Source organism: Jatropha curcas, chromosome 4 (genome assembly GCF_041381405.1).
Source record: "Jatropha curcas cultivar XTBG-Jc1 chromosome 4, XTBG_Jcur_1.0, whole genome shotgun sequence".
Classification (NCBI taxonomy): Eukaryota; Viridiplantae; Streptophyta; class Magnoliopsida; order Malpighiales; family Euphorbiaceae; genus Jatropha; species Jatropha curcas.
Window position 1 is genome coordinate 30,293,156 of NC_143154.1, and position 70,324 is coordinate 30,363,479.

At 31.9% G+C, this 70,324-nt stretch overlaps 10 protein-coding genes across 15 annotated transcripts; 5 read left to right on the forward strand and 5 right to left on the reverse strand.

The window, feature by feature from the left end:
- The first annotated feature begins 10,447 nt into the window (after positions 1-10,447).
- Positions 10,448-13,747, forward strand: LOC105645888 (calcium-dependent protein kinase 26). Of its 4 annotated transcripts, none has more exons than XM_089719905.1 (5): positions 10,448-10,717; positions 11,130-11,996; positions 12,123-12,398; positions 12,722-13,114; positions 13,255-13,747. In XM_089719905.1, the coding sequence occupies exons 2-5, from the start codon at positions 11,411-11,413 to the stop codon at positions 13,524-13,526; spliced, it is 1,527 nt and encodes a 508-aa protein (XP_089576031.1). In that variant the 5' UTR covers positions 10,448-10,717; positions 11,130-11,410; the 3' UTR covers positions 13,527-13,747. The 4 variants fall into 4 exon arrangements, with proteins under 4 accessions (XP_089576031.1, XP_012087013.1, XP_012087015.1 ...); XM_012231623.4 differs by having other exon boundaries at positions 10,449-10,717; positions 10,853-11,996; positions 12,102-12,398; XM_012231625.4 differs by having other exon boundaries at positions 10,449-10,717; positions 11,101-11,996; positions 12,102-12,398.
- Positions 13,748-14,082: 335 nt separating this feature from the next.
- Positions 14,083-19,480, reverse strand: LOC105645887 (Pleckstrin homology (PH) domain superfamily protein). Of its 2 annotated transcripts, XM_012231621.4 has the most exons (9): positions 19,190-19,480; positions 18,248-18,399; positions 17,878-17,965; positions 17,076-17,781; positions 16,679-16,729; positions 16,226-16,323; positions 15,469-15,594; positions 15,136-15,225; positions 14,083-14,407 (listed from the first exon to the last, which is right to left on the reverse strand). In XM_012231621.4, exons 1-9 carry the CDS (start codon positions 19,247-19,249, stop codon positions 14,270-14,272), a joined length of 1,509 nt encoding a protein of 502 aa, XP_012087011.1. In that variant the 5' UTR covers positions 19,250-19,480; the 3' UTR covers positions 14,083-14,269. The 2 variants fall into 2 exon arrangements, with proteins under 2 accessions (XP_012087011.1, XP_020539651.1); XM_020683992.2 differs by lacking the exon at positions 19,190-19,480 and having other exon boundaries at positions 18,277-18,399.
- A 1,092-nt stretch (positions 19,481-20,572) lies between these two features.
- Positions 20,573-24,106, reverse strand: LOC105645886 (UDP-galactose/UDP-glucose transporter 2). 2 transcript variants are annotated; one of them, XM_012231620.4, is made up of 7 exons: positions 23,702-24,102; positions 23,117-23,145; positions 22,825-23,026; positions 22,491-22,733; positions 22,294-22,395; positions 21,550-21,657; positions 20,573-21,060 (listed from the first exon to the last, which is right to left on the reverse strand). In XM_012231620.4, exons 1-7 carry the CDS (start codon positions 23,825-23,827, stop codon positions 20,812-20,814), a joined length of 1,059 nt encoding a protein of 352 aa, XP_012087010.1. In that variant the 5' UTR covers positions 23,828-24,102; the 3' UTR covers positions 20,573-20,811. The 2 variants fall into 2 exon arrangements, with proteins under 2 accessions (XP_012087010.1, XP_037493163.1); XM_037637235.2 differs by lacking the exon at positions 21,550-21,657 and having other exon boundaries at positions 23,702-24,106.
- A 1,608-nt stretch (positions 24,107-25,714) lies between these two features.
- On the reverse strand, positions 25,715-28,915 carry LOC105645885 (GAR2-like protein). The gene is made up of 3 exons (XM_012231619.4): positions 27,718-28,915; positions 26,537-26,654; positions 25,715-26,418 (listed from the first exon to the last, which is right to left on the reverse strand). The coding sequence occupies exons 1-3, from the start codon at positions 28,465-28,467 to the stop codon at positions 25,880-25,882; spliced, it is 1,407 nt and encodes a 468-aa protein (XP_012087009.1). The 5' UTR covers positions 28,468-28,915; the 3' UTR covers positions 25,715-25,879.
- Positions 28,916-37,296: 8,381 nt separating this feature from the next.
- LOC105645884 (dehydration-responsive element-binding protein 1E) lies at positions 37,297-38,290 on the forward strand. Its single transcript, XM_012231617.4, has one exon. It carries the CDS (start codon positions 37,447-37,449, stop codon positions 38,137-38,139), a length of 693 nt encoding a protein of 230 aa, XP_012087007.1. The 5' UTR covers positions 37,297-37,446; the 3' UTR covers positions 38,140-38,290.
- Positions 38,291-38,879: 589 nt separating this feature from the next.
- Positions 38,880-39,865, reverse strand: LOC105645883 (dehydration-responsive element-binding protein 1E). Its single transcript, XM_012231616.4, has one exon. The coding sequence runs from the start codon at positions 39,811-39,813 to the stop codon at positions 39,130-39,132; it is 684 nt and encodes a 227-aa protein (XP_012087006.1). The 5' UTR covers positions 39,814-39,865; the 3' UTR covers positions 38,880-39,129.
- A 5,566-nt stretch (positions 39,866-45,431) lies between these two features.
- Positions 45,432-46,515, reverse strand: LOC105645882 (ethylene-responsive transcription factor ERF027). The gene has a single exon (XM_012231615.4). The coding sequence runs from the start codon at positions 46,449-46,451 to the stop codon at positions 45,771-45,773; it is 681 nt and encodes a 226-aa protein (XP_012087005.2). The 5' UTR covers positions 46,452-46,515; the 3' UTR covers positions 45,432-45,770.
- A 2,764-nt stretch (positions 46,516-49,279) lies between these two features.
- LOC105646067 (sugar carrier protein C) lies at positions 49,280-51,593 on the forward strand. Its single transcript, XM_012231835.4, has 4 exons — positions 49,280-49,593; positions 49,859-50,184; positions 50,283-50,912; positions 50,999-51,593. The coding sequence occupies exons 1-4, from the start codon at positions 49,455-49,457 to the stop codon at positions 51,464-51,466; spliced, it is 1,563 nt and encodes a 520-aa protein (XP_012087225.1). The 5' UTR covers positions 49,280-49,454; the 3' UTR covers positions 51,467-51,593.
- A 1,761-nt stretch (positions 51,594-53,354) lies between these two features.
- Positions 53,355-55,337, forward strand: LOC105646066 (sugar carrier protein C). Its single transcript, XM_012231834.4, has 4 exons — positions 53,355-53,543; positions 53,621-53,946; positions 54,028-54,654; positions 54,755-55,337. The coding sequence occupies exons 1-4, from the start codon at positions 53,411-53,413 to the stop codon at positions 55,208-55,210; spliced, it is 1,542 nt and encodes a 513-aa protein (XP_012087224.1). The 5' UTR covers positions 53,355-53,410; the 3' UTR covers positions 55,211-55,337.
- Positions 55,338-58,416: 3,079 nt separating this feature from the next.
- On the forward strand, positions 58,417-60,245 carry LOC105646065 (protein DETOXIFICATION 49). Its single transcript, XM_012231833.4, has one exon. The coding sequence runs from the start codon at positions 58,538-58,540 to the stop codon at positions 60,119-60,121; it is 1,584 nt and encodes a 527-aa protein (XP_012087223.1). The 5' UTR covers positions 58,417-58,537; the 3' UTR covers positions 60,122-60,245.
- The last annotated feature ends 10,079 nt before the right edge of the window (positions 60,246-70,324 follow it).

Sequence of the window (70,324 nt, forward strand, 5' to 3'; positions counted from 1 at the left end):
AATACTTTATTTACTATGTATTAAGTTATAGAATTATTCTAAATAAACCTATTACTTTATATTGTTAACTAAGACTAGTCTAAGTTCTATCGAAATTTCGGCAGCACCTCCCCTAAAAATTGGGCTCTTTACCTACTCAAATATCACAATAATATATATATTAATCATTCAATGCACACAGCCCATCCGTCGGGCGATCAAACAGTTAAATTTCCCTTCCTCCATCCAAATAATAATGTCAACATTCAACTATTAATTCACAACTTATAATAATCTTCAAACGTGTTCCAATAATATTACTGAACATTCTTTGCTTCACATAAATATAATCAGCTTCTTTAGCTAATTGACAAATAAATGAAATCTTTTATATATCTATATACATATAAGAACACAATTACAGATATTACAATTTTATGTTCTAGTTACAATGCTACTTGCTGAAATAATATCGAAATCTTTTAAAGACCAGCTTATAAACTATCCTATAGTTCAAACAAATGGTATACTATCTTAAATGCAATTGTCGTATTTTCCCAGTTGAAGTTATGTGTTTAAGATTTCTCGATCAATGTTTGAATTCTAACTTATAATCTATTTGATTTATTAGTAGAATATTTATTCATCTTATCTTAGTATAATTATTAGCATTTACTAAGTTTTTGTACTACACTTATTTGCACCCATAAATTTAATCAATAGTAACTCGTATCCTATTATAACTCTATTAGTCAACTAATGATTTCTAATAATACACTTGGCCTATTAGCTTTTAAATATTCCGCCGAACACCCGACAACATCTCTCCTTAATCATACTCAACATCTAGTTTAAATTACCGTAGAACGATCGGCAGCCCATCCACCAGGCAAAGAACTTTAAATAAAATCCCCATCCTCCTATCATTATCAACCCACCATTCTTCGTTATACAGTAATTATAAAATCAATATCTTGAATCCATAATTTACTATGAATTACTTAATAAGTAAAAACAAAATAATTTCTTAAATTGAATCAATAAGTCTTATTTATATGCCTAACCATCATTGATTTTCACCCTTCAAATTTAATCACAATCAAATAAATGGTTTGTTTGACTGCACCTATTTATATTTCAGGACCTATAACCAATTATTTACAACACTAAATCCTAGATTTTCTTTTAATAAGCCAAGTATAACTTCGATTTAATCTCAAGTCATGCTAACAAAATAAGCTAACAACCAATTTATTCATGTGATTAGAATACCCAATAACTTAGTTACTGCATTTCTACCAACCCCTCCTTAATTTAACTTTCTGTGATATTTACGGCTTAGAAGACTAATTTTCGATTTCTGTCGTCTAATGATTCGAACACTATACAATATCAAAGTGCAAAACTAATTGCAAAACTAGATTCTATGTAAAAATTGGTATATACTGCCTATGAGGAATTCTAGTCACCGAATCCACCGCTGTCGCCGCCGTCTATGGTGGCCGGAGGTACCTTGGTTCCTAAATCTTGCAATTCTTACGCCAAGACGCAGCAAATTTCATATAGAACTCAGTTCTATAGCCAACTACTGCAATTTATGTCAATATCTAACAAAATCCCAATTTTTATTTCTTAAATCCCTAAGTCCCATTTTGATCAATTCCTGCGTTAAATCGCCTAATCTATGCAAAATGATTTCTAAAGGAGTGAAATGGGAGGACAATCAACTTACCTCGCCGGAGAGTATAGTCGGAGTTGCTCGGAGGGAAGGACGGAGACGCGACTGTCTCGATCGCGCTAAGGTCCCCAGCTTCGCTGTGACTCTTGCGCTCACCAGAAACGGAAACGGAGAGAAGGGAAGGAAGGCGGGCTGCTGCGGCGAGGAGTCGACGGCGAGGAGGCGCTGGTTCTGGTGGTCGGAAAACCAGAGAGGAGAGGCAGCGAGGTCGCGCGCTGGCACTGGCGCAAGGAAGGAGAAGGGGAAAGAAAAAAAGAAAGAAAAAAAAGAAAAAAAAGAAAAAGAAAAGAAAGAAAAATCTTGGGCTTCTAGACCATTCCGGTTCGATTCGAACCGGTTTGGTCTAATTCTATGATTTGGCTCAATTAGCTTGGTTTTCGAAAAAATCAAATTGGTTTACGGGTCTAGTTTAGCAATAATAAAATACTAGCTGGTGTAATCTTATTGGTTGAAATAAAAATTTTATTTTTAAATGAAAATTCTATGAAATTAAATTTTCGGATTGTTTCAATCTCCCCACCTTATAAAAAAATTCGTCCTCGAATTTTAGAAATGAGCAAGAAATAGGAATGCAACTAGAAAAGAAAGCATGTAAGGATATTTAACAAACAAATTATCATTTGATTGACATCCAAGAATAATGAATGGATGGTTTCATTATAACTCAAACCCCTTAAACTAGCAAACAAGGTTCCATCACACTCAAAATGTATTCGTTCAACCATCTATTACATTTATTGTCACTTGATTAAAACTCACAGGAAACTTAAGTCTATTACTATAACCTCCAATTTCTATTATCAGTCAGCTACTGAAATCTTTAGAAAGTCGTTCAATAAAACCGAGTTTAGCAGTAACATGCATAATAATAATAATAATAATAATAATAATAATAATTCATAGCTTACGAAAACAAAAAATAATTGAAATTTGATTTTATATATAGTGATAAAAATTATCTCATTTAATTTACATATATACTTACTAAAACTCTTATTAATCAAATATTCAAGAACTTATTACTTTAATTCAAAACTTTAAGAAAAATCGTTTGTTACTTCCGTTGTCTATTATATCATAGGGCACTTCGAAATAACTGTCTTTGTTTCTCATCTATACCAATTCGATTGTCCCTATGATATCTTTACCATAGACTAGTTCATCTGTTATATAGCTCCTAGATCACTGCGGCCCCTAGCTATTTCACTCCTATAAAAATTTTCACTCCTTCCACTTAACCGCCAGCGTCTCTTTCTGGTACTTATTCCTTAAGTTATCTTAATACTTACCACTAAAATCGACTTTCATAATAACATCTTTTAATCGTTCAAATTTCAGTTAATAGCCCAAATCTCATTTGATAACCTTCCATTGTGCTTATGTTGCCTATTAATCCATTCTAGATATATTAGAGTATTCTTATTAATTATTTCGTCTATTAATCATTGTTAATCGTGATCTATCTAATCACCAACATTTCAATCTAAAACTTATTATTTACTCTAACTATACGCTTTCATCAAATTACACATCAATACAAATGTCTTCTATAAAAATTTCTTAAGTCCTGACCTAATGCTATCTTAACACCCAAATATCACATCAAATCAATCTCATTAGCTTTTTATCGCCTAATGCATATATACTAATAACTTCTCACTTTTCTGTCCATATCATGGACTAGAAATTTCTAAACTATAGTCTTAACGTTTAATTAAAAGTCTTAATTAGCCATACGTCTACCTATCACTAACGTGAGTCAACTTTATATTTAACTTACCTATCTCATTTGTCCTTAATCAAACAATATTCTCTTATTCAAGTCGAGTAAGATATTTATAAATTACTTTGATTTGTCTACCACTTGCTCCTAGCATATATTACACCTTGTTACATATACCATTTCTATATCCTTAAACCATTCAAGTCCATTCCTAATATTATTCCTTCCATTTATTTTGCAACCTCGCTTCTAAACTAAAGTTGTCTCCTCAAACTTTTCCAACATTTGTGTCCTTATTTCAACTATTAATTGTCTACTTACTTCTTATTAACATCACCATTTCTCATTACTACCTTTAATCTTGTTCTTCTTAAAACTTTCTTTTTAAGTTCTAACCATACTCACGATCAACTTACCTTGTTGTTTCACCTAACTGGCCCCGTGATATAAATAGACAACTTTCAAAAATAATTTTCTATATAAATAATCAATTTTCAATTTATTCATCATAACACAATTTGAATTCAAAATAAAAATGAGGTTTTAAATTTAAATATCAATATCAAGTAAATAAAACAATAAAAAGAAATTTTAAAGAAATTCAGTAGCCGAACTGAATACTAAAATACCGATTCCTAATCACCCAAAATTCATCAATCCACCATACAAATGAAAAAATCTATTTATTCTCTACACCATCCTATTCACTATAGGAATAGAGCTCGCATGAAAAGTAGTGTACTGGGTGATCAGGCCAATCCACTACCATCAGGTATTACTCTATTCCCTAGGGAGGAAAATCACAAGTTTCCTTCCTTATGTTGGTTACGGCCGATCCCAACATAAAGAAATTTCCTATACTTCGCAGTTGTGTCCTAGAACCCTAACCTAAGCTCTGATCCCAACTTTGTCACGACCCATTTCCATGGACCGGACCGGCACTAGGGCCCAGGTAAGCTTAAGGCTCCCGAGGCCCGTAGTAAGCCTGAAACACTACAAATTTGCTATCTCAATAAAATTTTAAACATTTACAAATTCCCTTGCTTACAATACACTATAGTTATAATACAGGCTCACAGAATTATTCCATCTATAATAATACACAACTTAAAAGTATACAAGTTCTATAACTGCGGAGTTTACTGACGGATGTATACATATAAGTCTTCGGACATTTATCTATTTAATTGATCAATACTAAAATTAGCGAATTTCTTTTTTAACGGCGAAGAGCAGAGTTATAGCTGGGATTTAGAAAATGCTACTTCCTGAAAGATTTGAACAAAAGAGATGTGAGTTTATTAATGAATAATAATTATTGCACAACACACGCATTCACACAATTGTATAAATATATCAACCTAGTCATCCGACTAGGTATATGCTCACACAGCCAGTCACACAAATGGCATATCACCAGCACTCACAATTATTAACATCTTCATATAATCACATCACGTGGAAATTAGTCAGTGGAGTCACCGAACCCCCGATGAGCCGTCCTCCCACATGGCTCATCCTCTCACATGTGCACCAGGGAGCCGATCCCCCATACTGGCCGACCGGTCTAATCCTCACTTGACCAGCCCTCTCATTATTTTTCCATTCTCTCTTTTCTTTTCCATACCAACAGGAGGCAACCCGGTCGTCTCCATCAAATCTAGATCATCAGGCGCTCACAACAGGAGGCCACCCTGCGGGCTGCGATCAGATCTAGATTATCCGGTGCGCCCAATAAAGAAGCCAGCCTGTGGTTAACAATAACGGTAACGGTAGGTGCACACGGGGGCGCCGATCTCCCATTTACCCGGCTAACAGAAACAGAATCAGGATCCATATAACAGAATCAGGATATAACAGAATCAGAATCAGGATCCGTATAACAGAAACAGTCTCACAAACCCATGGTGACCCACTTCATCCCAATTCCACACAAACAAAGCAAGGCATTGTCACATCACAACTAATCAAGCATTGCAATTAATTGCAGAAATATTGCAAAGTTAAACATCGGAATGCAATACACAATTAGACATTCATACTCAAATGCAAATAAATAAATAATATTAACAATAAACAACAATGATAGAATAAATAATAATAATGAAAATAAACAATAACAATGAAAATAAATAAGTAATTGAATAATTAAGTAAATAGATGATAGTAAAATAATTAGAATACTTTATTTACTATGTATTAAGTTATAGAATTATTCTAAATAAACCTATTACTTTATATTGTTAACTAAGACTAGTCTAAGTTCTATCGAAATTTCCGCAGCACCTCCCCTAAAAATTGGGCTATTTACCTACTCAAATATCACAATAATATATATATTAATCATTCAATGCACACAGCCCATCCGTCGGGCGATCAAACAGTTAAATTTCCCTTCCTCCATCCAAATAATAATGTCAACATTCAACTATTAATTCACAACTTATAATAATCTTCAAACGTGTTCCAATAATATTACTGAACATTCTTTGCTTCACATAAATATAATCAGCTTCTTTAGCTAATTGACAAATAAATGAAATCTTTTATATATCTATATACATATAAGAACACAATTACAGATATTACAATTTTATGTTCTAGTTACAATGCTACTTGCTGAAATAATATCGAAATCTTTTAAAGACCAGCTTATAAACTATCCTATAGTTCAAACAAATGGTATACTATCTTAAATGCAATTGTCGTATTTTCCCAGTTGAAGTTATGTGTTTAAGATTTCTCGATCAATGTTTGAATTCTAACTTATAATCTATTTGATTTATTAGTAGAATATTTATTCATCTTATCTTAGTATAATTATTAGCATTTACTAAGTTTTTGTACTACACTTATTTGCACCCATAAATTTAATCAATAGTAACTCGTATCCTATTATAACTCTATTAGTCAACTAATGATTTCTAATAATACACTTGGCCTATTAGCTTTTAAATATTCCGCCGAACACCCGACAACATCTCTCCTTAATCATACTCAACATCTAGTTTAAATTACCGTAGAACGATCGGCAGCCCATCCACCAGGCAAAGAACTTTAAATAAAATCCCCATCCTCCTATCATTATCAACCCACCATTCTTCGTTATACAGTAATTATAAAATCAATATCTTGAATCCATAATTTACTATGAATTACTTAATAAGTAAAAACAAAATAATTTCTTAAATTGAATCAATAAGTCTTATTTATATGCCTACCCATCATTGATTTTCACCCTTCAAATTTAATCACAATCAAATAAATGGTTTGTTTGACTGCACCTATTTATATTTCAGGACCTATAACCAATTATTTACAACACTAAATCCTAGATTTTCTTTTAATAAGCCAAGTATAACTTCGATTTAATCTCAAGTCATGCTAACAAAATAAGCTAACAACCAATTTATTCATGTGATTAGAATACCCAATAACTTAGTTACTGCATTTCTACCAACCCCTCCTTAATTTAACTTTCTGTGATATTTACGGCTTAGAAGACTAATTTTCGATTTCTGTCGTCTAATGATTCGAACACTATACAATATCAAAGTGCAAAACTAATTGCAAAACTAGATTCTATGTAAAAATTGGTATATACTGCCTATGAGGAATTCTAGTCACCGAATCCACCGCTGTCGCCGCCGTCTATGGTGGCCGGAGGTACCTTGGTTCCTAAATCTTGCAATTCTTACGCCAAGACGCAGCAAATTTCATATAGAACTCAGTTCTATAGCCAACTACTGCAATTTATGTCAATATCTAACAAAATCCCAATTTTTATTTCTTAAATCCCTAAGTCCCATTTTGATCAATTCCTGCGTTAAATCGCCTAATCTATGCAAAATGATTTCTAAAGGAGTGAAATGGGAGGACAATCAACTTACCTCGCCGGAGAGTATAGTCGGAGTTGCTCGGAGGGAAGGACGGAGACGCGACTGTCTCGATCGCGCTAAGGTCCCCAGCTTCGCTGTGACTCTTGCGCTCACCAGAAACGGAAACGGAGAGAAGGGAAGGAAGGCGGGCTGCTGCGGCGAGGAGTCGACGGCGAGGAGGCGCTGGTTCTGGTGGTCGGAAAACCAGAGAGGAGAGGCAGCGAGGTCGCGCGCTGGCACTGGCGCAAGGAAGGAGAAGGGGAAAGAAAAAAAGAAAGAAAAAAAAAGAAAAAAAAGAAAAAGAAAAGAAAGAAAAATCTTGGGCTTCTAGACCATTCCGGTTCGATTCGAACCGGTTTGGTCTAATTCTATGATTTGGCTCAATTAGCTTGGTTTTCGAAAAAATCAAATTGGTTTACGGGTCTAGTTTAGCAATAATAAAATACTAGCTGGTGTAATCTTATTGGTTGAAATAAAAATTTTATTTTTAAATGAAAATTCTATGAAATTAAATTTTCGGATTGTTTCAATAAATTAGTGTAAAATTGTAATATTAATTATTTTCCAACAACTTTTCTCCTAAATTGAAAGAAAAAACAGCATGTGGACCTAATATTTATTTTCCTTCCATATTTTTTTACCTCTTCAAACAAGTGAAAAAAGTTTTAGAATTTATTTATTTTCCTTCCCAATTTCCATTCATTTTATATTTTTCAACAATCATTTTGTGCACGGGCTCGAATAATTGGTCGTACTACCTTTTGGCATTGACAATGACATGTCAGAATTAAAAAAATATATATAGTTTAATTCTTTATTTTTTTAAGTTAAATTACCTTTCTTAACTGTGTTTTTTTTTACTAACTTTCAAAAATAAAAAAACTGTTTTTTTTGACTAAATACATAAATTAACTATGTAAATTTTTTTTAACACCTTCCACTTTTAATTTAATTTATTAAAATTTTTAATTTATAAAATTGCAATAATTAATTATTTCCACTTGCATAATTTTTATATAAAATATTTCAATTTATAAAATTAAATCAATTAAACACTTAAATTATTAATTAATTAATAAATATTAAAATTATTATTTCAGAAGTAGTAAAATCCACGTTTGATATTTACGTTTAAAAATAAAAAAAAAAATACTAAAAATCAGTTGGAATGGGCCAGATGCAAACAAGAAGCCCATAAATTAGAACTTAGAAGCCAGTAATTCTCTTGCCCTAACTAAACAATAAGTGAAGCTTTGAACTAATATCTTGTACAGTGTTGAGGAAGCAAAGGGAAATATTCTAAATTCATGATTGAATTTCATCCTCATTGAGAAGATCTTTGTCACGGGTGAGTGTGGGGCCAAAAATGTTGCAATCAAACTTTTTTTTTTTTAATTTTTTATATACAATTAAAAAATAGAAGTAGTGCTACGTGTCCTGCCTAAATTACTGCCTGTTCTACAGCCACAACGTTGCCCATCAAATTCACCCTTTTGCGTGTTTTTTTTTTTTTTTTTTTTTTGGGTAGATGTCCTTGATCTATTGAGTTATGTCTAATTTTGTTTGTATCGCATTAAGTCCTTAAAAGGGAAGCACTCATTTATAAATTTAATGAATTGAACATTATTTATAATTTATTTCAAATTAATTTGTTTTCAAAGTTGTGTTTATTAATTACAAAATTTAATGATAGTAATTAAATTCAATATAATATTGGAATTTAGAACAATTAAAAAACCTTCAAAGGGTGGAGGAAATTATGCTTTTGATGCTTTTTTTTTCGTTCATTTTCAAACATTCTCTATACAATATCTACTATGTCTTACATAGGAGGAAAACATCTTTTGTCCTCCTGTCTCTTACAAATAGATATTTTCCTCCCTTGTCTATGCAAATGCAATGCATTTCTCTGTTTTTCCCACTTCCCATGTTCTGATATACCATAAAGAAAAAAGCTTAATCATGCGACATTAATAATTAGTGGTGGAATGTTTATTTTATCATACAAAATGTAAAAACTGAATACCTTATTTAAGCTTTGACCACGACAGGGTATGTAAAATGGATGATTTTTTTTTTTTTTTAAATATCTAGTGAGAAAGATTTTAACATGAATTTATTAATAGAATATATGTATTTATTATTAAACTATATTTTATATATAATAAATAAAGTATTTGTTATCGAATTTTTGGTGAAAAGATATTATTTCTTAATGCAACCAATTAGAGAAACATACGATTAACATGTTTTTATCAAAATTACGTACTGCGATTTTAACGAAAGTTGTCATATTTCTCTTTTCATGTATATGCATGTGGAAATAGATTGTATTTATTGATGAGTTTTATATGTAAAAGAGAGTTTAAAATTTAAAATATACGTGTAAAAAGAAAAAAAATTAAAATTCTAATGATTTTCCACCTGGAAAAAACTAGTATAATTTATTTCAGCATTCTCAACAAGGTCAGAAACCGACAAAATGGAACATAGAAAGCCAAAATAATAATAATCAAAGCGTAACATATTAAAGTCAACTATTTATGGATATAAGTTTAAAAATGTAAAGTAAAGCCAAAAAAAATACAGTACAGTACAGCTAATAAGTATAATAATGAATGAATAACAGGACAGATTGCAGCTAGCTAACCTCTGCTTTCTCCTCACTCTTTTATATCTGGCTATAATATATAATTATTACAACATAAAAAAAGGTACACCTAATTAAACTAATCACAGCCACTCATCGTGGCCCACGTGGCACAAACTCATTATCCTTTGTCCCTAGACAGGAGAATTTATAGTGGCATGATCATGACCGTCTATCCTACTAATGCTTTCTCTCATTGGTACCACAATTACCCACTAACCTGTATTTATCGTGAGAAGATTCCAGAATTAAAAGTTGATTGTCTTTAGATTTCATAAGTTGCAACACTTGTACATATTTTGAGCATATTTGTGCGGGTATATTTGTAATTAAGCTACCGCAGGTTGATTGTGTTTATAACCAAATCGACATCTTGGGACACGTGGCAGAAAATAACTGGTGAAGGTATACTTCCCCTTTTTGCACATTATTTGAGTGAACGTGAAGATTCTCTCTCTATTAATTAACATAAATAGTAGTGGAAGATTGAAACAGTTTCTTCCGGTTTCCGGTCCCGGAGAGAAATGGTTTTTAAACTAATGCAACTATGCAAGTGTGAAAGAGAGAGAGAGAGCCAATGACTCGTTTTGGACTCCATAGATTTAGACTCTGCTTTAGCGGACCTCTTTCATTCTTTTTCTATGAACATGTCAGCGCCTCCATCTCCTCCTCTTCCTGCTTCTTCTTCTTTCTCTGATTACAACAGGCGTATTCTTTTGGTGCATTATTTGTTGGCTTCCTTGACAAAGGTGTGAACTTTTATGTTTTGTTTATTTTGTGTAGTTGTGTGGGATTGGCATTGAATTTTGATCTTTTTAGTGAGCATTTATGGTTGTTTGATGGTTTTCCTTTTCTTATTGTATGTGTGTTTCCATATGTTCCAGGTAGCTTTGTGGTCAGCGAGCTTTAAGAATTTTAGAAGTTCCAGCTTTATTCTTACTTTGTGACTTTGAATCTTCTTGGTCAATTTTGTTTTTTATTCTGAATTTTAGTTCTGTTTTGGATATGTTATATAAGATGCGAATTAGAAATGTGGATTATTCTTGGTATCTGCTTTATCATATACACAAGCCCGTGTGTGTTCATAGATTTGGGTAGGCTACTCGAAATTTACATAATCATCATGTTCTAGGTGATTGATGGTGCTTTGATGCTTTCCAGAAAATCGTCTTTGGAAATTGAAGGGCTTGCTCTGTACGAGAATGTTTCTCATGATGGAAGATTAGCTTATTTAACTATGCTACGAGGGAAGGTCCTTTGGATGTCGATTAAGTTCAGCAAATGGGTGTTTATAAGATCGATTTCAACTTTGGCCTCAAATTGAGATAATCCAAATGCTACAATGTGGTCAAGATCAACTTAGTTAGTTGTGTGATAAAGTTGGAAATAAATTGAGGTTTTGATTATTGTTTTTCTCATAACTAGCGTTGTGCCTTGTTGGTATGGATGTTTCCAATATCTACAGCACTGACCGGACAATAACATATTGCAAACGTTATAAAGTATCAAAATTGACTCAGACCATTATTGATGCTACTGAAATATCTAATTTGAAAGATCGATATGTTCTTGGAGAACAGTTGGGATGGGGCCGATTTGGTGTTATAAGGGCATGCTCAGATAAGGTGACTGGTGAGGTTTTAGCATGCAAGTCTATTGCTAAAGATAGATTGGTCACACTTGATGATGTTCGAAGCGTGAAGCTTGAGATTGAAATAATGACTAGGCTATGTGGGCATCCAAATGTTGTAAATCTTCAGGCAGTGTATGAGGAGGATAATTATGTACATTTGTTGATGGAGTTGTGTGCAGGAGGAGAGCTTTTTCACCGGCTTGAGAAGCATGGGAGATTCTCAGAATATGATGCCCGGCTTACTTTTAGGCATCTGATGCAAGTTGTGCGATATTGTCATGAGAATGGAATTGTTCATAGAGATCTGAAGCCAGAGAACATTCTCTTAGCCACCAAATCATCATCATCACCAATCAAATTGGCAGACTTTGGTCTTGCAACCTATATCAAACCAGGTAAGTTTTTTTAACTTTTTGCCATTCTTTTCTTTTTAGCACATGTTATTGATAACGAGTTGTCAAATAAATTTTCTACTATAAGACTTGTTTTTCCACTTACAGGGCATAATTTGCATGGAACAGTTGGAAGTCCATTTTACATTGCCCCTGAGGTACTGGCTGGAGGATATAACCAGACTGCTGATGTGTGGAGTGCTGGTGTAATTCTTTACATTCTTCTTAGTGGAATGCCTCCATTTTGGGGGAAAACTAAATCAAGGATCTTTGATGCAGTTAGGGCTGCAGATCTACGGTTCCCTCATGATCCTTGGAATCAAATATCAGCATCTGCAAAGGATTTAATCATGGGAATGCTTTGTGTCGATCCTTCAAAGAGGCTTAGTGCTGCACAGGTTTTAGGTATCTAAATGCATGCATGTGAAGGTTCACTAGATAAGTCTTTTTTTAGTATGTTACTTAGACGCACTGTCTATCCTTTTGCAAAGCTGAATCCACCGTGGTTGCTTAATATGATTGGTGTTGCATCAAAATTTAGAACTTAATATATTCTTAGATGGCTCTTCATCCACCTTTATTAGGCCATTGAGGCTATAAGATAGCATCTCTAGCTTTTTAGGATAATCACTTGTAGGACTCGCTCCTTTTTTCCTTTTACATTTGGTTGAATATTAATCTACAAGGCTTGAAGTTTCTCTTATCATAGGGGTTACTTTCTTGTACAGCTCACTCCTGGATGCAGGATTGTGCAGAGGCAGCGCAAGAATCCTACAAGCACAACAGCCATGACATTGAACAACTAGAAACGGATGGAAGCTGTTTGTCTATTACGAGAGGCCAGGACTATAGTTTCAACTATGGATCATCCGTATTTTCCAAAAGTCAACAGGAGCAATCTCCTACAGTCACTTGTTCATTTTCTTCAATGGTAGCTGATAACGTTTCTCCTCGGGCTGCATCTGGAGATTTCTCTTTTAGCAACTGCAGTGAATCCGGTGAAATAGAATTTCCATCGATGCAAAGCTTTACCTTCTTTAGTCCAAGTTCTGTGTTTCAGAAAGAAGAGATTTCATTCCAATTTAGTGCAATCGGGTCCGGAATGGGTTCGATTCATGGAGGTATGTAAGATCATACACTTACAATATATAGTAGCTATTGAAGTAATCAACCACATAAGATAATAATGGAGCTATTCTACTTTTCTAATATCTAAAGCATTTCTGGCATTAAAATCTCTAATTTAAGCTGCTGTCGGCAGATGCAGAGGCAACTTCACAAAAGCCATTTGTGTTGCCAAATACTTCTCTATTTGTAAAGCGGGCAGTAGGGGAAATACTTCAAAGAACGGAAATTCGACGGGAAGGGACCAGTGGGTCTAGAGTTTCTAGCATCCATAGCAGAAGGAATCACACCATTGGACTCGGTGAGCTCGATCAACTCAACATCATAGTAACTGAGTCAATCATCCGCTGGGCATCCTGCACACAAATTCCTACTGCGCCATCACTTAGATTATCACTTGTTTGCTAGAGCTGGACACTGGAAGAGATTTGCCAATGTATGGAGCTCAAGTCTGACGATAGGACTTAATTTATGGATTGTAATCAGAGTTTCTTTTTCTGGATTTTTTTTTCGTTAGTTAAATGTAATTATGACGAGTCATAAACCAACTTGAATCTGAGTTAATGTTCAGTTTTTCTTAACTTATAGTAAAGGGAAATGCATGCAGATGCTTAACTGTCCTGAATAAACTCGAAAGTCTCACATTCATGTGGATGTACAATATTTTAATTCTAATCAACATGTTAATTACAAAAACCATAATCAGTTATAATACATGAAAACTTTTAGCCATGGCGATCCTGCGTTTCAGAAACATTTCTGTCCGTTTCCCAACATTAAATACCATTTTTCATGAAAAATTATATTTTAAATGTCGTTTTCCGTATTGTTTCTGCATTTCTTCATTTCAGTTTCCAGTTTCCATGAAACATAGATAACCAGTTTTCACTCTTTTATAAACCATACTGATCATACCATAACACAACAATTCATCGAAATTACATAAAAAAACTGCTATCCAACATTGCACGTGAAAACATGAGTTATTTTAAGATTGGAGTAAAGACGTCAACATTTTTTTCCCTTCTCATGGTACATGTAATTTAAATACAACTGATTCACAGGGTCCAAATCATGAAAATTGACCCAGTTATTTTTGGCTCCTCTTGTAGCCTAGTTCCTAACAAGCTGATCACTGCAAAATTTAAGAATTACATAGTACATTTACTTTCATGAGCAGGAGCATACTCTTGTATTGCTGTTGCTAACTTACTCCGATCCTCCTCTGTTTTCATCCTAATCAAGAAGGTTCGTGCCACGACATTATCATTATTGCCACCATCATCTCCCTGCAAAAGCCAGCTTTAAGTTTCATGACGTAGAACACAATATATAAAATTCTGTTAATGGAAAATGACAACCACCAAGTGCAACTAGAAATCATTAGTTATCCATTATAGAAACTGAAGAGAAGCGTTTTCTCATTAATTGTTGAGAAGGTTACAGCTTTACATAATCAATGAAGTTAATGGATAAGTTATACAGCTGGGAGAGATGAATTCTACAGCTATGAGATTTAAAACACATGATGATAAGAGATAAGGACTAACTTCCGTAACTTTTAGTTTGCTTCTTAGACTCATCTATTATAACCATACAAACAGTATGCCTTTTCATAAAAAAAAAAAAAAAGAAAAAAAAAAGAAAAAAAAAAAAAGAAAGTAAAATAGCTTGTTTTAAGTTTCACTAGGAAACAACATATTATGGATGTATTAAAAAAGCCATAAATTTGAAAGGTCCAGGTTCTTATAATTCAATAGGATAAACAATCAACCCCATGTTTGAAATTGATAGAGTTAACGGCCTACAGAAGTTTAGCAGTTTGCCAGTTCCCAACACCCCTAGTATCTACCCTGAAGATGTCTAATGCATGTTATATTAACAACTTTCAACAGGAAAACAGAAAAAGAACACTTTCAAGCTTTAATTGTTTATCCTAAACTGTGAGTACATGCCATGCAAGTCCATCAGAATAATAGTTCATAGATGTTTAAATATTCAGCATAACAAGTGTTACCGCAGTATGAAATATCGCAACGATGGAATTTTTTTGTGAATTTGTCTTGATTCCTGGATATAGCAAAGCATTTAGTAACACTCTTCCTGCCTGCCATCAGCAAAACAACACAAATATAAAAATAAACAAATGCACCTACTGCAAAATATTTATATTTTTAATAGTAATTGATTGGAATATAAACCTTTATAGTGCATGTAATAACGAATACAACGCAAAATTACACAATCAACCAGAAAAAGCAGGAGCGGGTGGGGAGGAAGAAGCAAATCTGTTAATGACTAGACCACTAATAAAATAATTTAAAATCAAGAAAAGTCTAATGGAACGTACATCATTTCGAACAATTATTGTTGGTTTTGATTCTTTTGTACCCTTGGTGGCATCCTCTTTGCATTTGATAGAAAGCTGGCCTGTACCTTTGTCTTTCCATGTATCTTTATCCGCAGGATCACTTGACTGGAAACATCAAAGAGCAAAACCAAATAATTAAAGGGTTCAAAATAAAACAAGAAAACATCAAAAGCCATAGCACATAAGAGAAATATTACATCAAAAATCCTTGATGAACTGATTACAAACAAAAACCAAAAGGAAGAAGCAACAAAGTTAATTAACAGAATGCCAAGCCCCGTCAGCAAACCAAGAAACTCATGTACGAAGTGACGACCAAGTTGTCAAGCCCATTTTGGTCATCCATGTCAAAGTTGACAAAGGGATGCGGAGTTGGCCAGAGGCGGATCAGACCAATAACATACTAAAATATCTCATGAGACACAATACATAAAAGGGAATCAACAAAGACATGAAAAAGTGCAAACACCATGCAACATGACATGAAATACAAACATGCAAGTAAACTGTGCATGTAAATAAATTGACATGGAGAAACATGATCTTGCGCCTTGTTTTAAGTAAGAATCAAGATGGAACTCGCTTTATTATATCTCTTCCAATAGATTATCAACCTGATTGCAGTTTGCATTTTTTAAGCCAATGCTGTTCTACTGAAAATGGGTAAAGTGAAAGCCTTAATGCCAAAAACAGGTCTTCAAATGACACCAATAAGCATAAGAATGATGTAATTTACCTTAACATACAGCTTGCACTTGACTTCATGGACTACAACAATACCCTTCTCTTCAGACTTCTTGATTGATGGGCTGCCAGGTTGCTCTGGTTCATTTTCTGGTAAAAGGAACAATTCTCAATTCGATATCAATGTAAACTGCCTCCTTTTCTCGCATATGTATCTTTTTTAAGTTCTAACAACATGCAAGAAAGTTGCTTAATTAAGCTTCAACTGGCACAAGTTCTTGGAATGGAAAAGTGAACCAATACCACAAAAGCACAAATGAAGATAGACCAATACTACCAATTTCAGAGCTTCATAGTTTCAAATATAGTTAATACATGAATCCTTACGAAATGCAGTTGTATCTCATCCAGATAAGATGATGCAGACAAGGTTAAGTTCAATGAGTAATGGCATTAAATATATTCACAATTTCCAAAAGGCAGAGACAAACTTCCATCATCTCACCATCATCGACATCGTCTGAAGTGTTATGATTTGCAGAAGCAGAGTTTTGGCCTGAAATAGAATAATCGAAAGCAGTGATCAGACTTCACATTTCTCTCACATAAGCAACATAGTCAGTTCTGTCAAAGTTGATTGATATATTTAGTAGAAGTTATTAGTTATAATATACTTGTATATCATGTTCCATAACGTATAATAAAAGAGTTCAACATCCACAATCATTAAAAATTTAAAACTAAAACTATCTTCAAGGAGGTCCTTTATTAAGCACGCAACCAATTTAGTGCCAATTTATTTTGCTCATTTTAACAGGCAAATGTTCCAGCTACTATTTTAACAGTCACTAATTCACGAGTCATTACCAACAGAAATTGAAGCAACGCAATATAATACCTACCAAAAACAAAAGGGGTTGGAGTTTTGAAAAACACAGGTGCACTTTGGTTGCTGGAAACCATTCCAGAGCTTTGATTAGCCGAAGAAACTCCAGAGCTCTGACTGTTGGGGAACAAACCAGAGCTTTGATTAGTAAAAGCAACTCCAGCGCTCTGACTATTAGAGAACAACCCAGAACTTTGGTTAACAGAAGAAACTATGGAGTTCTGACTATTGGAGAACAATCCAGTATTATGGCTCTTGGAGAATAAGGCGGTGTTTTGACTGTTGGAGGACAATCCAGAACTTTGATTAGGAGAAGATGCTGCTGAAGTCTGACTGTTAGAGAATAATCCAGAAAGCTCACTCTTCGAGAATGAGCCAGTGCTTTGACTGAAACTAGAACTCTGGTTCTTGGTGAATAAGCCTGTGCTTTGACTATTGGAAAAGAAGCCACTGCTTTGATTGTTGGAAAACATACCAGAACTTTGGCTATTAGATAATAATCCTCCAGAACTTTGATTGTTGGAGAATACACCAGAGCTCCATGACATTTTAGTGCTTGTATTTGAGGTCGGTGGAACCAAACCAGTTTTCCCTAGAAATAACTTACTTTCATTGTTCTTTGTTTCAGGCACTAGCTTCTTTTCAGTAGCAAGAGAATCAGCAGGAGGTCCTCCTTTTGAAGCATTTGCTTTGAGCCAGTTCACGACATCACTGAACTTCTCCTGCCACAAGAGAAGAGAGATAGTGAGCAACTACAAACAAAAATTTATGACCAATATTTGCCATCTTAAAGTAGATTACAAACTGTTATAAAATACCATAATGTTTGAAGCATGAGCCAAGTAGTCTCGAATCCCATCTTCCCAAAGTTCATCAGGGTGATTCTTCAGTTGAGCTTGCACCCAGCTATTAAAAATATAAGAAAAATAACAAATTTAGGAAAATATATAAGATTTTGTTAAAAAAACATGCATATTTGAAGTGAGGCAGATACTCCTTATCATTCTAAAGACCCTTCTGTAGAATTTGAAAATCCACAGGAGACAATAAAAGAATACATAATAAAAGAAATAATATATGAACAGACGATAAAATAATCCAGTCAACATTAATCACAAAGTAGAAGGTAAGACTTTAAAGGTAATAAATTATGACATTAAAGTTGTCTTGATACTAAAGAAAGTGGACCTGGCAAATTGAGTGTTGAGAGCTCTCACATGCTGTCGAGAAGATTCAGCCCGGTGCACATCCAACACTGGCATCGCAGTTGACTGCTGTTGAGATGGTTCTGCCCTATGAACATCAAAAGAGGATCCTGCCATTATTCTTTTATTCCTGAACTGCAATGTCATTGAAATTCATGTCAGTTTCTAGAACATGACTGAAACCTCTTTTTTAAAGATCCAAATATACACATATAGATTATAGCTTTTTACAAAACTAAAACACCATGAATTCCACGTTTTATGGCACTATACTCAATTTGAGAGGTCTATGACAATATACTAACAAAGTAATAACATGAACAAAGGAAGTTCTCTCTTAATATAAATCACTAAACATGAATGATGTATCTCTAGTTCTTTTCAAAATTTCTTCTCTTAAAAAATCCATTAACTTTACCACATTCTGGCAAAGAAAAGCTTGCTAATTTGTTTGTTCGAAAGTACCACTAAATTTTTCTACAAAACTAATGCATACAATCCCACTGAGAATCTATACAAGCTTCTCTTCTCTTACCTCACTTCCTTCAGTATAGCTCAAAGTCTCAAGAACAAAGCCAAACTAAAAGCAGACCTGATGTAAACTAAAAGCTCAATCCAAAAACTTAACCAACCGAAACAAATGCACTAAATGACATAAAAATCCCCTCAATCTAGCAGCCCTATAAAAATTAAAAATCAAATACTTCGACTTGATTTCATTCATATCATCAAAACCAAAATTCAGGCAGTAAAGCCCCCAACTTGTTTTTTTTTTTTTTTTTTTTTTTTTTTTAAAATCACATTAGTTTAACCTTAATTGATATCCATGACTTTCAACTCCAACAACGCAGCTACAAAATATATCAAACAGATGGAACAGTTGAACAAAATTAGGGTTTTTGGAGCTCCAGAGAAAGATACTCACGGCCGTGTCGTTGGTTCCCGGCGCCGAATCAGAGACGGCGAAACGTTTCGCTTCTTTCATGATATTTTCCTTTTCGAAAAGTTGCAGACGCCAGACAGTGCTAAAAATTTTAGGATTTCACCTTTCGAAAAATTTGTTTGGCTTTTGGCTCGGGCTAATAATGCTAACGAAAGTAGAAACTTTTTTTTTTTAAATTTAGAAATAATTTAATTTAATTAGAATTGGAATTGATTTCGGCCGTCCGATCAGGTGGGGAACAAACTTTCAATTGGGACTGCCGGATGTGCACGTTAATTAGGGTTCATCGGCTGGCTCTCATCTGGTTACACAAGCACGTGCGGCACGTGCCCATTGCTATTACGGGGTCCACCATTGGTATCTCATTCTGAAGGTCTTTGGGGCTATGGCCTGTGCTTTACCGCTTACTGCTTAGGACTCAGACTCAGATGTGGAAAGTTGACCAAAATCGTCGGTTTGTCTTGATCTGGAATTATCGATTAAATTCAATTTTAAAAATTAAATTTTTACAATTTTAAATCATGCGATTGCAAATATGATTGGATTATTTAAATTATAATAAAATTGCTTGAGTTTGAAATTGCAAATTATAATTATTCTGCTTAATAGAGAAAATAATAAAATTAAAAAAAATAATAATACTCCATAATTTTCTCAAAACTAAAATAATTTTAGGCAAAATAATCTATCAATCTATTGTCTGTATACAAGTAGGAATCGATTCAATTTCATGTTAGGGTTTTCTTTGTCTTCCTCGTGAAATAGAACTTCCTAGTAAAGATTAATCGATCAGAAATATAGAAATGGAGGACAACGTAATGAGTTCAATAACACTCTCCAAAACGACTCATGAGCTTGCACTAGAAGGCCAAAAGCATCTCGAAGAAACAATCCAAGCTGCTTACCAGATACCTTCTTCCATGAACGACGAGCTATGCGACCCTCGTTTATGGTCAACAACATCCTCCGCCAATTCTTCTACTATAAATACAAGCACAACTTCACCGATTACTATAATGGCTATGTTGCTTCTGATGGAGGCCACCACTTGGACGGTGGCGGCTCTGGTGTTGCCATTATTGGGATGAGGCTAGATTTAGGCATCAGAATTCTGTTGCTGCTCTTCGTAGAGGTCCTCTCGGCCATTTCTAATTCTCAAAAGGTAAAAGGTCGCTGCTTTTTGTATTGGAATGCTGAGAAAATTGTGATTCTTTTTCTTTTTCACTGTGAATCCGATCGCAGTGTTGTGCTTATCTGCTATTGATTTATTTCGTTAGACTTATCGTGCGAAATATAACTTTTTAACCCATAGTTATCAATTAACTAATTTATATGCAATTAAAAATATATTGCACTATTCACAGATAAATAAAATTCAACTTCCAAATCCTTGGAATTTAGAAAGGTCATTTTCACTGGAGAAATTTACATCACGACTAGTTTCTTGCTACCATCTCTATTTTTCTCTTCTTCCATGTATACTTCTGTCACTTATTTCTACCCTTACCCTTTACCTAGGCGTAATAAGAAATGAACCAATAAACAATGAGCTTGGTCTTCTTCACAACAATAAAAATTAAAAAGACCTCTTCCCACCTCCTCCTTCATACCAAGGGGCTTTTCTCCTCAACTTCTTCACCTTCTGCATTACGAACAAGACTTTTCTCTTCTTTCAAATGAGATTTGCCCTTCTGCTTGGGTGCATTCCTACTGGGAGGTTTGTTATCTGGCAACATCTTCAATATAATTCCCATGGCTATGAGCAGCAGTCCTGTCCCGTGCTGCTCTGTTAATGGCTTTGTAAATATCATGTATGACAGCAACAAGGTGACTGCTTTTCTAGCAGTTGTTATCTGCAGAACATTATAAATCATATCAAACCAACACTTAGAATACTGTACGCATATTAAATTAAATACCTGACAGTAAATATCTGCCACATCGTCAGACATCAAAAATAGAAAGCGAAGAATGAGAAAACACAGTAGATAGTTTAATTAATATCAGGTGCATGAAGTGCCCTAATTTTGAACACAATAAAAGAATGATAGCGGGTTGTACAGTTTATCTCCGCTACTATTATTTCATTATCTGTGAAACCCATGTGAGATTCAAACCCAATGCTCAAATCCTAATGATGGATGCACCTTTCTTAAGAAATGGATGTACTTCCCAAAACACAATGCATCATTTCAAACCCCATTTATAAAGCAGTGGAATGCCCCACTGGTCCTCCAAGTGGGGTATTACAGTAGTAGACAATAATTCAAAATTATAAATGAAGCACAAGTGTTATAGCAGCAAGCTATGGGAGGATTTATGTTCAACAAAAACGTGCATACCATTGCAGTGGTGGCAGCCCCAAATATAGCAATGAGGGATAAAACAGATACTTGCCCAATGAATGTCGCCATAGCTTCAAATACTAGCACCCCGTACACATATGGATGCTACAATTGACACAAAACAGTAAAAACATGAATCCAGAAATGTAAATAAACATCGTCACGTCTAAGAATCCAACACAAGCTGAAAAGGAGAATTAGAATGTCTTGTATTATTGGCCTTGATTTTAGTCTAGGTGAAACCAGAAGAACGAAGCTTCCAAATACGTATGAAATGACCTTAATATGTTTATGTTCGACGCATCAATTTAGAGCCCGTACTTTCTCGTCTTCCATCAATGCTCTCATTCATCTATTTAACATAAAACAATTGTACATCTTTCAGTCCAGAGATTTTCATATAATTTTTTACAATATTTTATTATATATTTCCAATATCTTGTTGCCAGGTCTATTCCTGAGCTAGAACCTTCAATTTGACAAAATGCCACTTTAAGTTTGGTAAAGTTAGAATATTGTATTCGAATAAATATACTATTAAAGCAGTGGATACCAACTACCAAATTATTAATTCCACCTAAGAAATTATTGCCCGCAAGCTAGTGAGACACAACTTCAAAACCATCTTTATTTGAAATCATACGTTATATGTCTTTTTAAAACAAATGACATAGGCATATATAAAAATACGTTATATATAGACGTAGACATTGATGTTAAAAATTACGCAGAATTCTTTACTTGTGAACAAGAACTCCAAGCCTTGAACAGCTCTCCTGTCAAGATCATTGGTGGAAGCAATAAAGGCAATCCTACTACTGTTGAGCAGAACAGCACCTCAATCTGTTAGAAAATAAAATGTGCAAAAATTAATAACAGAAAGCAAATTCTGTCAAATCAGCAATTGATTCAATTACCTACGAGAAAATCATGCTCACCTGTGTTGTGTCAGGATTCATGGTAAAAATGGCCTCTTGCAAGTTCCCCATTAAAGAATCCATAACCAAGGCACCACATATCATCAGAACACCGATTATGCTAAAATTTGGAGAAGTTTGGGCATCTGCTAAGGTGAAAAGGATCAAACCAACAACTAGCAGCAGAGCAGATATGTATTCATGAAATGGATATTTCCTTCTCAAGCCCGGAATAAAGGCACCCATTATCATGACAGGTAGCACCTAAAATTGTTCATTTCACACAATTAAAAAGCCAATAAAAAGAGAGTAACATTTTTCAACAAAATCAGGAGAAAAGAAAAGGGTTACTTACCTTGGTGGATTTGAACATAATTTGGGCTGGATAGTTAAGGAAGGCCAAAGAACCCTTGGTCAACCCATGAGAACCCATAAGAACAGCAGAGAGTTTCACATAAGTTTTCCATGGATTTACCATTTGCTTAGTGGTGAAACCCTGAAAGTATATGAGAACCAGGTAGACAAATCCTTGCACAAAGGTGAAATACCAGCCATAGCTGAAAATCAAAATTCTGATTAAACCCTGAATAACAGTTTAAAAAAAAAAAAAAAGAACAGTTATATTTGTTTTGGGAATGGCAATGCACCTGAACTGGAGCCGGTTATACACATATTCCTGGAATTAATCAAGAAAGAAGAGAGGATTATCAAACTTAAAAACATTCATAAGTATTGAATTTTAATTTGAATTTATATTTTGAATTAATGGGGTCAGAGTAGTAGAACATTTGTGATGAAATGGCAAACTCAACATTTTAGAAAGAGTTGGATCTTAACATTTATATGCTTAAGGTCAAAAGAAGAATTCAAAACCAATGAAACAGTGCACAAAGAACAATAAAAGTGCACCCTCTCTTTAGCGCCACAATGAGCCTAAGAATTCGCTGAGTGAGTCAACACACCTCTGTTTGGTTGGTGAGAAAAAAAATGCAAAGAGAAAAGAGGAATCATAAGAAATATTAACAATCTAAAATCATTCTCTAAAACGTTTTAATTTTCAACTTTTTTTTAAAAAAAATCAAAATAACAATAGAGATAAGATCCAAAAATCGGACATATTCTCAGCTACCAAACAGAGTATAACAATTAATCCAAACAAAAACACATAAGCACAGCTCATTAAAGTCAAAGGAAAAATAAAAGCAGCAAATAAAACAAATGAAAAAACAAACCTCGCAAATTCCATTAACGAGATAACCAAAGAAGAAACCAGAGGAGCAAATGAGGAATTGCTGCCATGTGGGTCGATCAGAGAGAGAAATTCCAAACAGAGACCTGGACTGATCCTCACTCTTCATTTCTTTTCTCTACTTCTCCCAAACTCCTGATCGCTTTTTAGCTGCGAAAGCGAGACCAAACACTATAACGGATTGGTTGTTGAAACGCAGAAGAAAAGTATCGAAGGCGAAGTTGAAAAAGGCCCCTACAATAGAGACTCTCTTCTCTTCTCTCCCTGCAACAAGAAGAGATAGAGAGAGAGCGCGTTATCTGGGTTTATTTGGGGGTTTGGGCGATTGGAAAAATAGAGGAGAATTTTGATTTTTGAGGGAATAGAAAACGAAAAATGGAATATAAACAGAGAGTTTGGTTACAAGTCATACGTCTGGACGCGTTAGGGAATTAAGATTTAGGACAGTTTCAGGTTTCAAGAAAACGTTTTCTCGCGAGAGGAAAACCCGATATTTAATCGCGATATATATGAGATCAGGCATATATGGGAACTAGGAAATTTTGGTTAATAATCCATCAATGTAAAAGTTGTCAGGAACATATTTAGCTTCTAAACAGTAGATAGTAAGTAATACTGATATTAAGGTGTGAATAAACCGTAGGTTTAATTTAAAATTGAATCAAACTGAAGTTATTATTAGAATTAAATTGAATCAAACTAAATTGATTCAATTAAATTTAATTAATTAATTTTTATAAAATCAAATTCAACTAAAAAAAGTTTCAATGTGAATCAAAGTAAACCAAAAAACTAAACTCTTTATAATCAAATCAACTGAACCAAACCGATTATATATACAAAGCTTAAAAGCATAGATAGCGGAAAAACCGATAATGGCCATGATAAATATCGCGAGATATTGGGACTAGGAGCGGTGCCCTACTAACCTCATGCAAAGACTTAAACTTTGCGCTCATAACATGCCACGTGTAATTTGACTATATGACCTGGCAAACGAAGATATATATATGCTGTTAATTTTCCCTTTCTGAAAAGCTAAAAAGGTAAAAATATTAAATACCTGCCCCTTGAATTTCCAATTTTGAGAGCAAAACTCAAAGGGGCTTAATTGGAATCTTACTTGGAAAAGGAAAGGAAAAACTCTTGTTTTATTTACAAATTTTCCTCTTCAAATTAGAAGGAGAAATAAAATAAATAAAGAAAACATATTATCTTCTTGCATTCAAATGTATGGAAGAAATTTTTTTTTTTTTTTAAGAAAAAGAAAGATTATATTTTCCTTCACATCTTATTTTTCTTTATCTTTTTTTTTTTTCTTTCCCATCTAATCCAAATAAAATATTTTGTATTGATACAATGCTTTTTCATTGTCACTTAAATAATCATCGTTACTTAAATAATCATCTCTTGGGTTAATCTTGAGGTAGTGAACTAATCATCAACTAAACAAAGTTATTATTTTAATTTTAAACACTCTTTTCTTTTTCCTCTCCTCTCTCTTTCGTTTTGTTTTTCTTGACTTTCTTCTAGGCAAATTCCACAAAAAGCAAAAAATAAAAAAAAATTAAGCAAGACTAATTTCCTTTTCTTTTTACTTTATTATATATTTTATTGCCGGAAAAAATCAAACGTGCGTACAAAGCGAAAGCGGCAGTAATTTATTCATTGTTTTACAAGGAATAGAACTAGTAGGTAGCTGACGAAGCCTTTGAAACTATAATAAAGGGCCCAATTGGAAGAGTGGCCTTTCGGTTTTGGGGTTGGGCCAAGACTTGTAAATTAATATCTCTGTTGGGCTTAGAGTTCTGCGAGCAATCTACGATGGTTTGCAATTTTTTTTTTTAAATGGAAAAACACATCTCAGCAAGTTAAGATTTTCTTTTTTATCAACGAAATAATTGTCATAAAAATGTAAGAAATATACATACATTACATATATATGATATTTCTAGTATCAAACCTTGCCCATCTTTTGTCTTACTGCTACAAAAACTAATAAGAAAACAAAAATTTGATTCTCTCTTTAGTGCATATGCTTCAAGGTGGCTTTAATCATTCAAGCTAAATTCCTGCCTCCAAATGAGTAAAACAACCTTGAGTTCATCTAATATTTAACAAAAATATTATTTATTGAACTATCCACTACAACTGAGATTAATTAACTAATTAGAAGATCAAGTAAGGCTTCATCCACCAAAGAAGTAAAAACCTCTAGCTCCAACTCTAAAACTAACTCTTCTTTTTCTTCACCAAAATTTCTCCATTTCCCATTTCTCTCCATATCTTTAATATAGATGTGTCTGTTATCCTTCACTTCCCATCCTAAAATCATTTCTTTTGGGTCCCCATTTATCCAGTCTTGGGCTGCCTCTAATTCTTTCTTGAATTCTTTGTATCCCAAAATCTTATTATCATTTGTATTGTTTTCAAGAATTTTCTCTTTGAAGAAGTCGAGCAACATAGTATCTGCCTTTGAATTTGATGGTGTTGTTGCCTTGACAAGCTTAAGGAGCTCATCAGCTTCTCTTTCTGTACATTTTTCTACTTCATTGGACAATGAACAAGCTTGTGTGGAGAATTTGTCAAGCGAGTCATCTTCTAAATCTGCCAATTCAATTTGCTTTTCCAAATTCAATGGTTTTAGCTGATCAAGGCTCTCAAATGTTCTGATCTTTGCCATGAGTTTCTTTTTAGCTCCTGTACGTTTGATCACATCTAATTAATAACTTGGATTTATTAGATTAAATTCATTTTAAGGAGATGCTTCAATTTGATCAATTTTTTGAACATGTAAAGAAAAGAACCAGAGGCACACCTTCCATGCGGACAAGACTAGTGTGGAAAGGAGAGCTAATCTCTTCTTCATCTTGGAAAGGACAGTCCAGCACAGAAACTGGACTAAATTGTTCCTTCTCCTCCTCATTGGGCCACTCCTGTTAAAATATACATGCACCAAAAACTCATCTAATCACGTAAAATCCACTAAAAGCCAATTCGGATAAACTATTGGATTGGCTTTGATAAAGATTTTGAAAGCAACATAATAATATATATGTCAATCCTACATTATGGTTCATAGCCTTCTAGGTGTAGATAATTCACTGTGCTTTGTCTAGTCATTTTCTAGTTCTAGCTCATGGCAGTAAACACCAAGCCCATTGTTTTTGAATACCGACTAGTCTTTTTTTCTTTTTTTTTTTCCCAACCTAATCTCGAGTCGTCACCTATGCCTTGAACATTTATTTGATAAATGTTTTATTTAAATATTTATTTGATAGATGTTTTATTTAAATGCTTGAAAAATATTTTTATTTAAATAAAACACAAACAAAGATCAGCTGTATTAGTTGGCTAAGTCAACCCAGTACTTGCCAAAACGCATCACGCCTGTACATTTGTTTAGTCACAATTATTTATTGGTAGTTATATATGCTATAATTAAACAACAAACACGGAAAAATTAAGTCCTATATTATTTTTTTTATTTATATAACACACACCAAAACTGGTATGCCGCCGACAAAAAAAAAAAAAAAAAAAGAGAGAAAGAGAAATTTGAAAAAGTAAAAATTCGAAAATATTAAAAAGAATTGGAGGTATGTCTCGTATTCCATGAAACTAAATACTCCCTCGAGTTTTACCGCCGTAGATCCCGCATATTAGACAACACGTAGCGGGATCGTAGGTCTCGAAGGGCTCGATTGTATTTAATTTCATAGGCTTGAGACCTACTGTATCCAGTTTCCAATTTATACCCCACACGTGAAATTCATGCAGCCTCATAGGTCCTTATGTTTCAACAATTTTCAAAATTCCCAACGTATCCCCGTCCAGTCACTGCGTTGTTTTTTTTTTTTTGAGTGGAAAATGGAGAGAGCAAATCGAGTAATGTGATTCTATGAGCCAATCGGAGAGGGCCAACAACGGACAGGTGATAATATTAAATTTAAACGCGAAGTACTGAATAACAACTCTTAACTCAATCTACTGACTCACCTTTGTATTTTCGACCGAGTGGGTGATCGCATCCTCACCGACTGCTACGCCTACTCCCCCGCTGACTTTCTTCTCGCTCGGTAAATCTTTTTCACCTTCTGCGGCGGCATTTCGGCAGCTGTAACTCTCGGAATTACCGCTGTGACGAGTAAATTCGCTCTCTGTCCAGCTGTTACTGCTTGAACTCCTTGAGAGTCCGGTGGTGGTAAATGCGGTTGTAACAGTGGAGCTGGAGTGACCGGACGGTTTATCTCGTTCCGCAAGGAACTCACGAAACAATCTCCACCGTTTGATCTCTATATCTTGTCTTTCTGTATGACTATCTTTCCTCCAGAAACTTTTCTTGAACAGCTTTCTCGAAAGGCTTCGAGGAAGCAGAATCCCTCCCTTTCTGGTTCTAGTTTGTACGGATGGTGATGGAGTCTTGATAGAAGAAGAGGAAGGAAATGGAAGTAACTTAACAGCATTAATGACGGCCTCTGATGCCTTTTGAAGAGCGGAAATTGTTGATGAAGCTGCTTTAGATGATCTACTTCTTTTGAAAATTTGTTGATCACGACGACGTCGCTGTTTCGCGTTGGTGTTGAGATCGGTCTCGAGAAGAAATCTGACGGTGTTGCAGCATTGTCGGCGAGGGAAAGATTTGAAGCCGTTGGATGAACATGAACTGAGATCATCCCTAAGGTAATCCTTGAGTGTCAATGGCCTTTTCTCAATCAAATAAGGTGTTTGATTTATGGTTGAAGCCATATAGTTTTGAAATTTGACGAGAAGACAGAAAAAAGCAAGGGAGGAAGAAAGATATAAATAAAGGTTTAAAAATTTAAATCAAGACCTAATGGCACAGTGATAAGTAAAGGAAATGAAATAATGAAAGGAAGCAGAAATTACAGAGATTGTGAAAAAGCTGTAAAAGAAACAGAGAGGCATTTAAAACATTAAAGAACAGCTTTAGGTACAAAGCTCATTAAGAACTTACAGGAAGAGATACAGAGATAAAAAGAAGGTTTTTATAGAGAATCCATAGTTAAGATCTCAAAAGGAGAGACAACAAGAGAGAGAGAGAGAGAGAGAGAGAGTTACAGGGATTGAGGAGAGGTAGAAGAAGCTTAGATGCTTCTTTTGGTGCAGTTTTTGAATCTCAAGTTTAATTATTTTATTATTATTTCATATTTTGCGTTTGTATAGTTTAGTCACTAGTCAGTACATTTTTTGAATTCTGTCATTTCTTATTTAAAAAAACATAAAAAGCAAATTTGGTTATTTAATAAAAGAACAATAATACGAAATGTCAAAAAAAAAAAAAGAATAATTATACGCGAGTTTTATTACAAGAGGAGAGTGAGACTCGCTAAGACTAGTAGTTGACCTTTGAAAAATCTTGAAAATGATATGGGTGCGTGTGTGTCCTCCTCTTCCATGCAAACTTGACTGTGCACTGTTCACGCGCTTTGGCACGTGTGCTTGTCGTGTGCTTGTCGTTGAGATTTCTATACAGTGTCCCAGTGTAAGCGTGAAAAATGATGTACTGTTAGATTAACCTTTGTTTATATCATGATCAGTACTAATATTAATAATTAATTGTTAATAAATATAGTTGTGTAAGAAGCTCAGAATGAAATATGTGGAATTAATTATAAGGTAGAGGGTTTAAAATTTAGATAGATGGAATTTGAGCGTTGAAATTTAATTATTCAACAATTCCTTTTTATTGGTTGAAAAATAGTCATCGTTGATGAATTTTATTACGAACTTACTTCTACCATTTTATAATATAAATTTAGAATTAAAATATTTTATTATTTTTAAAAATACTTTTCAAATTCATATATTTTATTTTCAACTAAATAATTGGAATGTAAAATTTAATTGAATGTGAAATCTATAGATTTTATGTTCCGTAAATCAAATCAATTATTATTACAATTACTTAAGTTTTTTATTCCAAGAACTAGAAGGGTCTTGTTCTTTTTGGTGATTGGAGGAATATTTCCTGAAAATTGAAAAAGATGTTGAATAGAAATTAATTTTATGCTTGAAGTTTTGTCACGACCCGTTTCCATGGGCCGGACCGGCACTAGGGCCCAGGTAAGCTTAAGGCCCCCGAGGCCCGTAGTAAGCCTGAATCACTAATAACTATTATCTCAATATAATATTTAAAACATTCAGCCTATAATTATAGAAAAATAAACCTTAAGATTCTATTAAATTTCGGCCCAAATTTATTAATTACAACATTTCCACAGTTCGGGCCCAATTAACAATACATCATATTTTTAATATGGGCTCACATAATTATGTCGTCTAAGTTAATACACGACTAATTGCACACAAATTCTACAACTGCGGAATTCACTAACAGATGTATACAGATAAGTCTTCAGACATTTATCTACTTAATATATCAACATTAAAATTAAAGAATCTCTTTTTAACAGTGAAGGAGCAGAGTTATAGCTGGGATTTAGAAAATGCTACTTCCTGGAAGATTTAAACAAGAGATGTGAGTTTATTAATGAATAATAATTATTGCACAACACACGCATTCACACAAATGTATGAATATATCAATCTAGTCATCCGACTAGTTATATGCTCACACAGCCAGTCACACAAATGGCATATCACCAGCACTCACAATTATTAACATCTTCATATAATCACATCACGTGGAAATTAGTCAGTGGAGTCACCGAACCCCCGATGAGCCGTCCTCCCACATGGCCCATCCTCTCACGTGTGCACCAGGGAGCCGATCCCCCATACTGGCCGACCGGTCTAATCCTCACTTGACCAGCCCTCTCATTGTTTTTCCATTCTCTCTTTTCTTTTTTCATACCAACAGGAGGCAACCCGGTGGTCTCCATCCAATCTAGATCATCAAGCGCTCACAACAGGAGGCCACCCTGCGGGCTGCAATCAAATCTAGACTGTCCGGTGCGCAACGACGAGAAGCCAACCCGTGGTTAACGGTAACGGTAACGGTAGGTGCACACGGGGGCGCCGATCTCCCATTTACCCGGCTAACGATAATGGATCCATATAACAGTAACGGTATATAACGGTAACGGTAATCAGGATCCATATAACGGTAACGGTCTCACAAACCCATGGTGACCCACTTCATCCCAATTCCACACAAGCAAAGCACAGCAATATCACAACACAATTAATCAAACATTGCGATTAAATGCAGACATATCGATCAATTACATATTGGACTGCAATGTACAATTAAACATCCATTCTCAAATGCAATTAAATAATTAAATAAATAATATTAACAATAACAGCAACGATAAAATAAATAATAATAATAATAATAAACTATGATAATGACAAGGTAGTTAAAGCACTTTTATTTATTATGTATCAAATTGTAGAAATTTATCTAATAAGCTTATTTGTTATGTTATTAATTAAAATTTGTCTAAATTCTGTCAAAATTTCGACAGCACCTCCCCTAAAAATTGGGCTATCTACCTGCTCAAATATCACAATATTATCATATCTTTATCAATCAGTGCACACAGCCCATCCGTCGGGCAATCAATCAATTTAAAATCCCATCCTCCTTCCAAAAACAACAATATCAACACTCCATCAAAAATTTACAAACTAATTCTAATAATATCCATATAAGATCATTTATTAAGTCATTAGTTAACTAAATTATTAGTTTTACCGTAACTAATTTGTTAAGTAGCTAAAACATATTTTAACAATAACTAATTATAACTACTACCTATTAAAATTCGGTTTTTATATCAATATCAACAATGGCTAGGCCTCCCAAATCTTGATTAATCAAAATTTCGGATCTAACCGTTAACCAACTAAAATTTGCCTCACTTTTCTTATGCACAATCGGTTAGTTTTAAACTAATGATTATCTAATTAACTAATTAACTAATTCTAATTTAGTTTCCCCCTCAATTCACCTATTTATAACAATAACCATGTAATTTATTTAAAAATGTTCAAAATTAATTTGTAACTACATTATATCAGTTAATTAATTTCATAGCAAGGATTATATTTGATTTCAACTTAATCAATTAATAGTTTTAAATTTGGAGTTTAAAACAAAATTTAGGAAATAGGTATTAGGGCGTACCGTTTGAGAATCGGACCTCAATTCCATGATCAACGCGAAGTGGAGGTCATTCTGCCTCTTGGGGCCTCGCCGGAGTGTCGCCGGCCGGTCACCGGACCGCCGTCGCCAGCCGCCGTCCACGGTGGCCGGAAAAGTTGGGGCCACCCAGAATTGACCCTTCTTCACGCCACCCCTCTCAAATTTCATCGAGGAGTCCGTTTTTGATGTCGGTTGTGCGAGGTTGGCCCTCCATTTGGCTGAATTAGTCCGACAGTAGCTTGGTGCCGCCATTAATAGTGATTTCGCCATTTCAAGCTTTGTAGCCGGAATTAATGGAGGAGAAACACTCACAAGGTGGAGGTGACTCGATCGACGCCTGCCTTTCGTGTTGACGTCGCCGGAATTGCTCGATCTCGTCGGAGATCGAAGAAGGAGAATTGTCGATGGAGACAGTCCCGCTTCGCGTCACTGGAGACTCTGCCAGTGTGGAAGGAGGTCGGAAAACGGACCAGGAGCTCTAGCGGAGACGATCGCCATCTCGCTCTCGTCGAGCGGTGGCCGGAAACGGAGGGGGAGGGTGGAGGGAGGCTGTCGCGCGCCTGAAGAAGGAGAGGAGAAAGAAAAGAAAGGAAAAAAAAAAGTAAGGCGGTTTCTAGCAAACTCTAGGCCATTCCGGTTCGATTCAAACCGGTTTGGTCCGATTTAGTGGTTTGGTCTCATTTCGCTTGATTTTCAAGTTTTTCCCTCGGTTCTCGGATTATTTGGGTGGTTCTCGACAAATTAAACTGATTTTCGGGCCTGATTCAATTTATTTTAACCGTTTAATTCGGTTTCGTAATATTTTCTCCATTTACTCAATAATTATAAAATTATTTATAGTAACAATATTTGATTTTAGGATAATGATTTTATATATATTCATAATAGATTAAATTACGGGGTTTCGTATTATTCTCAAAAATTTTAACCGTTTACGATTCAAAATTTCTTTTCGATATTTTATTTGGGCTTGGGCCTGACTCGTAAAATTTTGGGCTCGAATTGAGATTGTTTGGTATATATATAGCCCATTAGTTGAAAATCGAGATTTTTGATTTATTAAAGATTCGAAAGTTTTCGAAAATAAAAATTCAGGGTGTCTCAAGTTTCTAGTGATCGGTCATTGATTTTGGTAGGTTTGGATCATAATAACACCATACATCTCGAGAAATAGTGTAATTGAATAAGGCAAGATTTTGTAGGGTATATTTGGGTCTCATATCCCTAATAATAAAATCACTCTCCGGTTTGTTTTTTTTCTTTTTTTTTTTTTTTTTTTTTTTTTACATAAAAGTGGCATATCTACTTATTTTCTACCCTTAATTTTGCGAATTTTTCTCTCACATGTTATTTTGGTAATTGTTTTTTTTTTTTTTTTTGATATTTACAAAGTCTTCGATCTGATATGAGAAAATTATATTTATGCGGGAGATGTATGAATTTTAAAATAAGATTAGTTATATACTCCAAACGAGATATTCATAAAAATAAATAAAAATGAATTTCTTCCGTAAATACTGTAAACAACATGAATTCTACTGTGGAAAATTGATGCTATAAAATAAATAGTGTCATTTAAGAGTTCAATTTCATATTTGGACTCTAAAAAAGTTAAAGTGCCTGCGGTCAGTTTTTTGCCTAGAAAAGAGTAAAAGTAATATAAAATCATGTACTTGCAAATGTGTAAGAATTAATCAAGTTAAAAGGTCAAATTCATAAAACTATCAAAATAATTAATTAATTCAGTTAAAAAAAAAAAATTAAAGGGTTAAGAAGCCTAATCAATATCTTAATGAAATTAATCAAGTAGGTATACGTACCACATGTTTCAATCAATTAGATGTTGATGAGTGATTGGTCAGCGGTCGAATTAATTTCCACCTAACTGTAGCTAAAACATAATTATCATAATATATGGTTCTTGGTCGAGACACTCGTGAGATTATTTAAAATACTTCTAAATTCTAATAATAGTAAACTTTTTGAAGGCATTAATAATATAGTAATAATTTGAAAATGAAAAGATCACGCGTGCTTGAGATACTGATAGATAGAACTGTGATTTGAGCTTGCAAACCAAAGAGGAAACAACATGAGTACATTTACAAATTTTAAAGTCTCTTTTAGCTTCTAGCCAGGTATGGACCTGCTCATGGTCCTGCCACGAACAGGAACATTACGTGGTAGTGGTCCAGAACGTATGCAACTTTCCAAATTGTTTATGATTAATCATTTTGTTTAACTTGTTACATGCATTGCAAGCCATGAAGGTCACAAAATGTGACATAACTTGCATCAATATAACCTAGCAATCACCAACAAACGTTTTGTTTGATGGAGATACTAAGCGAAACACAAATTTGAATATTGGAAAATCATTTTATTAAAAGGTAAAAAACTTTTACTTTTACGAGAAAAGAAGATTATATCTTTTAGTTATATCAATATTGCGTTAAACCTAGTAATCTACGTACCAGCTCATTAGTAGGGTGTCAAATTATAATATTGCATTTTCTTTCTTTTGACATTAATTTTTTTTAACATTAATTTTTTTTAACCATGAGATGTGCAGGTTTATATTCGTTTAACTGTTTATATAATCCGATTACTCTATATTCACTTCGAGAGGCACGAGAGATGATCTATGAAGATTTTGCATTAAGAGAGGCTCAAACCAACAAGCTCATGGATCCCTCAAGTCCTTGATCAGGTGCTTTTGCCACTAAATTACTCCTTCGAGTCAACAATTTTTTAAAATAAAGTTTTAGTTAATGATATTATTAGAGGTGTTAATAAATCTAGAAATAGCTCGATCTTACTTAAAAATTTGTCATATTTAAAATCTCGATTACCCATTGAACGATTATGTACATCACATTATTGTCACTAAACTATATATAGCTAACCTTAAATACCCAAACCCCAAAAAGTATAGATTAGGTAGGCAACATCACCAAGTTATATATAGTCTGGTGGCAGTGCATGTGCAAGCTTAGTACAAAATTGTCGAATGCTGGTTGATTAATATAATTATATTAGCTACTGCAATAAAAGGATAAGAGTAGGACAGAGTTTCAAAGTACGTATACACATTGAAAATTAATGATTAGATTAAATTAGTTCTTATGACAAAGAAAAGAAAAGCTTTATATAAAGGATGGACCAACCTCGAATCAGTATATTTTCTTGCTAGTGGCTATTAACTGGCCTTTGATTGGTACCATGCACAATAACTTCCTGGCTGTATGTTAGCTAGATATGAAGTAAGTGCACGTTTGTCGGTCTCCAAAAACATTTATAATCACGTAATTTGTAATAACTGAGAATTGAGACCCACAAATTTTGGAATTTAGGAAGAAATGTTTTGACCGTATTGGCTTCTGTTGTTATTTGTGTCAAATCTATCATAAAGAAGCAGCTGTAAGTCATTTGCTATGGTGCAATTTCTGTGTTAAAAGGCTGATTAAAGTAGTTGATATTAATATTAACAATAATTAGTTCATTTAATTAATTATCCAAGATAACTTGGTTTAGTGGTTAAGGCATGTGAGATCCCACATTGGTGATCACAGAATCGAGTTGTGGAATCGGCATTTTAGGGTGGGCTTTAAAATATAATCGTTCCTGACTCGAAAGAAATTAATCTTTCGTTTAACTGTTAAACGAGAGGTGGGAGGACACCCTCAGTAAAAAATCAAAAAATTAATTAGTTAGGTGTATTAAAGAGAGAGTGATTATTGTGTTTCACACCTGAATCCAAACAATTAGTTAAAATGTTGATATCAACTCGCCAAAAGTACTGACTGAACATGCCTCCCATAAATATATCCATTTATGTTGAGTTTCCCTTAGCCCACTCAAACGATTCTTTAACTGAATGCTCAAATTAAGTATTATTCGCTGTCAATGTTTTTCTGTTTTTCGCTTTTAGATTTATTTGTGAGATTTGAATCAGTAATTAATGAATCAAGTTTGAGCATGGTTATTAAATTTGCTCAATACATAACCTGAATTTGTGATTGTTAATTTTCCATTCCCTGATATTTTATTTTGATGAGAATATATAAATGATATTCAGAAATCGACATGGTTGAACTGACTGGAAGATTCTTTTCATTCTATTTTATTATTTTTTAAAAAAAAAAAAAAAAAAAGCATATTGTGGCTTTGGTAGTCAAAAAGAAAAGTTTCTGAAATGACATTTTATGGGCTTTAAGCCCAAAAAGAAAACATGTCTAGGGCAAGCCTTTTTAGTAATTGTGTCACTATTGAGCCTTTTAGTTTTGCCCACGGATTCATTTTGAACATCCCACGTGGTTATCGTTAATGCTGGGTCCGACGTCGTTTTCAAGCTTTTAATTATTGAAAAAGCTTTAAACTAATTTCTATGACGCCTAATTATATTAAAAAAAATAAAAAATAAAAATTGAATGGAATAAATTTAAATTGAATTTAAATATATAAAAATAAAACACTCTGAATTAATTTGTAAAAACTAATGGGCCATCTATATATGCCTTTGACTCAAAACATGAAATATTAATATAGAATATTATTCCTGTAATTTGAACCGATGATTTCTATAACGTAAATAAAATAATTTTGCGCTTACACTAAATTAATTCTTTAATGATTAAAAAAGTATTAGTTAATATAATAAGCGACCTTAATTCGTGTCGGAACGAAAATACAAATTCGATTCTCAAAACTCACAATGGATAAAATACTTTTACACCTCATGATTCGAGACAAGTACAACTCATTGATTCTTAAAAAGAAAAAAATCCATTAATGAATTTTGTGTTGAATAGTGAAAAATAAAAATTCATGGTTGACAATAACAAGTATAAACGCAGAACTCATTCCTTTCCCATGAGAATTGAGAAGTCAATCGTTCTGACTGTGTCCCATAATTTAGAACACAGTTTAAATTCATTGTATGTGCAATTAGTGAAAAAAGGAGGAAGAAGTCAATCACCAATACACGGACGCAACACACTCTTCACGCAGTTACTGAGTATGCGGCCCAAAACTGGTAACTAAGCTAAAACCCTTTTTTCTACGTTCTACCAGCTGTTTTTTGTTGTTTAATAAGGGAAAGGAGAAGACAAGTAAAAAGGTGACGAATTACATTACATAAAAAGATTTGTAACATGCACATGTGGAAGTTCCACGTGTTAATTTCTCCTCCTGTTATTTATTTAAACGTTATTATTTTTTGTTTGAAACATTCTAAATCACACGTTTGTGTTGACAGTTTGGCACTTTCCTGCGGCGGCCGAAACGACAAAACGACAAAACAAAAGTCCCCATAGTTGAAAAGAAGAGACCTTAAAGAAATAAAGACACTACTTACCACCTAGTATCAACCGTGGGCCTCCAGCGGGGTACTGCTTATTCCGCGTCCAAACCCTTACCCTCTTAAATATCCACAAAACACTATATGTACACATTTTTAGAACAGCACTAACCCACAAAACCAGTATCAGGATTTCGTTTCAGACACTTAAAAGCACTAAGTGAAGCAAACCCACTTTCTAGCTTTTCTCTTTTCATTTCACTTCAGTTTATTTTTCAAAAATCAAACTAATATCATGAGTTGCCAATCATCTGATAACAATACGCAAGAATCGTCATCTTCTCTATCTGATTCTTGCAGTAGTACTACTAATAAAACTAGAGAAGCTCACTCAGATGAAGAAGTGTTGTTAGCTACTAGTCTTCCAAAAAGGAAAGCTGGAAGAAGAGTATTCAAAGAGACTCGCCATCCAGTTTACAGAGGTGTAAGGAAGAGAAATGGGAATAAATGGGTTTGTGAGTTAAGAGAACCGAACAAGAAAACAAGAATATGGCTTGGGACTTACCCTACACCAGAAATGGCAGCTAGGGCACATGATGTTGCTGCATTGGCTTTTAGAGGCAAGTCTGCTTGTCTTAACTTTGCTGATTCAGCTTGGAGATTGCCTGTGCCAGCTTCCAGAGACGCAAAGGAGATTAGAAGGGCAGCTTCTCAAGCTGCTGAGATGTTTCGGCGTGAAGAATCTGATGATGTGCAGATTACAAGGCGAGATGATAGTTTTGTAGATTCAACTGATTCAGAGTGTAAAAATTATGAAGAAAACTTGTGGTTTGTAGAGGAAGACACCATATTTGATATGCCAAGATTACTTGTGGACATGGCTCAAGGTCTTTTACTCTCTCCTCCCCGTTTTGAAGGAGAGTTTTCTAATGATCATTGGAATCCCTTAGATAGTAGTGATTCTGATATGTCATTGTGGAGTTACTAATTTTTTGAAAATTTTATGCACCATCTCGTAAATTTTTTTAGGCGCGAAGTGATATTTAAATAAAACTCTCCTGTAGTATAATATTTTTTAATTTGTGATTTGATTTCCATTCACTTGAATTTATAGAAAATGAATTCTCTTAGATTTATAATTCCACTTTCGTGTCTGGTATTTACTGCTATATCATAAGAACTTAATAACTTATATATTAGATAGAGAATGTGATCAAGTACTCGCTTATGCATCACAAAAGAGTAAAGTCTAAGATAATTGTGGGTTTGCTATGTAAAAGATAACACTATGTATAAGATATTTATAAATAACCGAATAGCTTTTTCAATTTATGTATTTTCAACATTATTTATTGACGGATATAAAGTCGATAGTTCAAAATTGAAATTTAAATTAAGATTTAATGATAATTGAAATAAAAAGTTTAGCATAGTTGAATTGCACTTAAGAAAACTTCAAGAAATAAAATGTGAACTGACATTATTTACATTCTTTTTTGATGAATGATTGTGCTATTAATTATATTTATTTTACATGCTATTATCATATTTATAATTGGGTGTACATGCAGGTAGAAAAAATCAACCAAAATAGAATAAATTCCACAAGTAATAATTAAACAAGAAAATTATTACATTAGTCTAATATTCATCACTTAAAAGAAATTAAAATTTAAAAATCATTATTATAAAAAGAAAAAAAGAGTTAAAAGCTCACTATGCATGAAATTTTTTTAAAATTAATATATTTTACTAGATAAAAGGAAAATTCTACATATATGTGTAATTAGTCGCATTACAAAACAATGATATTTACAATTCAATTAAATGGTATTATATATTACATTAAAAAGAATTAATCAATTAATAATCTAATCATCATCACTGTAATTCAACATCTATAATTTAGTTTGCTATCCTATATCCTATATCCTATATCCTATTATGACTTCACTAATTCTTTACCGTTAACAAATCATCAAATAGAAAAACTCCATAAAGACACCTCACCGTCGGCTTCCAATTCATCCCAATTCACTCCATCGTCACCACCTGCATAATGTGGAGGAGAAAGTAAAGGTCCTTCTGCCATATTAGCGAGCAACCCTGGCATATCAAACACAGCCTCCTCATCGATGTACGACACATCGTTTTCTTGCTTAAGTTCACTATTTCTTGAAGACACTTCACCACTATATTCAACTCCACATTTTTCCGTTTCTCCAGACCGAAACATTTCTGCCGCCTCATGCGCAGCTCTTCTAATATCCTGCGCCTCCTTAGAAACAGGCACCGGCAACCTCCAAGAAGAATCTGCAAAGTTAAGACAAGCCGATTTTCCTCTAAGCGCTAATGCAGCCACGTCATGTGCTCTGGCCGCCATTTCTGGTGTTGGATATGTACCGAGCCATATACGTGTCTTCTTATTGGGTTCTCTAAGCTCACAAACCCATTTTTCATTGTTTCTTTTTCGAACTCCACGAAAAATGGGATGTCGTGTTTCCTTAAATATTCGCCGCCCTGCTCGCTTCTTCGGGTAGCTTGTAGCTAGCAGTACTTCTTCGTCGGAGTGAGCAGAGCGTTGGAGGCTCGCGGTGCCGGTGCTAGTATCGGAGTCTTGCTTTTCTAATACTGGATAAGGATCAGAAAATTGACTGCTCATTATTTAAATTGATTTTCTATTAGTCGCTGTTTTTGGATTGGATTTGTAAGCTTGCTGATTATTTGGAATATTTATAAAGAAAGTTTGGATTTTGTGCGCGAACTGGACGCGGAGAATGAAGGAGACAGTTAGACAGCCAGGGTTCACACTAGTGGGTCCAGTTAAGCAACCTGAGGATTTGACTAGGATTTTTCTATTAGGCGTTTTACAGTTTGACTCGTCACTCTGTCCAGCTGGACAGTTTCTGATGAGGTGGCATAGTCATATATATACCACCTGTACTCTTTGTGGCTGCTTTAATATCTTCCTAGAAATACACGATCTTAACCCAGAAAGTAACAAACTATAAACGCGGAACTGTATGTGATGTCTGTCGGCCACTGGCCCACTGGCCTGTTTCTACTTTCTAGTACCATCTTATTTTTCGCTTAGTTACTCTTTCCTTTGCAGGTTCTTGTGCAACATTCGAGAACAATAAGAATTTCAGCTGCAATTTCACTATTTTCTTCAAATTAAATGATTACTTATTAAATTATTTATCACCTTTTTTTCCTTCTAATGCCTAATAAATGTCATGTTTTATTAATTAACGAAAATTGTATTTTTTATTGAAGAATTAATTTTTTTTATTAAATAAATGCTAAGATTAATTTGATAATTACTGTGTTATTAATAAAATAAAATAGTAGTTATTCTTAATTAGCAAACAGTTTAATAAAATCAACATTGCAGCATCGTCATGGAGAAAAGCTAAATGGGATCACAGTCACAACACACAACAAAAGCAATTAGGTCATGAATGAGCTAACTTTCTAGTAATGAAATAGTAATTATTAATTAGGATAAGTTTAATAAATTATTATATATCAATATTTGCACGTGACGGAAACGAAACACGTGGGCTATAGCCTATAGGCTAATGTATTGATTTGAAGTGGGAACAGAATTTGGTCTATACGAACCAGAAGCACCCCCCACTCATATTCTAACTTCTAGAAAACTTGAATGGGTTTATTTACTTAAATAGAAGACCAGTCCACAACTGAATAAAAGACATAAAGGAGGGTAGCAAGCCCTTTAAGGTACAACTCGCAATCGAATCGGTTCAAACAGATCAGAATCCAACAATTGTCTTGCCAGATGAGATGGAAGAGCCATTAAGCTCGCACCCGAACCACCATGTAAAGCCTCGTTAGCCATGTTTCTCTATCGCACTCCATATCAGAATGCCTTTCCTTTTCTCTCCATCATTTTTATTTCTTTCTTGAATATTAAGAAGAAGAAGAAATAAATATTAGATTTCTTCATATTCGAAAAATATTTTTCAATAACTCATTTTCGGTTCTTTAGTTGTGATATTGAAAATTGAATTTCACAATCTTTTCCCGGTCCGAAACATTGTTTCCTTCTAGGTTAATTAACTTGAGTTGGGCCGTATACATGGGCAGACATGACTTAGAGCTGGTCATGTTGATTTGGGCCTAAAGGCCGCGAACTCTGCTGTTGCAAGAAAAACTTTTTTTTTTTTTTAAATTTCTACTTTGTTCTTTTAAGGACAGCAAAATGAGAAAAATTTTTCTTAAATCTGATTTACCGTCTACCTATAGACTAAAATTAATAAAAGATATTTTTTTATTGAAATGAGTGTATTATCGTTCAGTAATAACAAAATAATAATAAGTAAACTCATAGAGTAGATCCAGACGTAGAAAAATTATGCCGCATTCTATTATAATAGTAACAATCTTCATACCTGTAATTAATATATTTGCATTACAATTTGTTTTTTTTTTTTTTCTGAATGCAAGTATTATGGGACTTCAAAACCATATACGCTTAGCCTGATAATATAATTTTTTGTTTCTGGAAAAAAAAAAGAACACTAAATACATGCATCAACAGAAAACACGACACGTCCCTTTTTAAAAATGATATTTCTATATTTTCAGCCTCTATATAAATAAATATGATTCTTTAAAAATGATTATGAATGAAGATTGAATTTTAGGCATAGTTCTTAAGAACTCTATCTTAATGCACAGTGGAAGCAAATAATTGAAAAATGGAACTTCAAAAACTACAAGACACAGTGGTCCATTTGAGAATATGGGCACTTGGGTTGGGTTCTCTATCAGACAGATTGGAAATTGACCAGAAAATATGTACACGCAGCCGCAAAACATGACTATTTGACAGAGTGACAGACGGCCATCGCACTGTACATATAAAAAACATGCCTTTTTTCTGTTTTCGCTGTTAATACAGTTGATAACGAAATAAAATAAATATAAAAAAGAAAATTTATGACATATTTCAAATTAGGGGCAGTTAATTAAATTCACAATGATGTAAACAAAAATTCACATTTCATGCCTTTCTTGTTGGTCTAGTCTTGTCTTGGGGATTCAAGAAAGTGAAATTATTAAATTAATTAAAAGTTCAATTAATTTATAACTCCAATGAAATGATGATGTATAATTAATTATTACAGTAAAAGACAAAGATTGAGAGAAATCAAACCAATTGATTAAGTTTAATTTATATATAAATAACTCGAATCAGTCATCATATGCAAATAAAAGATCATCAAATGAAGAACTAACGAACCAAAAGAAGTAGTAGGATTAGTAAAGAACATAATGATTGGTATTAATGGGGAGACACATCTTAATTTGGTGGACCAGTTTACCAGAAAGAAGAAACCCTATTGTTTTTGTAAGGGTTGGGGGGGGGGGGGGCAAAAACTCAAACAGCAAGAACAAGAACAAGAAGAAGAGAAAGAAAGAAAACTTTTCTTTCTTGAAATTAACAACAGAGGATGAAAGAATAATAAAAGAAGAGATAGATTTTCTGCGTCAACCACATTGGATGCTTGTCCCCTTCAAAGTTCAATGATTTTTATTGGAAGAAGACCATTATATATAATTTTTTAAGAGATCGAAGTTAAAGAATTTCCGATAACTTTTTTAAATTTTTGGGTTTCCAAATTGCCTGAAATGGCAAGATTGGAATTAAAACCAGAATGTGAATGTAAAGTAATCCTTTTTAGTTTTTCCTATATAATAACTAGCTCGATCTTCACCAGCCATCTTTTGACTACATATATTTACTAATCTATAATTAAAGATGTAAAAAGAAAAGATCTTTGTTTTTTGCAGTAAAAGAACATCTAACTGTAACAGCTTTACACTGTGCAACTGCAATTGCAGTTTTTGTTTAACTTCCAAATTTTTCTGGAGGGAAACCAAAAAGAAAGGGGTTTCGATCAGTTTCCAGAGTCAGTCCCGACTTATATAATTTAAAATTATAGTATATTAATCAATTAAAGCTGTATGAAACTTTCAATATGCTTAATATACATGCATACGTACTGTCATCTATGAACATTGATCATATACTGTTTTTAAGAATTAATTTATTAAGCCCGCATCGGTTTAACTGTTTATAAATTTTGATTAATTTCTGTTTACATCGGATTGGCTTGTTAAAAGATAAAGTCCTCTAATTGCACATTTATGGGTGTTTGTGTGTCAGAGAGAAAGACGCACCACCAACCCTGAAAGGTGAAGGAAGGAAAGGATTAATGTCGGCCATGGATGACGGATAGCTGCACAGTCAAACTTTTTGCTCATAAGGAGGAGAACATGGGCTTCTTTTTTTTATATTTCTATTCGACACAGACAAAACCCCACACAGATCGTTTCTTTTTCTCTTTTTTCTTCGATTTCATTATCAATAAAAAGGCACTCTTTTCAATATTTGAAGACAATGCATCCTTTGGATTTCATGGCCGACTTCTAACCTTTGACCCTCTCATTTTTAAGCATGGAGATAATATAAGTTGGGTCTTATTAGAAACTAAAATTGAGATTGTTTTTTGCCAAAAAAAAAAAAAAAAGAAAAAAGAAAAAAGAAAAAGAGATTGTTATTCATTATATTTTAAAATAATATAATTATTATTGATGTATTTGATTTATTATAATACACTTTTAAATATAATGACTAATAAATACATAAAATCAAAATAATAAACTAAAAATAACTCTCCATTCGGTTATGTCGTAAATCTTTTTTATTTTTATAAAGAAAAAGAGAATCCATATTTACACTTAGAGTTAAGATATGAGTATATTATCATGTAAATTTACTATTATTGATTGAAATGAATATTGCATGAAATGCTTACACATTGTTCCAATTAGTGATTACTTATTAACAAGTAACATTTACCTGATTAGGATAAACATTTCAATTAGTTAGATAAATAGTGTCACCATATTTCAATAATTCAAAAACAGGATCTTTCAAAATCAAAATAAGCCAAATGATCGAGATTGAATGTGACATGAGTATGGTTGTAATTTTAAATATACTAGTACTATATGATTAAATTTGTTATAGTTAACAACTCAATGATTGAATATCAATACTTCAATTTTAAATATACTAGTACTATATGACCAGTGATGTTTGTCCCCTTCAATAGGAGAAAATGTCTTGTATGCCTTCATCATGAGACACCCCCTCAAACCTTCTTGATATTTAAATTTTTGGGTTGCTTTTAATCCCACTTTTTCTTGAATTAGTTCCTTGTAATTAACAAATATAACTAATTGAAAATCATTCTTATTACTACTTTATTATATTACTGTATCAATTTCTTTTTTCAAAATTAGTATACGTGTCTTTAAATTCAAGATAAAATGTCATACATATTTTTGAACCTTTTAAATAAAATTTATTTAAAAATATTATTCAATTTTACTTATCTAATTATTGATCCCATCAATTAAATTTATTTCTTGATCAGTCATAAAAATTCTTGATTCAATGAATTATCACAGTGTAAGTATTCAATCAAATAGACACATATCTTTAATTTAATGGCATTACATCTTTTTAAGTTAACAGTCATAATTTCTTTTGTGTCAAAGGGACATTACTTTGTTTCAATCTTTCTTTCATCACACAGATGTTGACACTAGACACTAGTACTCCCTTCAGCCCGATCAACCCCGCACATTTTTGACTGAAAGTCTCGAAACTCTAAATTAAAGGATGCAAAATTTATGCATTGCCTTGTGACAGACATCATTAAAGAAATACTACTTTTCCTTATCAACTTTTGCTTAATTTGAGTCGAGTTGAACTGGAAGATGTTTCAAAGGGTCCAGATTTTATTATTTGTTTCTTCTTTTTTGTACACCAAGTTAGACTATAATCCTCAAAGTCAAGGTTTTTTGCCACATGATTAAATTTGAAATATCAGATTGTAGTGCTTTTGTGAATTTTCTTTTCTGCAAGATCAAAAATTAGCGAAGAAAATTAAAATTATTAAGATTTGAATTATGGTTCCACTATTTATGCATTAAATTATGGAGTATTTTAATTAAATTTATATTGAGGGAGTATTTATTAATTAACTAAACGGTAAAATTCTTGTTCTTCAAGCTTCAATGGTGACGCTCTGCACTAATGAATAGGTTAACTAATTTAAAGGATTATCCAATTAATTATTTTAAAATAATAATAGACCTAACAAAAATAAGCGAAAATAGATTAAAAAAAAAAAAAAAAAAAAGGAGATAGAGAGAGAGAGGGAAAGGAGGAACAAGAGAACCATTATCGCATTATCTCAAAAAATAAAAAATTAATATTAAACAAGCCAAAAATTGTATACTACAGCAACATGCACAGTCACAGATTCCCATAATAATAAAGAAATCACAAACCTTAAAGTCTCCCACCATCACTATTCTCAATTTCGAAAACATTTACGTTTTGGGAATTACTGTTCAGTGATTCAATCTTAATTTTCATACTTAAAAGAAAGAAAAGAGAGACAAATGGTGCACAAAAAAACCAGGTCAATAGATAATGCAGCCACATATATGTCCTCTTGTATCATTCTTTAAGGTTGACTTCATATTATCATTCATGTTAATTTAAATTAATTATTAGAAATAACTCCAGAGACTTTCTCCGTCGGACGTGCCCAGGGAGTCATCGGAGGAGGTTATTCTGGGCGGCGAAAGCAGCATTCCTTCTGCCATATCCACCAGCAAATTGGGCATATCGAAAAGTGCCTCTTCATCAACAAATTCTTGATCACTCGCAGTAAAATTAGCACTTAGTTCATGATCACTTCTTGCCTGCAAAATTAACGGACGTTGGTTCATTTCCGCATTTTTAAAAGCCGCAGCAGCCGCAGCTGCATTACGTATATCAGTCGGCGACGATGAAGCGGGGACAGGATAAGACCCAACAGAATTAGGGAAATTCAGTACTGCATCTCCACCTTTTAGGGCTAGCGCAGCCACATCATAGGCCGCGGCAGCCATTTCTGGTGTTTGGTAGGTACCAAGCCAAATACGGGTGGTTTTGCGTGGCTCCCGGATTTCAGACACCCATTTTCCGCTCCGGCTACGAATTCCCCGATATATCGGGTGTCGTTTAGTAGTAGCAGAAGTGGTAGCCATAGACGACTTAGGTGGGTTTTGACCTGGGTTTGTAGAGTTAGACCAGGAAACAAATGGGTCAAGTGGGTTAGGTTTAGGAGGAGAAGTAGGGTCAAAAGGTGGGTGAGTTTGGTTTATTTGAGGCAGACCAGTGTGGTTGTGGATATTAGGGTCAGCCATATATAAAATAGGGTTAATTATGTTTAATTCTAGTGGAAGGAAAAAGACTAGAAAGAACGATATTAGGTAAAGCACACACAAGGCAAATATATACAAGCGTGATTTTGTCTGAAAAAAGTTGAATGCGTGGGGATTTCGCGGGGAAGTCCACTCAAATCAAATACTTTGTCTGTATGCAATACAACTTGTGGTTTGTAAAGAGGCTATTAGGGTTTCTTTTTTCAAGATTTTGGGTAGAAGATGATAGTTGGTGTGGTGTTGCTACTACTAGTGCACGCACACGTATTAGGGTAGCAATCTTGCTAGCTTGCACTTACCTGGTGTAGTATAGAGATAGTTCTCTCATACTCGTATATGGTTCTGTTTTTACAAAAACTATCAACTTTTGTTAGTAGAAATTTTTAAAAACATTGTTATAAAAGTTTAATGATTTGAATTTCTTTTTATAAACATATCGCGTTCGCTTTAATGCATATAAAAAATTAATCAAGCTGCTGAATATATTTTTTTAAATGTGGGTTTGCTTTACGCGTTATTCATAAATATACTTAATTAATATATGGATTAATTGAATAAAAAAAATGTTTGGATTAAGCTATAAGATGGTATTTTCTATCATTACAATTTTCTCCTTTTTTTTACTTAAATCCTATGAATTTCCTAATATTAAGAATAGGGATAGTCAAACTAAGCCACAAGCCTATTGCGAAAGTCTTATGGTTTCACATTCAAACCCTTTCCCAATTAAATAAAGTTTTGTTAACCCTATAATTAACATGCGGTGAAAAACTACTGCATAGAAATCAAGTAGTGATTAGCAACAAATTAATCACACTACTGCATTATTTATCAGCAGATCATTCTGATATGACTGGTGAGCAGATTTTATAGATACGATCATCCTCACCTGATTATCCATTTACCTAACATTATTAATAGCATCTTATATTGATTAACTTAATTATGGGATTGGTCGTGGACAAAGATTAGAGTGTTATAAATCACAATACATGTCGTAGATTATGTTGGGTCACATTTGTTGCTATTTTCATTTTCTGAAATAAAAAGTGCATAAGGAACAAGAAGCAAAAGTGAAGATATGTTTGTTCAGATACAATTGTTTTTCTGGTCAAACCTTATTTTTGTTTGGTGACGGCTAATTTACATATTCCTATGGTCAATATTTAGCCAACAAGGATAAACCTTATTTTTATTTATTTATTTTTTATTTATTTTTATTTTTTTATGTTACATGTTCTCTTTTTATTTCTGTATCTAATAACTTTTTATCCAATGAAATCAATTCTCTTTGTACAATCTTTTTATCCAACAAACTCAATTCTCTTTTGTGCCTTTTGTGTTTATTTAGCTAGAAATGTGGAATATGAATTCATGAATTTGATGAAATTTATGAATCGATTTCATCATTCAGTTGGAAAATTAAAAATTTTATGTATTTAAAAGTATTTTACAATATAATTAAGTAGTTTAAATTTAATAAATAACAAAAAATTAATGATAATGATAATGAAAAATTCCTGTCACGTCCGACTCCGCTTTGGCAAGACTCGCACGGTTTTGTCCCCTAGGTGAAATGAGAAACTTCTCAGGAGGTCATCCATTTTAGGACTTTCATTAAGCCAGCACGCTTAACCCTAGAGTTCTTTCAACTCTCCAGTCATTCCATCAAAAGGTGTCTCTAGTGATTAGTTTTTCCCTTTTCGTATATAATTTTTTTTTATTTTTTAAGGCAAACATATGATTTTTCTTTTTAATATATATAAATAAAAAATATTAGATAATATACACTATTTAAAAATTATTTTATTATTTTAAAAATAATTATAAATCAATGATCGTACAGAAGTATTAATTTGAAAAGAGTAATTTATTGTTAATTATTTTCATAAGGTCAAGGTAGTCTATAATATAAATCACAAATTATCTATTAGCTAATGAAAAAAAAAAAATTTAATGTAGTTAATAGATTCAACAGCTGATTAAGATTTATTGGCGACTATTAGCTATTATTAAACACTCATTTAATTATTTTCAAAATTTTAAAAAAAAAACACCCATTTAATTAAACTACTCGTGCTAGCTGTTGGAATTTTAGTTATAGTTATAATTAAAATAGAAATATAGGCGAAGCCCATTGCAAACGAGGCTAAAAAACACATTAGAAGCCCAAGTTCGTTCTATATTTTGACGGCCCACAACAAATTCTGTTTGGACCTGAACGAAGTGTCGTTGGTGGATTATATAACAGCAGGCAATTGAGTTGTATAAAGACGACGTCGTTGGGAGCCAACACCGGTTGGGTTCGGACTTGACCTCGAGCGAACCACAATTCATTGTTACAGTGTCAGTATCGGTTTCAAACTCAATAACTACAATTATTAAATTTCGAGCCGTAAAAAAGTGCTGGCAATATCATATTGTCCGGACACGCAAAACCAAATTCCTAGATTTCAGCCCCAAATTTTATTATTTCTTGATAATTTATTTTTTGGTAAGAACATTTCTTTGATAATTTACATGAATGCAAAAGAAGCATGAACTCTAAATACAATAAATTAATTATCAGTAATGGGAAAACTTAATATAATAATAATAATAATAATAATAATAATTCTTATACTAATCTACTTTTGCTCAAGCTTTTTCAGGATAATTATCTTTTTATATATTCAGATATCATTTTTTTAAAATTATTATTATGGGGATTAGTGGGATGTCCTAATTAGTGTAGAAGTCTATTTCATTAATTAGTATAATGGAATTGTTGAGGTGTTTAATTATCTGATGGATGAAGTGTTTTATTTTAAATAAGATTAATTAATTAATCTATATCCATATCTATATCTATATCCAAAATACAATACTACAGGTACACTCCGTTTCCTCCCTCTCTCTATATATACACCTACTAGTACTAGTGTGATTCTGTAATTACTTGTTATCCACTCGATCGTTTTATCTCTCTCTGACGCAAAACTAATAATGGCCGGCGGAGGTGTTATTGCTCCGGCTGGAAAGGCCGGTAAGGTCTACCCTGGTAAACTCACCTCAACTGTAATCACCACATGCATCATTGCAGCCACTGGAGGCTTAATCTTCGGTTATGATCTCGGAATTTCAGGTACAAATAAGTATCATCTCTTTTGTATGCACGCGAAACTAGTAGACACTGATGGTTTATAATTTTTGTTTTCAATAAAAAAGAATCATTATATACGTACATTATTGTTAGGTTACTTAGGTACACCCAAATTTCATAAAAGAAAAGACTGCCAGCATTTGAATCATGCGACTAATTCTTTTTTTTTTTTTTCAATGCAAGAATCAATCGGACTAATTGTTCTAACATGGGTTTCATTGTTCTTTTAATTGAATTTGGTGTATAGGTGGAGTTACGTCGATGGATTCATTCTTGGAGAAGTTTTTTCCTTCTGTATATGAGAAGGAGACATCGATTACGCAATCGGATAACCAGTACTGCAAGTTTAATAGCCAGATATTGACTTTGTTTACATCGTCCTTATATATAGCTGCTCTTGTTTCATCGATTGGTGCTTCGGTTATAACTCGAATTTTGGGAAGAAGGGTTAGTATGTTTTTGGGTGGACTGCTTTTTGCGGTTGGGGCACTATTTAATGGCTTCGCTAGTAAGGTCTGGATGCTTATTGTTGGTCGGTTGTTACTTGGTGCCGGCATTGGCTGTGCCAATCAGGTACAAATATGCTTTTTTTTTTTTTTTAAATTTAGCTCTAATTAGGAATTGAATCTCGACCTTGTACAGTTCTGATTTTCTTGATTTATTGTTTGCAGTCTGTGCCGATTTATCTATCAGAAGTTGCACCATCCAAGTACAGAGGTGCTCTAAACATGATGTTCCAATTTTCAATAACAATTGGAATTCTCATTGCCAATCTTTTAAACTATTTCTTTTCAAAGATTCATGGAGGTTGGGGCTGGCGTTTGAGTTTAGGGCTTGCAATAGTTCCGGCAGTAATAATTATGATAGGATCATTGATCCTACCTGAGACTCCAAATTCCTTGATTGAGCGTGGTTACTTGGATAAAGCTAAGCAAAAACTAATCAAACTGCGTGGAATTTCCAATGTTGATGAAGAATTTAACGATTTAATAGCAGCTAGTGAGGAATCCAAGGCTGTTAATCGCCCATGGAAGGCCATACTTAGGCGAAAGTACAGACCTCAGCTTGTTATGGCTATTTGCATTCCTATGTTTCAACAACTCACTGGCATGAATGTTATTGTTTTTTATGCTCCTGTGTTGTTTAGAACCATTGGTTTTAAAAGCACAGCTTCACTTATGTCTGCTTTAATCACTGGTATTGTCAATGCTCTAGCTACCTTGGTTTCAATTTTCACAGTAGATCGGTATGGGAGAAGAACTCTTTTCCTTGAGGGTGGAGCTCAAATGTTCATTTGCCAGGTAAAATTTTGTTCCTGTTCTAAATCCAAGACACCATATACTATCTCTGTATTACATTTCACGCTAATAATGGATGATTTTTGCAGGTTATTGTAACGGCGGCCATAGCAGCCAAGTTTGGAGTTAACGGAAATCCAGGAGACTTGCCAATGTGGTACGCAGTTATAGTGGTGCTAGTGATATGCATATATGTAGCTGGGTTTGCATGGTCTTGGGGTCCGCTTGGGTGGCTGGTGCCCAGTGAAATTTTCCCATTGGAGGTCCGATCTGCAGCTCAAAGTATAAACGTATCAGTGAACATGATCTTCACCTTCATAATTGCACAAATCTTCACTTTAATGCTTTGCCATATGAAGTTTGGATTGTTCATTTTCTTCGCCATATGTGTGCTTATAATGAGCACCTTCATTTACTTCTATTTACCTGAGACCAAAGGAGTGCCTATTGAGGAAATGGTGTCTGTGTGGAAGAATCATCCTCGTTGGAGAAAATATTTTGATGACGATGAAGATGGACCTACCAGAGGCAAAGTTGAATTAGTTTATAATTTTTAGGGTATTAGATTTATTAGTAAGCAAAGTAATATATTTATTTAAGAATATGTAGATCTTTTATGGAACTGAAAATATGTTTTAGATATTTTCAGATATGTTAAATGTGATTAGCAATATGTTTATTTTATATTAGATTTTTTGTCCTTTTAGATATATCATATGTGATTGAAAATATGATTTTTGAGCTTTTTCTTTTAGAAATTAAAATTGAAAATTTCAATGAGGATAAACCGTATATAAAAACTTGTTTGACATGTATTCATATCCCTTAAACTTCCTTTCCATATCCCTTAAAATTGATTTCCTATGTTATATCTGTATAGGGAACCTCCTAACAAATAAAAATTAGATAAAAAATGAGTTAGACTTGTCTTTATTTAACGCAAGTCTTTTTTTTTTTTTTTTTTTTGAAATCAAAATATTATTAATAAAAATACCAAGAAAACCTTAGTATAATAAAGCTATCTAAACTCCCATCAGATTCTCCTTTTACACCCGACCTAGGCTCTATTATGCTAGATGAAAAATCTGGTTGCAAACATCAGATAATAAATTATGTAATAAAAATTTAGAGGAACCCTCCAGGTCTTATTACCAGACATTATAATAGCTGCTCTTGCAAACAAATAAGTAACCATATTAGCATCGCGTCTAACCCAAAAAATCATAAAATCATTATACCGTGAAAGTAACGACTTACAGTATTTAATAACTAGTATTTAATAACTAATTCAAACTCAGAAAAGCCTTCATCAGAGGATCGAGTTTGGTGCCAAACAAGTTGTGAGTCTGTTTCTACCTCAACACCAGCATAGCCGTCCTTGAGAAACCAAGAAAGAGCCTCTCCGATTGCCATAGCCTCTAACAGCTAGCTTACTGTACCCCTGAAAGAAACCTCATATAACTGCTATGAAAACTCCATTTTCATCCCGAAGGATAGCTCCGTACCGCATGTGCTTGATGTCCTGGAACCTGGAAGCATCAACATTACATTTTAGTCTTCCCGGAGCTGATTTAGTCCATAGAATGATTTTGTCACCTTGTCTCGCCTGCACTTCTACTACCAGATTTGATTTCTGAGATGCCAACCATTCATTTAATCCATGCAATGCGTAACCAACAACCTGTGAAGGCCTAAAATACTTATGCTAAAATAATACAGGTTGCGACTTGACCAGATGCTATAAAGAAGATGAAAAAGGTGTTGAACCCTTTCCTCCTCCAACGAGCTAATAACATGAAAGATAAAAAATTATATATTCAAGAAAGAACGATTGAGGTTAGGAGATAATAACTGCCAGCACGCCTGGGCGTGAGGACACAACGCAAGTCATCTTGGTTCCTCATTATGTATCATTCACTCATCTTATATTTGTCCACTGTGTGATTAACCCCAAATTTTTACACTCCCCTCAAGTGGCACTTGACAAGCATACAATGGGTCAACATGGGTCCATTAGAGTAAAACCATCTTGAAAACATACATTATTCATATTAATTTACAATTTAGGTTCTATAATGAATTAGTTTAATAATTTGGGCTTTGTTAAAGAGAATTATTGAATAATATAGAAAACAAAAATTGGATTTCGTTAATTTGATTTATTGATTTGCAATTATCTCAAATACAACAAATACTATTTAATTTTTAAAAATCAAATGTATAAAAAGCGACTTTGCAGCATAAATACATGTTACTTATTAACAGAACCCAAAAAGAAATTTTAATTAAATTTATTATGTTCAAAAAAAAAAAAAAAAAAAAAAAAAAAACTGATATCTTTCAAGTGTAGTTGAGATATTTAAGTGATAGAGTTATTTGATTTTAGGTAACCATAGATATTGTATCAGTCCTTCTGGTATAAATATCTATACCATTTTCACTTTCTGTGTATTCTCTCTCAGTTCTATTTTCGATTATCAGTAATCCAAGCAAATCCAAAAATGCCAGGAGGTGTCATTACTCCTTCATCTGCCGGAAAAGATTATCCTGGAAACCTTACATGCAAGGTCTTCCTAACATGTATTATTGCCGCTACTGGAGGTCTAATCTTTGGATATGATCTTGGTATATCAGGTAAAGTATTTTTTAAACTTATATATATAAACCATTTCGTATCTTTTAAAGTCTAACTCAAAAATGCATGCGTGCAGGTGGTGTCATTTCCATGGATGCGTTTTTGAAGAAGTTTTTCCCAGCAGTTTACAAGAAAGAGTCGTCGATCAAACCATCAGATGATCAATACTGCAAATATGATAACCAAATACTAACATTGTTTACCTCTTCTTTATATCTGGCTGCCCTTTTCTCATCAGTTTGTGCGGGTACTATAACTCGACTTTTGGGAAGAAGGGTTAGTATGTTTTTTGGTGGACTACTTTTCGCAGTGGGTGCAGTCTTTAATGGCTTTGCTATCAAGGTCTGGATGCTTATTGTAGGTCGATTGTTACTTGGCTTCGGTATTGGTTTTGCCAATCAGGTTTGTTATTTTTCGTTTTGTTTAATTGGGGTTTGAATTGGCAATCTTACAGTTTCTAAAACGACATTGATTTTTTTGCAGTCTGTTCCAATTTATCTATCAGAAGTTGCTCCCTACAAGTACAGAGGATCTTTGAACATGATGTTTCAATTGTCAATAACAATTGGAATTCTGGTGGCTAATCTTTTGAATTATTTATTTGCTAAAGTTGGGGATTGGGGATGGAGATTGAGTTTAGGAGGAGCTATTGTTCCAGCAGTTATAATAATGTTGGGTTCCTGTGTTCTTCCTGAGACACCTAATTCTTTGATTGAAAGAAACCATCATGACAAAGCAAGAGAAAAACTCATTGAACTTCGTGGCGTAACCAATGTTGATGAAGAGTTTAATGATTTACTTGCAGCTAGTGAAGCTTCCAAGTTGGTTAAACATCCTTGGAGTAACATTTTCAAGAGAAAATATAGGCCTCAGCTCACAATGGCTTTTTGCATTCCCATGTTCCAACAACTCACCGGCATGAATGTTATTGTGTTCTACGCTCCTGTTTTATTCAAAACTATTGGCTTTAAATCTGATGCTTCTCTCATGTCTGCCCTAATCACCGGTATTGTTAATACTCTAGCAACCTTCGTTTCAATTTACGCAGTTGATAAGTATGGGAGGAGAAAACTTTACATTCAAGGAAGCGGTCAATTGCTCATTTGCCAGGTGCATTCAAATTCTGTTCTCCCTGACCTCTTACAATAGTACTCAAAAGTTACTAAAAATATTTATATTACTTACATTATTATTTTGTTTTAATGGACAGATTCTGGTGGCAATTGCAATTGGGCTTAAATTTGGATTAAATGGAAATCCAGGAGAATTGCCAATGTGGTATGCAATTATTGTGGTGACATTGATATGTGTTTTTGTTGCTGGGTTCGCATGGTCATGGGGACCTTTATCATGGTTGGTGCCAAGCGAAATCTTCCCATTGGAAGTTCGATCTGCTGCTCAAAGTATCACAGTCTCAGTTAACATGATCTTCACTTTCTGCATTGCACAAGTTTTTACAGCAATTCTTTGCCACATGAAGTTCTTCATGTTCATAATGTTTGCTTGCTTCATTGTTATAATGACCTTCTTCATCTACTATCGCCTACCGGAGACTAAAGGCGTCCCGATTGAAGAAATGGTTATTGTGTGGAAGAATCATCCTCATTGGAGAAAATACTTTGACGAAACTGATGGCCTTGAAATGCCCAAGAAAAATGCAGTTTAGGGTTTTCTATCTTCATTCTTTCGGCCCTCTAGTTTTGATTTTTTGTTCATAGAGTTTTGCATGTCTTTCTACGCAAGAATTGCATAGATATTTCCTTTATCAAATTAATTAGTGCAATTTCCCCTTATTTTTTATTTTGATGACCTTAGTAAGAAAATGTCATTAAGGCAAACAAAAAAAAAAAAAAAAAAACAAAAATACTAGCTCACGATGAGAAAATACTAAAATTAAAATACCACTTACAGGTTATGGCTCAATTAGCAACAGCTGGACATGTAGGAAGAACTCTTGAATTAGATCCCTATTAAACACAGTTACGAACGAGGAGTTTTAACCATGACAAAGACTCGCATTAAATTAGATGGTTCAATAATAAAATCGGAATACCGAGAAAATTAAAATTTTCAACGCTAGAATATTTTATTTTAGTCGGCTCTTGAAATTTAATTTTGCTGATGGCCAAGGCAACATCTCAAGACACTGTAGACTTCCTAATGCGGTGGAATATTCCGATTCGTGTGCTTTGGTATTATGCTTCAAAAGGGGGGGAGAAATGTCAATGTCTAATGATTTAAGTATCAAGAAATGCTTGTTAACATTCTAGTGGTTTCAATGGAAACTTTCTCCTACACGTTAACACCTTTTAACTGATTTTGTGTTCCCACCGCTATAAAATCACATCCTTTTTTATGGATAAGACTTACTTATGTATCGAGTGTTTTATGCATTAAATTAATTAAAAATCGAAATATTTATTTTTCCCCGATAGTGACCTAATTAATCATTTGGCCAATTGTTATTAAAACATGTGTTTTTTTTTTTTATGTCGGCAGGTGTAGAACAGCTATCCATGTCATGGGTAGTGATCAATATATATATATATTTGGCCAATTGTTCGATGTGACTAGATTAAAATGGAGTTCAAAGCTTAATTTGGATTCTAATTTAATTATTGTTAAGCACACTATGAAGCAAAGAAATTAACGATAACAATATAGTCAGATAATCTATTTCTGGAACTTACTGCGAATTAACTTACAGAAGAAAACATTAACAGGAACTACAACCTTAGCAATGAAGTCACAAATTTAAATTTTGGGACGTCCTTTTTTTTTTTTTTTTCCAAAACCTTTCGGTATATCAAAACAAAAATGTCATATCAGAAACAGAGAGTTGGACTTAAGAATTTGAAATGATTTTCTTTTTATAAGAATTTAAGATTTGAAATTGCAAAAAACGTGTCGTTTTTGTGTTGTTACAACTAGTAAACCATAATGCATGATCCTTGAATAAGAAAATTAACAACTCCAAAAGAAAAATAATAATAATTATTAGAGGAAAGTTAAACAAAGCTAGAGATAACCCATACGACATTAATTCAGAAACTAGTAATAAATGCATTGTATCCTTACTGTTAATCGTTTGGAATGATAATGCAAGTTGAAGCTATTTTAATTTTAATTTAGAAATTCTCTGAACTTGTTGTGTATTTGCTTTAGTTTCTTGATCTTTTGTACCGATAGGGTTACGACCAAGACGATGAAGAAGACAACAAAACAAAGAAAGATCAGCCGTTGCCACGCCCTAGCTATAATAGCTAGCTTGCCACCGTCCAATGGATATATATAAAAATATGTCTATGGTGCGGGGACCATTTAGATTTTAGAGGAGATAATAAATAAACCCTTTCAAAAATAAATAAATAAAAAAAAGTTAATTCAAAGCATTTATTGTAAATAATTTCATGTGGTGGTACTTAGCCGACCTACACCCGTGACAAAAAATAAAATATTAAATAAATCAATAAACAACATATTGTAAAATTATTTGTAATTTATTTAATTATTTTTTTTGTCCTTGATAACATTTTAAATACTTTTTGGGCCGAAACCTATACTCCATGTTGAGAGCATTTTTCAAATTGTTTTTTTTTTTTTTTTTTTTTTTTGGGAAGAGAGCATTTTAAATTGGGAGCATATATGTTTTTATGTTTATTTTTTTATTTGTTTTAATAAAAGAAAAATTGATATTGTTGCACCACCTTCTCATAATTTAGTTTATCCAGTAAAGGTTCTGTTGTGAAAATATTACTTATTTTACTAACTTATTAATTATTGTGTATCAATTAACTATTAGCTTTTAGCTGATAACTATTTATGTAGTAGAATTAGAAATATTCGATAAATTTAATTGTTTAATTAAAATGACTGATATCTAACAACGCAAAAATATATCAGATTGTGCTAATAGATAGAATTAGTAGTATATAATTAAAGTTGTTGTACCCTTGACATGTATATATTATTTATTATCTGAGTTTAACTTAGTATAATAAGTACTAATTAAGCATGTTTGTATATCTTTGCACAAGATTGAATTTTTCTTTTTCTTTTTTTTGTTAGCATATACATTTCTATACTCAGACTGACTATACTATTTTAAGAAAATCTTTCCGACAGTGACAATTTCAAATTATGAAATCCTAACCTTCCATACTTTATATCACTAATAATAATAAATTTATTATTAATTTAGTATGAATATTTTTACCAAACTTAATATTTTTTTTCTACCCATTTCCACCATATATATATCTATAACAAGGGATGAAACGAGACAAATTACAGAGTATCGTAGTTGGTAGAAACTATTCGTGGACACGGCAAAGGAGAACACAGAAATACCAACACGATCTTGAATGGTAAAGGTTTAATTGCTTGTTGAACAATTTGCAAGTCAAGCTCTAATTCAGAATGGGTCCACTCTCAAAACCGTCCACATATATGTTTTTGTCTCCGTTGACAAGAACCCACTTACGTTCTTTGGCATTTAAATACTAACAAAACACATTAAATAAGATTAAAAAAAATCTTAAAATTAATTAACCACTCGTAACAAATACTAATAAATTGAATAGTTAGTGCTTAACATAAATTTTTTGACACCTGTAACTTAAATAGTTTCATTTTTTGGCCTTAATTCTTTTCTGAAATATTTATTTTTAGATGACTTCCTTTCAGGCCCCAATTGTGACATTCAGGTCGGTCATAAATGGACGCTTGAAAAGTTCTTTTTTCTTCCCCTTTTTTTTTTTTTTGGTAAGGAAAAAAGTTCGGTTAGAACTTTAAAACTCAAAAACATCCTCATTATTATTATTATTATTATTTTAAATTTCCTCGGAGGCTATCCAAGATAAACAGTTCCATGTATCTCCCTACCATTTATAACTCCTTAAACCTCTCCATTTAAACCTCACTAACTCCATTCTTTCTTTCAAAACCCAGAACTCTCTCTCTTCTCTCTCTATTACCCAAGAATTTGATAACTATGTGCCAACAATCTTCACCTTCTGATTCTTGCAAAATCGATTTAGACCCATCCACCAAAGTACAACAATCTGACATGTTAGCTCCTCTGGTCCCGAAGAATCTTGAATTTGAACCACAAACCCAAAATCAAGAAAAGACAACTTGCCATGTTTCTTTAGCAATTAAAGAAGCTAAATGCATAGCTGACATTGCTCTTCCAATGATACTAACTGGTCTTTTGCTCTATTCTCGCTCTATGATCTCTATGCTATTTCTCGGTCGCCTTGGCGAGCTTTCTTTAGCCGGTGGTTCACTTGCCATCGGTTTCGCTAACATAACAGGTTATTCTATTCTCTCTGGTCTCGCCATTGGAATGGAACCCATTTGTGGTCAAGCTTTTGGTGCTAAAAGATATAAACTCCTTGGTCTAACTATGCAAAGAACAATTCTTCTACTTTTCTTGATTTCTATCCCTATTGCCTTTTTATGGCTCAATATGAAAAAGATTCTTCTTTTCTGTGGCCAAGAAAATGATATTGCCACAGAAGCACAAATTTACATTCTTTATTCTCTTCCTGATCTAATCTTGCAATCTTTTCTACACCCTTTACGTATATACCTTAGAACTCAATCCATAACTCTGCCTCTAACTTACTGTGCAACATTTTCTATTCTTCTACATATACCCATTAATTATTTTCTTGTTTCTGTATTAAATCTTGGAATTAAAGGTGTTGCATTAAGTGGGATATGGACTAACTTCAATCTTGTAGCCTCTTTGATCTCTTACGTTATGGTTTCTGGCGTTTACAAGAAAACTTGGAGTGGGATTTCTTTAGAATGCTTAAATGGATGGAAATCTTTGTTAAATTTAGCAATCCCAAGTTGCGTTTCGGTTTGCCTTGAATGGTGGTGGTACGAGATTATGATTTTATTATGTGGGTTATTGTTAAATCCAAGAGCTACTGTTGCTTCAATGGGAATTCTGATCCAAACGACGGCATTTTTATACATTTTCCCATCTTCTTTAAGCTTTAGTGTATCTACAAGAGTTGGCAATGAATTGGGTGCTAACAATCCTCGAAGAGCAAAACTTGCAGCCATTATTGGTCTTTCGTCAAGCTTCGCGTTGGGATTCTCCGCTCTGTTTTTTGCCGTTGTAGTAAGAAAGATTTGGGCAAGTATGTTTACACAAGATGCAGAGATTATTGCGTTGACAACAATGGTACTGCCTATAATAGGTCTTTGTGAGCTCGGAAATTGCCCACAAACAACCGGTTGTGGTGTTTTAAGAGGAACTGCGAGGCCTAAATTGGGTGCTAATATTAATTTGGGTTGTTTCTATTTAGTGGGTATGCCTATTGCAATTTGGTTAAGTTTTTATGGTGGGTTCGATTTTGAAGGACTCTGGCTCGGTCTTTTAGCCGCCCAAGGTTCATGTGTAGTGACTATGTTGTTCTTTTTAACTCGCACTGATTGGGAATGGCAAGCGCTTAAGGCTAAGGAGCTCACAAGAAATATGGAATCTAATAACGATGATAATTTTGAAGTACATGATCGAACATCAGAATTTTATTTAAAAGACAACAATTTATTAGTTTAATTCGTCCTATAAGATCGGATGATGCTAATACTTTCATTTTATTTTATTAAGGATATGATCATGCACTAATATCGACTAAGTAGTTTCATTTACGAAGCTAACATAAAGATTTTCTTTTCTAAAATTGTTAGTACTTGTAAAGAGTTTTTTTATTGAATTGATTTATTTTTAGATGGAGGGAAACTATTAGTGATGGCTTTGTTTCATCCATTGTTGCTTCTTATTCAAACACAAAGAAAATTGAATCATTGATGTGTAATTACATTTGTACTTTAGTTTGTATTGTAGTTCATTTCAGGAAAGTAGTTTAGGACGTTCATCAATGTGCGTAATTGTGGAAAGGATCTTTTTAAGGTCTTAACATTTAGATCCGAGAGTGAGGTTCACCGTTCACGAGTGTATGGCGCGTGGTATGCAGATGATTAACCAATTTGACCGGTCAGATTTTGCGAGTGCCAACTCCGTAATAGACCGTCTGACTCTCCCTCCAATTCACGCTTTGGATTGGGTCACGGGTGACCCATTCAATTTTAGCGCTTTTAAAATTTTAATTTTTTGTTTTCAATTTTTTTTACGTTATTATACTATTGAACTTGTAAGCTTAAATTACTATTTAATTTCCTAAATCTCATGTATTTTTGTTTATTTAATCAGTTCCTATTTTTATTTTGTTTGCACAACTAAACACAGACTTTAAATTAGAGACTAATTAATTTTTTTTTTAAAAAATTAAAGATTCAAATGAGAAAAAAAAAATCATTGTTTTACAAAGAGAAATATTTAAAAAATTAGGAGACGACGGTTCCTAACCGTGGTCGAATAACTTCTCGTATAAGTGAAAAAACTAATCAAATCATCTCAGAGTATCGTAGTAACCACTCCAATTTAATAGCATTTATCAAGTTAGGTGCTAGAGTAGTAATTAAATAAAATTATAGTAAATTTTATATATTTAACTTAAAAGATTTTGTAAAAATATTTGAATTCGTATTGGCACAATTTTCAAATAAATATTAGCATATGATTGCAGAGATTGGATTGCGAAACAGGTAAGTAACTAACGCATGGGATATAAATGTTGTATACATACCTGAATTTGGCATCTTCATATGTTGGGGTCATCACCAAACTAACATTGCAGATATTTCTTTGCTTTGCTCATCCATTGGAACTTTTAGCTCCACTTGTAAAACACACCCAACTTCATATTTTGTTTTTCAAATTTGTTTTTCCTTTTAATTTAGAATGATAAATCAAATTATCAAAATCTTATATCACAGTTTAAACAGTTAAAATTTAGAGAGAGTCAAATCATTCAATTTGGTAATAGAATTGAAAATGAATCAAATTGAGTTGAATTTTAGTGAGTTGAACCTCGGTTAAATAACGATATATTCAAGCTCGCTTACTTTGAGTTTTAGAATTTTGAGCTCAAGTTTGTCTCATATAAAAATGATCCAACTCGAATTTTGCTCACACTTAATCAATAACCAAACTCAAAATCTATCAAATCGAAACGATATTGTTTTTTTTGTAAATTTAATTAATCTTAACTTATTGAGTTAACTCACAAGTTGTAGCTTAGAACTCAATTCGATAAAGTTGGTTCGTAAGTCAACGAGTCTTATTGAACCATGTCTCATGTGGCTAGACTCATTTACAACCCTACATGCTGATGTAACTTGAAACTTTGACATAGAATATAACATGTTTTATCGTATAAAAAATTTAAAAACTATATAAATTATTGGACTAATTTTATTTTTTATGATAAAAAATAAAAAATAAAAATATTATTTATTGTCTCTTATTGAATATATAAACTTCAGAAAAAAAAAAAAAAACTTTATGTTCAATATCTATACCCTTAGCAGGTAAAAAATAAATATTTTGTAATAAAAATTGAATTTTATTTTAGAAAGAAAATCCATATCAAACAATAAATTATTTTTCATAAACAAACTAAACTGTTTAACAGATAAATTAAATCAAATTATGTAATGAAATTTAATTTAGTTTAGCTAAATAGTATAAATAATTAATATTCCTGTATGTAAATTTAATATTAAATGCTTATTTTACTTTACTTTATTATTTTTTTATTTTATGCTTTCAACTAAATTTGAAACATTACTCATATGAAAATTTTATTTTTGAAACATCTTTTCTTTTTTCTTTAAAAAATAAAAGAAAATTTAATCCGAAATCATTTTACAAGTCGACCAAATGTGAAATTCGAACCACAACCTGAAACGGCTCAATCCAAATAATAATAATAATAATAATAATAATTTGAAATGATATAAACCAACCTATTCCCATTCTAGTTTTTTATCCACAAAAATTTCCGACACCCAAAAGAGCACGTTTTTTCAAAGATTTAATTTCTTTCGTGATGATTCTTTGACAATTCTGAATATACACTTAACCTAGATGCTTAAATTCTCTGTTTCCAAATACAAAACATCAAGTAGCTTTATCATTTTCTAGGAAATTAATGTTGAAAAAATGGCTGCTTCCTTGTCAATTTTCAAAAAGTCATCATAGTACCATTGAACTCCATTTGGAAAAGCCAAATTTGACATCTACCTCTAAAGTCACATTATAATTAAATTGTGAAAACAGACGGTTCGATTTGAAATTGAATCGAAAAAAAATTTAAACCTAAATTTTCCTTTTATTTTTCTCTAAAACTGAAACTGTACGAATTTTATTTGAACTATTATATTAAACTTTATTAATCGACTAGTTTTGTTCGATTCAATTTTTGTCGGTTCATTAATTATGATTAGTTTTGAGTGAAAATAACTTAGTTTACATAACCAAATCAATGACCCAAACCTCACCGATTAATCAAAAAATTAAATTAAATCGTTTCAATTTTAATAAAACTTTGCTCACTTCTGCATATATATGTACATATAATAATTTGATAATTATGTTTAGATTCTCACCTTCTATTAGCTTGAAATTTTTTTTCTTGAATTATTTTATAAATTTTTTTCTTTTAAATTTTTTTTTTCGAAAAATTTTATGATACAAGATATATTTTATAATGTTGTAATTCTTAAGCATACAATTACAATTCAAACAAAATATAAAAATATGAATTATTTTATATTTTTTATTAATCCAGTAAAAATAAATATTTAAATGTTGATTACTAATTATCGAAATAGACAAGGCAGCAATCTCTGCCGGCTCACCGCCCACTGATTTTCATTCGTACTATATTTTATAAAATGATTATATTGGACTATATTACTAAAAAGCAAAAAAAAAAAAATATATATATATATATATATAAAATATAATATCACATTTTGCTGTTAAACTGTGTATTGTGTGAAGGGATGCCCAAAAATAAATATTTTATTGTAACAATGAATTCAGATCTTAGTTCGGAAAAAAAAAAATATATATATATATATATATATATATATATATATATATATATATATATATATATATGTGTGTGTGTGTGTTGGGTTATCCCACATCGATTGTGGAAGGGACTGGTGATCAAGTTATAAGTGTGAGGGAAAATCTCACCTCTTGAGTTAGCTTTTTTTTTAGGTGTTAATATATATATATATATATATATATATATATATATATATATATATATATTAACACCTAAAAAAAAAGCAGAAGTGGACGAGGTCTTAGTTCAGATCCTATTCTAATAAGTCTGTGACTCCATATACTTCGCATTTAGACTGCTCCAAAGCCATCAATGATAAAATTTTTATTTTTTATTCTCTTTTCCTTCTAAAAAAATTCAAACAAAGTTTAAATTAACAATTGTGTGAATTAAATCATTTTTATTTATTTAAAAAAATAATAAACATAGGACTAAATTATCAGAAATAAATTATATTTTCAGATAAATTTTATCTAAAAAAATGAGAGATATAGTAAAATTTAAAATTGTTATTATATATTGCGAGGGTTTTATCGAAATACAATTCCGGTCAAATATAAAAACGCATGTGTAGAAAATAAGCAAAAATTTATTAGAGTCACGCATGCAACGCATGCATGCATGTAAAATAAGATGAGGTATCTTTGGCCGACCAATCTGCGTGTGCGTGCATTATTTTTTGTTTCATATGATATCATCATTGCACTAAGGTTGTTCAAAAAATAACGAAAAGAAAAAAATATATATATTTTTCTACTGGATACTATTTTTAAGGCATATATATATATTGTTTGACCTATTAATATTTTTTTTTCGTTGAAAAAATGTTTGATAATCATTAAGATACAATCCAGCTCTTTTTTTTTTTTTTGAAACAATTATAATTTAATTAAATGAACTCGTGATTGATTACAGTCACACTTATCTTAATTAATTATGACAATGTTACGTCAGTCAAAAAAAAAAAATCCAATTAACATGATTTAAAATTTGAAGTCTTAGTAAACTATTCTTATTTGCAATCCCATCAAATTTGGCAAATTTTGAATATGGAATTAGATTTCAATTAAATTCAACAATTTTGTTGAATTTTAGGTAGATCTAAATAATTGAGATAGCATATACATTTGCATGTTGAATTTCCCTTGTCTTTTTTTTTTCTTTTTTTTTTTTAACCACGAGGCATTTCTGCCATGTCCGTTTAACAGTACACATAATCAGGTCCAATCCTTTTTTTTTTCTTTTTGTTATAATTAACTCAGACATATTTTGTCTCTGGGAAAGACTAAGAGAATGATTTTTCTTTATTGCAAATGCATGAATCTTGATTCATTTAATTTATTGTCAAAGGAAAAGAAATAAGCATTTTGATTTGTTAATATGTTATGTTTTGTAACTTTTTATTTTAAAAAAATAGAAATATAAATGATTTTTTATGCCTTTGAATTTTTTGCTTGAAGATCATTCGACTTATAATTTATGTAACTTATTTATTTTGTTAGCATATAGTAATAATATAATTTATAAGTGGAAAATAAAAAAAGAATAAATCGATGTTATATATATATATATATATAAGTTCCTATAAAGGGATCGTCCTTTTCAGAGAGTCACAGTCACAATCAACCAATGATAAAGCTTCCTTTTCAAGAGATAACAGTGAAAGTAAAGCTTTGGAAAATCATTTCTTTTCCTTCATCCTTTCCCCAAATCATTAGCTTCTTTCTCTACTTCTCCCTCTCTCCATACCACAAAACTCGATTTATATTATTCATCTTCCCATTTCTTCTCCCGACAATAGTTTCATAGTTTGTGAAATAAATTCTGTACTATCAAATGTTTGATATACGAAAATAAAAAATTATCTATGAGAAAGAATAATTATAAACCAAATATATGTGTCATAAACATTGATATATAAAAAGAAAAAACCTCCTGTGAGAAGAAACAGTCATGAATCACGAATAGTATTATTATAAAATTAACATTTATGAAGGTTTGAAATATTTTTTTTTTTTATGTATTATATCATAATAATTACTCGATGGAAAAAGAAATAGATACTCTGAACATCTATTATTTCATATTCATATTCTTCATATTCATATTCGATGTACATCAAAATGTCAATTTAAGGAATAATTATCAATGATAATTATATCAAATAATATAAAGAAACTAATGCAAATTAATATTTTCTTTTTGGAATTTTCTTGTAAAAAATTAGCAATTTTGTTGTCTATTTCTTTTCTTCTCCCTTCTTTTTATAGGGGGTGCGATTTGTTACCTGGGTAACCATCTGTTTGTATCTTTTAATTTTCTTTCAAAGATCAATTTTCTTTCACTTATATTCTGTGTCTTTCAATCATTGATTATTTATGATATTAACTATTTCAAAAAACAGATTATTAATTTATTTTAAAATAAACTTCAAAATGTGAAAAAAGATAAAAAATATCTATAAAAAATACTGTTCATATATATATATATCACTTTCAAAATTTTAATTTTTTTTCTTATTTATATCTATTTATTTATATCTAAGTTTTTCATGAACTCAAATCAACATCCAATAACATAGGATGCTAATTAAAGTTTAACCTTATCATTTTCAAAAATATTAAAGCTTAATCTTATAATTAGTAATAACTTTTTCAACGCATGTCAAAAATAGACTAGTATATCTAAATATGAGATTTAGTGTAAAAGTGAAGGTCATTGTCAAGGTACCTTGCTTATTAAAAACCTCGAAATCATTTAATATACATATATAATTAAATGATTAATCATTTTTTTCTCTTTTTTATTATTTAATGATGATTTGCTCTTCAATTTTATGAATTTTAACATTCAATTATAACATTAAAAAAAAAAAAAGTCACCACTCGATCTTTAACCACTTCACTCTACTGCAAATCAATATTTATTAAACACTAATAAGAAAATGATAAATTATTTTTTACTAGTAGGCAAAATAAATGAAATGAAAAAATGATTTCAATCAATAATGATATTCACTTTGGCTAGTAACAGTATTACTTACTTAGTGCATTAAAGAATATAGGAGAAAAAAATATCAAAAAAAATTAAAATTACTTAATCAACAAAATGTCATCTATTTCTTGTTAAAGTGATACTAGTTATAAATTAATTCAATGACAAAAAAATAAAAAATTATTATTTAGAATAAAACACTTCTCAAAACTCAACGTATAACATGAAAACAAAAATTATCAATTTTAATTTCAAAAACAACTCCTTTTTCAATCGAAAATCTCATAATTTAATGAAATTTGATATAGATGGACAAAAAAAAAAAGATTAAAATAAGTCAACAAATGAAAATTACAAAACAATCATAGATCTCATTATTGATCGATTAAACAGTTTATCCATTATTATAAGTTACAATTTAAAATAAATAAGTTAAATAATTTCATTAAAAAAGATAAAAAAAAAATTACATCATCTTCAAATAAACTCTGAATTTTCTCTATAACCATGCAAAAAATGTATATGTTCTATTTAAAAATTTGTTTTTTTAATCATATATTTATCAAATCATAAAAAAAGAACATTAAAAAAAATACATAATTTTGTCCCTCCTAAAAATATTTTAAATTATAAATAAAATAAATTCAAATATTTTAAAAATAAAACATAAAAATTATCATGTCTCATTATCATTCATATATATATATATATATATATATATATATATATATATATATATATATAATAAAACATAGAATTTTGAAATTCTTAATAATGTTTTTATTAATTTTTCTAAGATTTCACTTTTCTTAATAATTTTTTCTCTCTTTTTATTATTCAATGATGATTTGCTGTTATATTTTATGAAATTTAACATTGAATTATAAAATTTTTTTAAAAAATATGTCATGACTTGATCTTCAATCTCTTCACTCAACTGCTGATCAGTATTTATGTAACCACTAATAAATTACTTTTCATTGCTAGGTAAAAGAAATGAAAAGAAAAAATACTCTGAATCAATAATGATATTCACTTTGGCTAGTGACACTATTATTTACCCGGTGCATTAAAAAATATATATATATGCACATAAATTTTGAAACCCTCAAAAATGACCTAAAACAAAAATATATTTCTTTTTTTTTTCAATATCATAAACACTATTTTCAATATCATAACTGATAATAATCTGAGTTTATTAAATAACTTTAGTTTTTAATAATTGATAAATTATAATTTTTTATATTTTTATTAATTCATTAAAAAATATATTATTATATTATTTTAATATTATTTTTTCAAAATAATAATATTATTTTAATATATTATTCTAATTGAACTTTCAATTATTGATTGTTTACAATATTAACTGTTTCAAAAACAGATTATTATTTTAATTTTAAAATAAACTTCAAAATGTAAAAAAAAAGATAATATCTATAAAAAATATTGTTCATACCTTTTATATATATATATATATATATATATATATATATATATATATATATACCACTTTTAAAATTTTTTTTTTCTTATTTATATCTATTTATCTATATTTAAGTTTTTCATGAATTTAAATTAACATTCAATAACATAAGATCATATTATTTAATTTAAAAAAACAAATCAATGCTAACTAAAGTTTAACCTTATCATTTTCAAAAAAAATTGAAGCCTATTCTTATAATTAATAATAATATTTTTATTTTATCATCTATAATTATTCTATTAAATATGCTTGACTCTCAACACTGTCTTATCATATTAAAATTAGTTTAAAAAACTTTCATTTGCTTATAATATGAATATATTATTAATCATGTCTTCACATTATATAAATAGCTATGTAATATAAAAGAAAAATTATAATCATACTTGAAACTATATAATAATAAATTAATAAATATAAACGACGAGTAACACTAAATACTGACAACGTACAAAGCATGTTAAAAAAATACACTAGGATATCTAAATATGAAATTTAGTGTAAAAGTGAAGGTCATTGTCAAGGTACCTTGCTTATTAAAAACCTCGAAATCATTTAATATACATATATAAGTATGTACAAGAGAAACATTAAGCTTTTGCAAATGTTAATTTAACACTTTCTTAGAAGAGAGACTATAATATTTTAGCTTTTGCTTTTATCTTGCTTGAGAAATTTTTCTCATATTTCACTTTTCTTAATCAATTTTTTCTCTCTTTTTTATTATTCAATGATGATTTGCTCTTTAATTTTATGAATTTTAATATTCAATTATAACATTTTAAAAAAATCAACTCATGACTCGTTCTTCACCCCTTCACTCAACTCCAAATCAACATTTCTATAACCACTAAGAAAAAATAATGATAAATTATTTTTTACTGCTGGGTAAAAGAAATGAAATAAAAAAATAATCTAAATCAATAATGATATTCACTTTGACGAGTGACAGTATTACTTACTCAGTGCATTAAAGAAAAAAAACATATGCACACAAATTCTCAAAATCCCTAAAAGTAACCTAAAACAAAAATGTAATTCTCTTTTTTTAATATCATAAACACTATTTTCTTTCAAGTCAAACAAATTTAGAATATAATAAAAAAAATGAAAAATACTTAATCATCAAAATGTCATCTATTTCTTGTTAAACTAATAATAGTCACAAATTAATTCAATAACAAAAAAAATATAAAATTATCATTTAGAATAAAACTCTTCTCAGAACTCAACGTATAACAAGAAAACAAAAATTATCAATTTTAATTTCAAAAACAACCCCTTTTTGAATGAAAAATCTCATAATTTAATGAAATTTGATGTTGATGGACAAAAAAAAAAAAAAAAAAAAGATTAAACCAAGTTAATAAATAAAAATTACAAAATAAATCATACTAGAATCCCAATATTGATCGATTAATCAGTTTATCTAAATATTTTATTTCTCTATTATTATAAGTTACAATTTAAAATAAATAAGTCAATTAATTTCAGTTAAAAAGATAAAAAAAAACATTATATAATCTCCAAATAAACTTTGAATTTTCTCTATAACTATATATATTCTATTTGAAAATTTATTTTTTAAAAATATATCTATCATATTATACAAACATAAATAAAAAAAACATTAAAAATATATATATATTTTTATCTCTCCTAAAAATATTTTAAATTATAATTAAAATAAATTAAAATAGTTAAAAAATAAAATACAACAATTATCATGTCTCATTATCATTCATATATATATATATATTTCGAAATTCTTAATAGTGTATTTATTAATTTTTCTAATATTTCACTGTTCTTAATCATTTTTTTCTCTCTTTTTTTATTATTCAATGATGATTTGCTCTTATATTTTATGAATTTTAACATTCAATTATAACATTTTAAAAAAACATGTCATGACTCAATCTTCAACCCTTTCACTCAATTGCAAGTTATTATTTATATAACTTTTCACTGCTAATAAAAAATAATAATAAATTACTTTTCACTGCTAGGTAAAAGAAATGAAAAAAAAAATAATCTGAATCATGATATTCACTTTAGCCAGTGACCGTACTACTTACCTAGTGCATTAAAGAAAAAAATATATGTACACAAATTCTCGAAACACACAAAAGTGACCTAAAATAAAAATATAGTTCTTTTTTTTTTCAATATCATAAACACTATTTTCTTTCAAGTCAAACAGATTTAGAATATAAAAAAAATAGTATCAAAAAAATTAAAAATACTTAATCATCAAAATGTCATCTATTTCTTGTTAAACTTATAATAGATA

Excerpts from the sequence above, each read along its gene's own strand:
- LOC105645888 (XM_012231623.4), top strand. The coding sequence starts at position 11,411 with ATGGATGTTTCCAATATCTACAGCACTGACCGGACAATAACATATTGC. Across the intron at positions 12,399-12,721 it reads TAGTGCTGCACAGGTTTTAG|CTCACTCCTGGATGCAGGAT; the intron begins GTATCTAAATGC and ends TTTCTTGTACAG. Across the intron at positions 13,115-13,254 it reads AATGGGTTCGATTCATGGAG|ATGCAGAGGCAACTTCACAA; the intron begins GTATGTAAGATC and ends TGCTGTCGGCAG.
- LOC105645887 (XM_012231621.4), bottom strand. The coding sequence starts at position 19,249 with ATGAAAGAAGCGAAACGTTTCGCCGTCTCTGATTCGGCGCCGGGAACC. Across the intron at positions 16,730-17,075 it reads TCCAACCCCTTTTGTTTTTG|GCCAAAACTCTGCTTCTGCA; the intron begins GTAGGTATTATA and ends ATTCTATTTCAG. Across the intron at positions 15,595-16,225 it reads AGTGCAAGCTGTATGTTAAG|TCAAGTGATCCTGCGGATAA; the intron begins GTAAATTACATC and ends TGATGTTTCCAG.
- LOC105645886 (XM_012231620.4), bottom strand. The coding sequence starts at position 23,827 with ATGAAGAGTGAGGATCAGTCCAGGTCTCTGTTTGGAATTTCTCTCTCT. Across the intron at positions 22,396-22,490 it reads TGAATCCTGACACAACACAG|ATTGAGGTGCTGTTCTGCTC; the intron begins GTGAGCATGATT and ends ATTTTCTAACAG. Across the intron at positions 21,061-21,549 it reads GGGCTGCCACCACTGCAATG|ATAACAACTGCTAGAAAAGC; the intron begins GTATGCACGTTT and ends AATGTTCTGCAG.
- LOC105645885 (XM_012231619.4), bottom strand. The coding sequence starts at position 28,467 with ATGGCTTCAACCATAAATCAAACACCTTATTTGATTGAGAAAAGGCCA. Across the intron at positions 26,655-27,717 it reads ACTCGGTCGAAAATACAAAG|GAGTGGCCCAATGAGGAGGA; the intron begins GTGAGTCAGTAG and ends ATATTTTAACAG. Across the intron at positions 26,419-26,536 it reads TAGTCTTGTCCGCATGGAAG|GAGCTAAAAAGAAACTCATG; the intron begins GTGTGCCTCTGG and ends TCAAACGTACAG.
- LOC105645884 (XM_012231617.4), top strand. The coding sequence starts at position 37,447 with ATGAGTTGCCAATCATCTGATAACAATACGCAAGAATCGTCATCTTCT.
- LOC105645883 (XM_012231616.4), bottom strand. The coding sequence starts at position 39,813 with ATGAGCAGTCAATTTTCTGATCCTTATCCAGTATTAGAAAAGCAAGAC.
- LOC105645882 (XM_012231615.4), bottom strand. The coding sequence starts at position 46,451 with ATGGCTGACCCTAATATCCACAACCACACTGGTCTGCCTCAAATAAAC.
- LOC105646067 (XM_012231835.4), top strand. The coding sequence starts at position 49,455 with ATGGCCGGCGGAGGTGTTATTGCTCCGGCTGGAAAGGCCGGTAAGGTC. Across the intron at positions 49,594-49,858 it reads TTATGATCTCGGAATTTCAG|GTGGAGTTACGTCGATGGAT; the intron begins GTACAAATAAGT and ends TTTGGTGTATAG. Across the intron at positions 50,185-50,282 it reads GCATTGGCTGTGCCAATCAG|TCTGTGCCGATTTATCTATC; the intron begins GTACAAATATGC and ends TATTGTTTGCAG.
- LOC105646066 (XM_012231834.4), top strand. The coding sequence starts at position 53,411 with ATGCCAGGAGGTGTCATTACTCCTTCATCTGCCGGAAAAGATTATCCT. Across the intron at positions 53,544-53,620 it reads ATATGATCTTGGTATATCAG|GTGGTGTCATTTCCATGGAT; the intron begins GTAAAGTATTTT and ends GCATGCGTGCAG. Across the intron at positions 53,947-54,027 it reads GTATTGGTTTTGCCAATCAG|TCTGTTCCAATTTATCTATC; the intron begins GTTTGTTATTTT and ends ATTTTTTTGCAG.
- LOC105646065 (XM_012231833.4), top strand. The coding sequence starts at position 58,538 with ATGTGCCAACAATCTTCACCTTCTGATTCTTGCAAAATCGATTTAGAC.